Source organism: Acanthochromis polyacanthus, chromosome 2 (assembly GCF_021347895.1).
Source record: "Acanthochromis polyacanthus isolate Apoly-LR-REF ecotype Palm Island chromosome 2, KAUST_Apoly_ChrSc, whole genome shotgun sequence".
In the NCBI taxonomy this organism is placed as follows: domain Eukaryota; kingdom Metazoa; phylum Chordata; class Actinopteri; family Pomacentridae; genus Acanthochromis; species Acanthochromis polyacanthus.
This window is the reverse complement of record NC_067114.1, coordinates 11,585,134-11,640,135: the sequence shown is the minus strand read 5'-3', so window position 1 is coordinate 11,640,135 and position 55,002 is coordinate 11,585,134. Positions and strand designations below refer to the sequence as shown.

The window sequence follows — 55,002 nt, the reverse complement described above, 5'->3', positions numbered from 1 at the left end:
TGTTTGAACAATGCACCAAATCATTCTCCTCAGAGAAAAAACAGAGGTATTCCTGGTGTCTGTTTCTGTAAAATGTTATGCGAGTACTGTCTGCAAGAAGGTTCTTTTCCTTCAGTTGGGAAGCCAAAAGCTTAGATCACGAACTAGATCATTTAGCTCTATTTGTGTGAAAGGATGTGGAGCATCATCATCAAGAAACACCTGATCCTCTTGATCTTCATGGTCACTAGAGGAATCTCCCTCACTAATATCTGGAAGCTCTCCAAAGACAGGTACTGGGATTTCATCACAGTGAGCTACAGGATGACGTGCTGATTGAAGATCAGGATATGTAAGGCTGCCCCTGTTCTTTCTGTTAATCCCAGTTACATCTACAGCACAGAAGTAGCAGTCAGTGACATGGTTTGCTGGTTCTCTCCAAACCATGGGAACTCCAGACTTTAGACAACTCTTCTTGCCCTTTGTCCATTGATGCAGATACTCAGTACATGCTTTGCAATGTGCAAAGAATAAAAATAATTTACTGAAGATATTTCAAGAAACAAAAACTGGGTATCATCCAAAACAATATACGATAGAGATATACACCAAAAATATAGTGATTGTAAGTTGTAGATGCGTAAACAATAAAGCAATCATACGCATATATATAAAGAAAAGGTGAAAAACAACCAATGGTCATAGTTAAAAAAGTTGACCTGATAGAGCAAAACTAATGTAATATTTGAATTCTGCACCCCAAAATTATCTTAAAACAGCTTTAAAACCTCAGACAATTTTTTTGTTGTTGACCAGTGTTATAGATATGCTATATTGGCATAGCAGCAATATTTGCTTAATTTTATTTGCCAAAATTATGAAATTGCCTTTTTTATGCAGTGTTACCTCTATATTTCACTGCACTGATCTGTGGTATCATTTGACAGGTCAGAGATGGTAGTGTTAGCACTAATTTCTGATTTGACACCATGTATAACATCGTTTTTTACTCGTCTAAAAGCATGTCAGACACTAACGTGACGGGGATGGGATGAAGAACATTCTGTAATAGTGAAGCAGTCAATAAATTTCCAGTTTGTCTGTGAAATGAAAGGGAATACTACTGAGTGCACCTTGTCCTGAGTAAAAATAACTTGAAACAAGGAAAGCATTATTTGCCTCCACCCTTTTTTTCTGCCTCCCTCACCTCCTCCTGATGTTTGGACAAACACAAACAGAGCTGGAGCCAATGCAGGGAGAGAAGCAGGAAAGGCATACAGAGGGGCCAGTATATATTGAGCTGCCCACAGTGCTTTTAGTTCCTCTCACAGCAGTACAAGGTGTGCCACTGAGTCCTGTGCTGCAGGATCCATTGGCCTCAGACATGGCACGTCTGGCCCTCCCTGTCTTCCTCGTCCTCGGCCTCTCTTTGCTCCACTTCTGCTCCGGCCGTCCACCTCGCACCAAGAAGGCTGTTTCATCCCGTCAGTCTGGAGGTAGCTGCACGTATCGCACACACTGTTTCATAAATGATGTGTTCTGCACTGTTTGTCTGACCCGTTTTTCTTCCTGCCTCCTTGTCGAGATGCAGCTGCAGAGGACGATGATGTGAAGTCCCAGCTTGAGAAGTTGTGGCAGGAGGTGAATTCACTGAAAGAGATGCAGGCGCTGCAGACAGGTACTGGCCTCATTTCATACAGCAAGATTTCTGCAAAACATAAGGAATAAATTATTCATGTGACGTCTGGTTTGTAATATTACTACCTAATGTTACTTGTTAATTTAGGCCACTGAGCTCCCATGCAAGAGTGGGACATTGCTGAGAGATAATTGGTCACTTGAAACCCAGATTTTGAACTCCTTGGTGAGCTTCATCACCAGTAGAGGGCATCAGTACCCACACCAGCCAATTTATGTTAAGTAAAAGGTTTAATTGCACAGTGACTGTTTATGAATTTATATGGAGAATGTTTCTATTAATGAGGTAGCTCACTCTTTCAATAGCAAAATGGTCAATCTTTACAATTCATTTCACTCACGAGATAAGTGCTTTGTGCTTTCAGTCTGTCTTCGGGGCATTAAAGCTCACAGAAAGTGTTATCTCACCATTGAGGAACCCAAACATTACCATGAGGCAAATGAAGACTGCATTGCACAAGGAGGAACTCTTGCAACGCCACGGGACATGATGGAAAACAATGAGCTGAGGGACTATGCCAAGAGGAGTGCCCCGGGATCCAAGGACTTCTGGATCGGTGTGGCAGACATAGTGAAAGAAGGCCAGTATGTTGATGTCAACAGCCTGCCAGTCAGCTACTTCAACTGGGATCGCTCCAAGAAGCAGCCCACAGGAACGAAAAGGGAGAGCTGTGTTGCTCTTTCAGTGGCTGCACAAGGAAAGTGGTACGATGAGGTGTGTCGCAGCCTGAAGAAGTACATCTGTGAATATGTCATTCCCTGAAGGAGACACGGAGGCTGTTAACAGTTTGAGGATCATTTATGCGGGTTTAATTGATTATAACTGTAAAAATGCAACATATTGTTAATGATAGAAACATGATTTATATTAAAATGTATCTCTATGGTCATTAATTAGGTTTCTAATAAGTTTAATATACATAGTAGGAACAGTATTCATGTGATAATCAGGGGGCATCATGTGATTTCTCTATGATAAAAATAAATTATCAGTCAATTTTATGTTCATTTTGCAGAAGTCTGAAAGCCTCACATGATGACTAAACGGCATGAGAAACAAGAATTAAGTTTCATGGAAATAAAGTTTTTTAAAAATTTGCATTTTTTGTTACCATTTCTTTCATTCATCCCATGAACTTTAAAAAAAAATCCTGAATTAAGTTTTCTGATTTCCTCATTGTCAGTGTATTTTACATTGAGGCAGTTGTACACATAAACACAAGTGATTCCTCAGTTTAGTTCTCGTAGCTGAGCAGCTGAATTTGTGCAAACCTGGGAGTAAAAATGAGCTAATAGGAGTATTCACTTATTTATTTTTGTTTACTACCTTTATTTAATCAGGTTTGTCCCATTAAGATCCAAGATCTCTTTTACAAGAAAGGCCTGGCCAAGACTAGCCGTACATAAAATTAAAAACAACAGTTTTAACACACAAGCACATTTCAACATAGACATATAAAATACAAATAAATCATTCTACAAGATAAGTTAAAATAATAAATTTGCTCTTAATTAAAACATTTGCACTCCAGAAGCCTAGATATGATTGAATTGATCTTAGCCTTAAATGCATTCACAGATACCAGACTTTGGAGTGTGAGCTCTGATTGCAAAATGTTCAGTGTAGTTGGAGCAGCAAATCTAAAAGCATTCTTCCCCATTTCCATTCTGACCTCAGAAACAATGAAATACAGAAAGTCCTGTGAGGAGAGGCTGTAGGCCCTATTATTCCTGATTAAAAGATAAATAAGATGGGATCATCTCAAGAATAACCTTAAGAATCAAGGCATAATGTTTGGGCCTGTGGACATGTAAAGAGAGTACGATGAAATGATTTTAATATGTTGTCTGTAACCTGTCCAAAGACAGCAAACATCTGTAACCTTTGTTGTAATTTCAATTCTGGTATCAAATCTATTGAAAGGCAGCATGTACAGCTCTGAACGGTGAACACTGCTCCATTTTTTGGGTCTAAAAATAAATATAAATGATTTAACCCAACAAATTTTGCAAAATTAAAAGTCCACTACAAATATTTACACTCTGACTGTAATGCATAAATATTACCATGGTATCATAATGCAATAAAAATGAACTGTGAGAGAAAATTAGGTATGTTAATAACAGTGGACAGATTAAATGAAAAGCAGAAAGGTTGCCATATAGTAATAATATCACTATAAATGTATTTCTTGGAGAAAAAAAAGGACACTGCATGATCTCTAGTATCCACTTCTTGCTGTGTGAATTTCTCCTGCAGTACTCCACATGTTTGGTGACGTAAACTATGAGGAAATTACTGATAATTCACTTGTTTTCTTATTCTCTTATAAGAACCTCTTCTCTTCGTGGATTTATTCCTATCATTCTAGGACTCTATCTTGTTGCAGTAACTCCTAAACCACATCTGTATCTCCAGACTCAACTGCATCACAAACACCCAGGCTTTTAAATTAAAGACTAGATGTAATTTAGAGTCTCCAGTTCACCTGACCTTCCTCTGGAATGTGGGAGGGAACCCAGATTACCAAAAATAAACTCAAACACACACTGAAAGAACATACAAACTCGCAGAAAGAGACTGTTATCAAACCCTGACCCTTCTTGCTCTGAGGTGACAATGTGAAATATGTTCTGTTTTGGCTTTGCTTTGCTGTTGCCACACTGCAATATGAAGTGCAGAGCGGATTAAAAAGAGCAGGATTTAAAATGTCTTATTGGGCATTTTTGCTGTGTACTACCAAATTAAAAAGTCTGTGATAAAAGCCCAGCTGCTTTGGTGTCTTAGTGATCCTGTGCCAATGTTGTCAGTCCGAAGTCAAGTCAAGCCACAATATTTATACAGAGCATTAAAAAATTTCTATAGCCTTCAACTTGCTCTGTGTAGTTAGTCATGACATAATAGTCGTCCAAGTCTTGTTCAGCCTTTTTGCAGGTGAGATCGCAAACTCCTATAATACAAATGCTACCCATCATGACAATAATAGTAATAATTAATGTTGTTATTTATTTATTTAGATAGATAGATAGATAGATAGATAGATAGATAGATAGATAGATAGATAGATAGATAGATAGATAGATAGATAGATAGATAGATAGATAGATAGACTTTGAGATTAGAAAAATCCACTGAACTGAGTTAAATTGCATTGAATTTAACTGGATTGAAATTAATGTAATTGATCTCATTTCAGTTTAACATAATTTTCTTCATAGAGTGTATATTTGGTTGCAGTGAAAACATAAAATCTGTCTATCTGCAGTGTAATATCGCGTTGTTTTAATCCTTACAGCAGATTCTGCGCATGTACAAATCAAGTGGCACAAACTTCCAGTGAACCACACATCATCCCTCACATTTTGATCATTAAAAAAGTATTCAGGCTATTCATTTATTAAATCACGGAACTATGCTGCGCCCTTCCTTTATTTTCCCTCCTGGTTTCTGATCCACCTTCACCCATTAAAAATGATCGGACCGCGTTGTTGAAACTGAAAGCGCTGCCACGGTGAGCCACAGCTGACCCTCACCCCTCTATCAGACCCATCCTGAACAGATATCGTCGTGTTCCTGTGTGCTGCTGTCATCTCTGCCCTTTAAAAAAAATTAAAAACGCACACACGCTCGCCGACGTCATCCTGTCTGCACACATCACGCACGCTGCTCTGGATGGAATGTGACGCCACAGCTCCCCGAATGAAGTCTCGCGGAGTAAAACACCGGCCATTTTTCTCCATTTATAGCAGGACACTTTGTGCTTGGGTAGTGCAGCCGAGAGTGTTGCGATCACTTTGATAAGCCTACAAGTTTTGGCAAGTTTAATTTAGTTATCCAAGCATCCAAACTAACAACAAACCGAACACAAACCATGTTTGTGTGTAGCGCTGCAAAGTTTTTTCGCTGACATCCTCGTCTGGATAGATGCTTGTCTAAACTGTCGCACAAATGGAAATGGTGCCTAGCGAGGAGAACCAGTTCGTACCCAAAGAGGTGAGGTTATTACGGACCAAGTCCAGGTCGTCGAGGCAGCGCCTGGGCGTTAGCTGTCACCTTCACCGGCCGTGCACATTAATAATAGCGAAACTTTTGTAGTACTTTGGGAGTTTGCGATCTTGGTCTACCGTTTAGAGGCTAACTCTCAGCTGCTAACAGCTAGCTAAACATGACTTGAACGGCCTATCATGACATGGCTAACTAACGTAACTGCTAACATCAGTTAGCGGCTAGTTTCGCTACATCTCAGGCGAAGTGAAATAATGTAGGCAGCAACAGCTTCAGCAAAATTATTGTTATTCTAAATAGCTTTCAAATTTGGCTTTCTCATCATCGAAAACTTCCGAGCCTCCCAAATGTTGCAGTTGACAAGCTGTTATCCCGTCAAACAAAGACGTTTGTTAACAATTCTGAGCTAACCTGCATAACATTAGCTTGTAGGATTTGGCTAGCTAATGTCGTTAGCTTTTTTAATCTGGTTATTGGCAACAACTCCAGCTAATGTAGATGTTTTTGAAGTTGCTAAATCAAATGCAAATAGCTTCATCAGTTGATATGACGTACCGTGTTGAAGCGACGCGTAGCCTAGTTTTACGCATACACACACCTTAGTTAATTCTTGCGATCATTTGCAGTTTGTTTTGAGTGGAACTTGTAGTTTTCTGTAAACGTTAATGTTAGCAAGTCCAATTCGCAAGCTAACGCTAATGTTAGCGGAACTGACTAGCTTTGCTCCTGGTGAAGATGCAGATAACGCAGCGTTAATGTGAGAATTAAATCGTTCGCCCTGTCCGTTTTGACATCCTTAACTTAGCATTTGCTTGCTTATCGTGATATGTTTGGCTTGGTGGTTAGCTAATGTCAGAGTGCATTTTGCTCTCTGAAACAATAATATTTGAAGGTACTATGCTATGTATGGTGCTGTGTTTTCACACAAGCAGAAAGTCAATCGGTTCTGTCCCTCGTTGTCTCCAGTGACGGTGGTCAGATGGTAAATTGGCTACTGACGTGTTGGTCCAGGTTAACAGGGTGATGTTAAAGTAAACGTCTTAAAGGGCACTATTGACATGGCAGTCATGTTTGTACATTGTTTTGTACTTACTCATAATGATAGACTTTCTCCAAGTTATTTGGAGTACTAGTATTTAATTATCAATATTTTAATAGCTGTATTCTCATCATCCATAGTCCTACATTAAGCACTGAATTGGATTTAAATTAAATAAACCCTGCATAGGGTTTATTTAATTTCAACATTTCCATTCAAGCACTGTACCCGTTATATATACAGTTTATCAATGGATTATTATGCATCAGAAGCCTTCAGACAAGGATAATGTCTTGTCCTCATGAGAAGGAAATAATATGCTATTTACTTAGAGCCATATCACTTCATAAATCATGTTTTACCAGTATAACAGTTTTTTTTGTTTCCCTGGATTATAGTATTTAGAAGGTAGACGTGCCCTCATTGTTTAAAAACCTCACAATGTAGATAGTAATTTTACATAACGTACTCAAAATTAAGCAATACCTAAAAAGGAAAAAATATATCAAAAGGTCCCTTGTGTTGTTCTTTCAAATGAATTTAGAAGACTTTTTTGCAGATTTGCTTTAGTTTAGAGAAGATTACTTAAAACAGCCTAGTATTAAGATAGATATATGTTAAATGTTCCTAGTGAAGGTAACGGACTGAATGGAATCAAGAGATGATGGGATGTTGTGTGTACTCTGTCACAAGGAGCTCTCTGTTTATGCAATGGGCCCAATTAAATGAAACGCCTCTGTGATGAGAAACCCATCTAATAATCACACTCACATGCAACCCCATAGCATTCAAGACATGTGTCAGCTAAATAACTTTGTGTTGCTTCTGTTGTGCTAAATGATGATTACAAATCCTCTTGTCCCAAAGGCTGCCATAGTGTATATGCATACATTCATAGACCATTTACATTTGATCACTGTGTGATTTGTAAAAGTTCAAATATTTTTTTCCGCTATGCACTATGGTACAGAGAGATGCAACATCTACTCCTTTGTATCACAAGTAATGATAGTGCCTTTATGTTAGTGATTATCATTTCACACAGCATTCTGTTGAGGTAGCAATTCTTGATTATTTATGACATTTTCATGCACTTTCCCAATGTTTGTCTTTTCTGAATCAATCTCAGTGAGCTTTGAGATTAGAAACCTTCGAACTGCAGTTGTTTCATTCAAAAAACTGTGTTCGAATTGTTTTGAAAAAATGCTGGCAAATCTTCAGACTTTATCATGACACATAACAGTTATCTTGGATTTTAGGCAATATCTGACTGACCACATTGCCTTTTGTGATGCACAAAAACCAGTAATTGTTAATGATTAATTCTGGCAGTCAGAAAATAGATATTTCATTGTCTTCGAAGGGCCATTTGTTGACAGGCTTTTGAGAACAGGACATGCAAAAACATGCTTCTAGTTCACAATCCTCTGTGGGCAATATTTATGAAAAAACAGATAAGGAAGATATATTTTCAAAGATGCCTCATAGTGGCTTGTTTTGCTTTCACAAGTCACAACGAGCCAAAACTGACTTAGCAATACATATTTCTAGTGACCTCAAATGTTCACCACCTCATCTGTTTTTTCCACTGCTCTCAATGACTAAAGCCCCTATTGATTTGCCATCCACTGTGTCCACCTGTCCATAAAACAGTTTTTTTGGACACGATAATCCATCCAAGTGAATAAATGGTTCTCTGTAAAAAAAGAGATTAGTTGTCAGTGTGTTGTCTACTTTTCAGTGCATCTCTATTCTGTTATTGTGCAGATGTAGTGACATTACCTCTCTCAGTATTTGCATATGTCCCCGGTGACAGACATTTCACAACAATATGGTGTATAATTATTTTGTGCTATTAAGATTCGTTTAGGATCTGTAAAGAGATACTGGCTGTGTTTTGCGGTACCTGTGGCTTCATGTCAGCACCTTCTGATTATATCCATGGTAAAAATAACCTTTAATCTCATAATACACTTGTGTGTTGTCAGCTGCGGCTTCTTTATAGGACCCGTCAGTCACATTTTGCCAAGATCACAAACCTCACAAAGAGGCTGCAAAAACTGTAATATACTATAATTATCACACTTTTACCACAAAAAAGTATTTTTTTTTGCAAACTAAGCACTCATGGTTGAAGGCCTACAAATCATTTTCATTTAGCCTAAATTTTGTGTTTGAGGGTAACTATGCAGTCATATTTTAGAAGTCATTTTCCTTTCTGTGTGTGTTTCAAGTTGTTCTTCCTCCCAACCATCTCCACGTATTATTAGGGTGTATTTTGGAGTTGCAGACAGAGTATTTTTGATGAAATGAAGAGGCTTTCTCAGGTGTGTGTGGCGTTGGAATATGTGGTCTGTATTAAGCATGGTGTTGAACAGATGCATGAAGCAATGGCCTTGATGAATATCATACTAAAATCAGCAACAATTGTTACCGGTAATTAAAAGAGACAGGAAATTTAAAGTTAAAGTGGCGTCTCATTCAGAATTACAGTACCTGAGTTTTCCTTCTGGCACCAAAGTTGTATCTTAGTTTGTCGAGTTTAGGGCTTTTTTTTCACACAAAGCAAGTCTGGTATCTGTTTCATAATTTTCAAATATGTGATTAAAAAAAGAAGCAAGGTTAAAATTTTATTTCCAATTTTAAGTACCTAGTTCTGATTAGTATTTACAATGTAATACAGTTCAATCCTCAGTCGTAGTTTTTAACAGCATATCTGTTAAAGCCCTGTGAGATTGTGATGTGCTTTATGTTCACCTTCCTGAACTTCTAACAGTTTAGTAAATTAAAATGCGAAACATTTTGTAGTTAACCTCCATTTTGTGAAGTTGAAGAACAGGCGTGGCTTATCTTTGCATGCTTAATGAGTGACTTTGCTTCTTTCATTTTTGATATTGACTTTCAGTCAGCATATCACCTGATGAGGTACAGTACATATCAGACCAATGAGAAACAAACTATAGGGAGTGTTGAGATGACACAGTGAATTTCTGGACCTTGACACTCCTGTTCCACTTGAAAAATAGTTTACACCGTGTTTTACAGTAAATGAAACATGAGTCAGAAAATGCATGGCCTGTCTTTTCTTTTTTTAAACAGATTGTGGATAATTCAGGAAAACTTTACACAGCCTGTCCATGTTTTTCTGGACTGTGCAGAAAGTGAGCTTGTCCAGTCATTTGTAGGCAGGTTTTATTGTAAATGTATTTGTACAGGAGACAACTGTCAGCCATTTATTTCATAGCCTATGTGAAAAGAGATCTGTTATGCAGTTTCATATTTAAACCACAAAAGCAGAAGAGAAAATGTGAGCTGCTTTTGTAGGTTGCCATTGCTGTGGATGTGCTCCTGGAAGTCACCATCACATTAGTGTTCTTGTTAAAAATGGTCTTTGTTTTTATGATCTCATTAAAAACTTTTAGGTAATTTATCAAAACGGTACATTACATTATAATCAGTTACATTGTGACAGCATTTTTACTTTTTCACTGCTTTATTTCAAGGAATATAAACATATTTTTCTAGCCTTTTTGGAGAAAAGCTTAAAATTCTCAAATGCTGCTTTCTATCTCAGAACAAACTCATCTAATAGCGAAATAGGAGCTTTGTCTAAAAGAATTGTCTAAAATTGAGAACATTTTCACTTAAATCAACAATCCCTAATTAAAGAATGATTTTATTAATTGTCTTTTTTAATACTCTCCTACACTTTAAGCTGTTGCTAAAATCATATTTGGTTCAATGTGCAGCTGCATCTTTTTAGAAATGTAACTTACCTCACAACAAACCAGATCAGGCAGTAGGTGAAGTGGTGGCTTGTCTTTAATGTACTGGCATGTTTCTGATGATGATGTTTGTTGCCCAGCTTTATAATTTTCATTGCAACATTTGATTTTTACAACACAAAACAAATTCAGTCAGTAAATCAACCTTGTGTTTTTACTGTCATTCAATTCCAGATCCAGAATGCAGCTGAGGAGCCCAGAGTGCTGTGTATAATTCAGGACATCACCAGCGCAAAGACGGTCAATGAGAGGCTGACCCTCAACCTGCCTGCTTCCACCACCCTCTCCAAACTTTATGAAGACGTGGCCCACAAAGCGGGATATGTGAATGGCACTTTTGACCTTGCCTGGGGGAATACACCAGAGATGGTTAGGAATGTTTTTTTTTTAAATTTAGACAGTCACTTTTGATTGTGTGATCATGTTTTTCCACCTAAATCTACTATCTCGGTAGCTGTGGATCTCAGATGAGCTATAGACTGAAGTATTGCGATTACATGGACATATCAAAGGCTTAAGTCTTTAAATTGGCATGGTGCTAATGTGACACACCGCCGGTGAAATAGGCACTGCATGCTTAAGGGTGTTTCTTAGTTTGATTGCGTGTTGAAATTTTGAGGCTTGCAATCAGTAGGAGTCCATTTCAATGAATACTTAATGCAAGAGTTCAAACAAATAAATAGTTGTCTTAACCTAGTTAGACAGGGGAAGCTTTTTATGAAAATAGTAGCTCAAATGGCTTGGGGTTATGTAGGGTCAAATATGTTGAAAGGTCAGTTCAGAGCTGATTAAAACTGCACTGATCAATATTTGTATACCAACAGCAACTTATGCAAGTGGTTGCATGTATTGATGAACTCCCAGAGAGTTAACACTGGACACTATCTACAGAGCTTAGCATTTTTCAGGTCATTGTTTAGGTTTTCTGGTTATTTTTACTTTGGTTTAGTTTTACTTGTAGTTTTTTTTTAAGGAAAAAACTACAAATTCTAATTACTAGTGCAGTACTGGAACCAGGTTTTTTAGTCGGAGAAATTAAAACTCTTGGATCTTGGAAATCCTAGTTCACTACAGAGTGTCTGTGGTACTGTGTTTGTAAAATGAGCTAAGAGGAGCTAAGAAAATGTGCAATGACCAGGAACCTAACAGCTTATGACTGGCCTCATCAGTGTTTATGGGGATCACTAACACACATTCTATTCTACCAGCATAGCACTACATGGCTAACAGATAGTGTTAGGGACTGTTGTAGTGGACATTTAGCACCTGAAGAGTCAGATATCTTTCTGACAAGAAAAAAAGAATAAAGCTTGGACTTGTCAGGTGGCAGAAAAAACTATCCATGAAGCAGTTCAGCAGACTTTGTCACATTTTTTGCTGAACATCATCCAAGAATGTTGACAAAACATTCCCTAACTTTGTCAGTAACGGCTCCACATCTGTAAAGTAAAAATGAAAAACCTTAGATTCTATGGCTTGAAGACACTGAAGAGAATATTGAAATACATTCACCTTATTGAAACAAATATGCCTTTTAACAATGAATCAGCGACACGGATGTCATTAAGCTTATTCTACTGCAACTCTACCAAATTTGATGTAACAGAAGTGAAAGACCAAAGTTCTACACCAGTTTTAGTCAGTACCAGACTGTTTCTTCTGTGAATGTGCTACAGTTGACAACCAAGTAAAGATGGTGATTGTTGTGTTGATCTTGGTACAGGGGCCTCTAATGTGGAAATGCGTTGGGGTATTGTTGGATTTTGGTGTAGCTGAGTTTAGGCTTGTATTTCTGGTGAACTCTGATGTTTAATAATTATGCCTCCTAGCCTGTGTTTACAGTTTCTTTTTAACTCGTGCTCTACTTGTGACACATCCAGTGGCCCCTGCAACATTTACATGGGAAGGGCACGTCCACCATATCATGACCTCAGCAAATCTGATAATGGCAGTGCCTGCTGACGTTGCCAGCAGTCTTTTTTCATAGTATCAGTGTACAAAAATGCATTTTGCCATGGTATTGTTCTCTGTGTGGCTTGGTGAGAGTGCTCTTATGTTCAGCCAAGCAAACTACAGAATGACTGCATTCTTAATATGCTTAGTCAGTGTTGAGTTTGTTCTCTTGTGTCTTTGTGTACATATTATTCCCTTTTCTTAAATGAGCCCAGGCTAATCCTGCTGCTGACCCAGGCCAAAGCCCAGGTGCTGTGTCTGTTGTTATCTCACTGAGTAGGTCAGTGGATTAAGCTACTGCATGTTTCCACTGCAGCACTTAGCTTGCTCGTCCTCAGCTTGCCCGGGAGAAAGAAAGCTACATAGTGTTGTTCACATGTTGGCTTCAAACTGCTATACTCGTACACATCAATACAGGGAATCAGCTGAGAATGGATTCAGTAGGAGTCTAAGTCTTCTTGTAAGTTCATTCCATTTGTACTTTGTAAACTGTTATGAATATTTGCTGCTTTTGTTTTTCTCTTCATTTTCCAGGAATTGTTGACCTCTATATAAAGACTGTCTGTCCATGTGATTTTTGTTTATACTGTGCTTCCCTCTAGGCACCGCTGGACCACAGCAGTGAGATGTCCCTCTCAGATTCGGCCTTTGAGCCGGGCGGTAAGAGGAACTTCCTCCAGCTCACGGACAAAGATGGAGAGCAGCCCCAGATTGCATCGGTGAGTAGAAGAAGATTAACAAAATGAATTCAAAATGTCAAAAAAAGTATATCTCTTCTGTGGGGTCCACAATAGTGAGATTGATTTCTGTTTGTAGGCTAAAAAAATGTATTTATTACATGGTATGGTTTTGTGTACAGGATGAGTCCGGAACAGCAGATAGCAGCGGAATGGACGACAGCTCCCAGGAGCGATTTATTGGGCCTCTACCAAGAGACGGCACTGCAGGCTGCAGTGGTGACTACAGCAGTCCTTCTTACTCCTACTCATCTATCCTTAACAAATCTGAGACGGGTAAGTTTTGTTCACCAGCTGAAGACGTGGCACCACTTCTTTTTTACAACCCCAATTGACCTTTGACTTCTTGTCTTTTGCTCTCAATGTAGGCTACGTTGGTTTGGTTAACCAAGCAATGACCTGCTATTTGAACAGTCTTCTGCAAACACTGTTCATGACCCCGGAATTCAGAAATGCCCTCTACAAGTAAGGAACTGTGGTTATAGATGTCTTTGCGAAGTCTTACTCATGTATTATAAATTTGAAAATTCTTTTAAACATCTCTCTGTCTTCAGTTGGGAATTTGAGGAGTCAGAAGAGGATCCAGTTACCAGTATCCCCTACCAGCTGCAAAGGCTGTTTGTTCTCCTGCAAACTAGCAAGAAACGAGCAATTGAGACCACTGATGTGACGCGGAGCTTTGGCTGGGACAGCAGTGAGGGTAAGTATTTGTATGCTCCTGTGACTAGACTCACATGGCTTGTCTGCGTGTTAGCGAAAGAAGAGACCATGTGCCTCAGCATCTGTGCGCTTAATTATACTTCTTGTTCGTTTGTTTTTAGCTTGGCAGCAGCATGACGTCCAGGAGCTGTGTAGGGTCATGTTTGATGCCCTGGAGCAGAAATGGAAGCAGACGGAGCAGGTAGGAAAAAACAAGAAATTTTCTTAGACTTCTAACAGTAAAAATTCAACAGCCAGACTGAGGGCTCCCCCCAGAATGGAAACAAAGGACCTACTGTGGAAATGGTGTCAAGGGCCACTAAGCCCCAGGGTTAGCCGTTTCTTATCTCAGGAGTGAGTTATAAACTGCAAACACTTAGTCTAGTGTGCGTATATACAGACGTGATCTGTACACATGAGCTTTGTTAGGGCAAAATTAATACATGTGAGCCTCATGAAAAATAACTTCATTACCATAATGCTACAAAGGATTATTTATATGCAGCCTCAAGTAAACTAGCAACTAATTTCCAGTTAAAAACCGTAAACTCACTATTTGTAGATGCCATATGGAGTGTTCTTCCAAGTGCAGTAACTAATTTACTTAATTAATTTTTTGCCTTTTGGTGTCCTGTTTACTGTCCAGAGCCCGTATAAACAGTTGTTTGGGTGAGCTGCATGGGACATTATACAGTAGAACTGTTTTTACAGTCTGAGCAGCACTACACGTGCTAAGCACACCTTGTGTGTAATATCAGTGGGGCTCTCCTAAAAGACTAACATGATAGTGTAGCATATTTTTTTGCTTAGTGTGTGTGTGTTTTATTTGTATGAGAGGCCACACTCTGTTCTATTTTTAATTCATTTACCAATTTTTGATGATAGGTGATGCCACAATAGTTGTTGCGTATCATTGCTGTTTTCAATAAACAAATGTAGTTTGGTGAGAAAATTCTGCAGCCCAACAAAAGTCTAGATTGTTGCATGGGAAACACAGCTGAGAAGACCTGACTGTCATGCCTCCATGTCCTCAGGCCGACCTGATCAACCAGTTGTACCAGGGGAAGCTGAAGGATTATGTCCGTTGTCTGGAGTGTGGCTATGAGAGCTGGAGGATTGATACTTACCTGGACATCCCTCTCGTAATCAGACCCTTCGGAGCCAGTCAGGCCTATGGCAGTGTGGTGTGTTTCTCTCTGCATTTTATTCTTTTAAACATTTAACACATGGGCATCAAAGACTGCAGCATCACTTAGCACTCATTCACTCTGTGATTAACAGCCACTTAAAGCTGTTTTACATTCAGTGCTTTCACCTCATTTTGATACAGTTTATGTTTATTGGATATCTAAGCTTTTTTCAAATTAAACTAAAACTCATTTTGCCACCACAGGAGGAGGCTTTGCAGGCATTCATTCAGCCAGAAACTCTGGATGGACCCAATCAGTACTTCTGTGAACGCTGCAAAAAGAAATGTGACGCCCGGAAGGTGAGCACACGTAAAATATGACGTAGGAGTCATGTTCAAAGAATGCACTGTTCTCATCTTGACCTGTCTGATTATCTGATCATTTCTTCTCCACAGGGTCTGAGGTTTCTGCACTTTCCCTACCTGCTGACCTTACAGCTGAAAAGGTTTGATTTTGACTACACCACTATGCATCGCATCAAACTTAATGACCGCATGACTTTCCCTGAGGAGCTTGACATGAGTCCATTCATTGATGTGGAAGATGAGGTGAGAGCAGCAGTCACAGTACCTGCTTCCATCACTCTTTATTAAATTTGTCACATTTAATAGCAGCAAACACTTTGTGGGCTAACCTCAATCTGATTTTCTTTTTCTTTTATCTAGTAATAACCCTTTAAATGTGATGAATCGATGTAACTGTAAGCTATTGTTGGAAAACGATCACGTCAAATGCTTCCCTTTTAGGATTTTTTTTGGCCATTTTGATCAGGATGCTCAGATAACAGCAAGTGTACAAAGAAAACCTGAGAATCTAGCGTTTGTGACACTGTTTTTTCCCATCAGCTACTTGCAGATTTTGGCATCTTACAATGTGTGTGGCAAGAAAAACTTTATGAATGAAAAATAAAAACAGTAAACGAGGTAATTGAAAAGCATTCTTTTGGAACCATCTGGTTTTCTGAATTAATTTTTCGTTAAATGTTATCTAGTGGCAGTCTAAGTAACAAATACAAACACAATCTGCTTAAGATAACAAAATACAAAAAAACTGAATTGTGAAATTATGCCCATTAAACACTGACGGTGCTGGTGGCTTTACAGAAGTGCTTTAACTCAGCCATTTACTGAAGATGTCTGACACCATCCCACAGTATCTCTGTTGTGTTCAGGTCTGGACTCTTACCTGGCCACTTGGAGGCAAATTTTCATGCTTTTTTAGAGCTTGACGTAATTGTACTGCTACATCAAACAACCTACTGAGCTTCTGTTCGACAGCCATCTGGACAGTATCAAGATAGGCCATGATAGACCTCGGGTTTGATTTCGTGTCCAGCAAAAAAGTGCTGATGATACTTCCTTTGTCATACTTTGAGAGGATGTTATGTTCTTATACAATGCTATCTTTATGCTAACGCTTAACCTTCATTCAGTCACAGAACATTTTTCCCAGGAGCGTTGCAGTGATGTTGGTTTAAGTGCAGTAGCCCCCTTCGTGTTGTTCTGTCATGGACAATTTGCTCCATATAACCACCCGAACTCGTATGGTAGACTCATGAACAGAGATGTTAACCTGCTCCAGTGGTTCTCTTACCTAACTGAGCATTCTGTGTTGTGCTTTTTTTTTTTTTTTTTACTTTTTATATGTATTGTGCTTTTTGTAGTTGGGCTGTACTTAAGCTATGGTTGACCACTGTGCCTTGCCTACTTTTTTTTTTTTTTTAAAACCTTTCTCTGTTATTGGTTTTGAATTGGCCTCTTCTCTAGAAGTCGCCTCAGACAGAGAGCTGCACTGACAGTGGAGCAGAGAATGAAGGCAGTTGCCACAGCGACCAGATGAGCAACGATTTTTCCACCGATGATTGTGTGGATGAGGGCATCTGTTTGGACAGCACGGGCAGCACAGAGAGGGTGCTGAAGCCAAAGGTAGTCTTCTTGACCACTCACTAAATCAAAATTGTTGTAAATGTTCTGTCTCTGAAAATGCGTCTGACATATTTAAGCTACAGATGGGGGACACATGAAGGGAAATAATAAAGAGGGGAAGCACACCAAGTGGAGATGCCTTCATAGTCAACGTTAGGTGTCTTTGAATGGTTGAGTTTAAAAATGATAGGAATCTTGTGCTTTTATAGTCATCAGATCACAAAAAACTGAACAGATTTTGATTGTTATGCAGCATCTCCACTACAAAAAGCCCAAATAAACTTTCTAAAATTCCTTAGTAGTGTTTCAGAGAGCTGTGAAGCTGCTCTAGAGTACACTGTGGCTCTCCTGGTTCTTTTTTCCCCACCTTTATACTGTTTCCCATCAGTACTTGCTGTGCCAATAATGAAGTGATAAGAGAGACTCCTGGAAATGTTATTGAGACACTTTCAAATGGAAGCCAAAGCTGAAAAGTTATACCGTACTTTCCTGTTTTTGTTACATGAGACGTCTTTCATTTACAGTGTGTACTGCAGTTTGTAAAGGATGACTTAGCCAGCACTTAGCGAGTCACTGTGGTTTTATTGCTTTAAACTGAAGGATTTCCTTAAGTGTACATAGACGAGAAAATATATCTGCAGTACATCAACAGGGAAGTCCGCAACTTGATTGTTGGTTTTACCTAACAATGTTCCCCTATTCATTCTCAGAGTTTGCTGACCTTTGAGCTGTTCTCTGTCATGGTCCATTCTGGGAGCGCTGCGGGTGGCCACTACTACGCCTGCATCAAATCTTTCAGTGATGGCCAGTGGTGCAGTTTCAACGATCAGCACGTTAGCAAGGTCAGTTTCAGTCCTTTAGTGACCTGTTTTGTCCTAAGTCAAAAGATAGCAAATGTTCGGCAGAGTGTTGCGCCAGAATGTGTCACTGCTACATTTTACATACTCTTTCTATAAACTAGGTCACAAATGCACTCCATGCTGCTCTCACTTTAACATGCTGCTTATCATTGTCATGGTAGAACAAACTAAATCATTCTTGTAACGTTCCTGTGCGTCTCTGTTGGACAGATCACCCAGGATGATATCAGGAAGACATATGGGGGGTCCTCAGGGAGCAGAGGCTATTATTCCAGTGCCTTTGCAAGGTCAGTTGTGTTTCATATGCCTCTCTGGCCCACAGTGGGTTTACACACATCACATGCTTACAGTACATTGGCTTGGTAATGAAATGCAACTCATTTACAATTCTGTTCAAAGAGGAGAACAAGAGGTTTCTTGTAGATTTTTCGCTGTAATTTACTGTTTCTTTTGAAGCAATAAACGATGCTTCTGGCGAGACAATGGTCATTATTAAGACTTTTTTTTTCCTCCCAACAGCTCGACCAATGCATATATGCTCATTTATAGACTGAAAGATCCCTCAAGGAATGCAAGTAAGGAATTATTTTGATTAAATCTGCCTTGGAAAATGCCAAAATTACTTAGATTCCATTGTATGCTGATCACTTTTCTGGCATGTCATCAGTTTAGTTTTGTCTTAAAATCAGCAGCGTCATTTTTTGTTTGTTTTAAGGGCAGCACTGGTGGTTTCAGTGTGAAAATTGTCGTATTCTACAAACTCATATGTTTTAAGCAATCCAGTGTCGTATCTGATTTGTCTACATAATTGATTCTAATGCATCTGAATTCATGATACATTTTATATTTGACCATTGTTGTCGTGAGTTTTTTTAAATGAAAATACTGTACATGTGAATAAATGCTAGTTTTATTGTTTGATTTAAATAAGAAGTGAGTTTTCTGGACCTCAAATAGAATCTAGTCTAGTGCAATTTATTGACACATAATTTACTGACAAAGTCTACAGCAGGCCCTGTCTGTGGTCCAGCTGAACTGGGCTTGCCTAGTGTGGTGCCATTGTGGCAGGAGTTAATGTAGCTCCTCAGAGGCATTTCATTGCATGAGTCTGAAAAGAAACTGATCTTGGCTTAAGTGCTTCATCAGATTCCATTCAGTGCCATTATGTTGTGGTTATCATTCTTCCAACTCTCATACTCTGTGATGCAATAGGCTGAGCTCTTCTTCTGTAGTTTACCCCACACCAGTAGAATAATGTGCACTGTCTGTTCCGTCTGCAGAATATTTAGCTGCAGAAGACTTCCCAGAGCACATAAAAAGTTTGGTTCAGAAGGAGAAAGAGTCTGAAGAGCAAGAAAAGCGACAGAGAGAAATCGAACGCAACACTTGCAAGGTACTTACCCTTGCTTGGTTACATTTCACTGTTCTCTTGTAAACAAGGATCGGTTAATAGAATACCTCATTTTATAGAAAAAGCCAAACTTTTGTTGTTTTATATACTCTTTTCCTTCAGATAAAGCTTTTCTGCATGCATCCTGTGAAGATGATGATGGAGAGCAAGTTAGAAGTGCACAAAGACAAAACTCTTAGAGAAGCAACAGAAATGGCCTACAAGGTTTGTTGGGTTTTCTTTTCTTTGCGTTTTTTCAGCAACTTAATCAATGTAATACACTGTTAATAGTCATAACTAAGTGCTGATTATCTAATGTTGGAGTGTTCTTGAAGGATGCTTGGGACTGCATTCAGGTCTTCTTTTCCATCCATTGAATCCCACAACAGTTGTGTGACTTTGACAAAAGATAAATTGCTTTGGCAAGTGATCTCACAGTATAAAATATGGGTGATAACTCCAATTTTTATTTATGACCATTTTTGTGTTCTGCCCCTCAGCTGATGGAGCTGGAGGGAGTCGTCTCTCAGGACTGCTGTCGCCTGGTGAAGTATGACGAGTTCCACGAGTACCTGGAGCGCTCCTACGAAGGCGAGGAGGACACACCGATGGGCCTCCTGCTGGGAGGAGTCAAGTCCTCATACATGTTCGACTTGCTGCTGGAGACACGCAGGCCAGAGCAAGTGTTCCAGCCTTACAAACCTGGAGGTCAGTAGTCTGTCAGTTTCTCTTCAGTCAAACATTTAGGAAGGACAAGTTTGTCATGTCTGAAAGTTATGGGGAGAGTCCTCTTGTTTTGCATTGTGTTGTGTATGCTGCTGATTATGTTCAACTGCGGATGGACTGCAGCCCATTTAGCAGAATGCACAACTAAGTAGATGGTACTGTATGGATAACAATAAAGCAGATACAAATAGACTGTACACCAGTGATGGATGGAAATGTGTAGATGGTCAGAACACACAAGTAGTTGCTTTATGCCTTTGTGTGGGTGTGTTTGTGATTTTCTACAGAGGTGATGGTGAAGGTCCATGTTGTGGATCTGAAGAGTGAGACCATCGCCTCTCCCATCAGTGTTCGGGCATATTTGAACCAGACGATCACTGAATTCAAACAGCTTATTGCACAGGTTTGTTGCTCTTATCAGCTTCTTCACTGTATTTTATTTTCATCATTGCCTCAGAAATTTGTTGAAGTGGTATTACATTGCCCTTCAGAATGTAAGATCAGATTTCTATACATTATTTATGCGTGTCTTTCAGGCTACAGGGCTATCTGCAGAAACCATGCGTGTGGTTCTGGAGCGCTGCTATAATGACCTCCGGCTCCTCTATGTTCCAAGCAAGACACTGAAAGCTGAGGGCTTCTTCAGGAGTAACAAGGTGTCTTTGTTGTCTTTTAGTTGTGAATGTTTGCATGTGTTTTCATTGCTTTGTTCCTGTTTTGTGGAGAATTTGACTGCCAAAGTTGACTTGAAATGTGATACTGCATCAAAAAAATCAATAACTTAGATTTTTCATCTTGTCTGTTTTTCATCAGGTTTTTGTAGAAAGCTCTGAGCTGACTGATCATCAGGTTGCTTTCACTGACTCACTGTTGTGGAAACTGTTGGATCGTCACGGGAACACAATCCGACTGTTGATCTTACTGCCTGAACAGTCTCCTGGTACTCTGGCCAACAGAACTCTTTGCCAAAAAGTAGGAGGTGACGGTGACGCGCCCTTTGAGGGGTCAAAGGGTAACAGGAAGTCTGTAGAGGCTATCCTCGAGGAGAGCACGGAAAAGTTAAAGAATCTGTCTCTGCAGCAGCAGCAGGGCTCCAGCACCAGTGACAGCCAGAAAAGCTCTGACGCCAGCGACTTCGAACATATCGAATCCCCAACCCAAGAGGTTGACTCAAACTCTTCGCTCTGTGTAGCTGCAGACAACAGAGAGTTGGAGAACCGGATCAGAGCCACAGTGGGGGGCGCTGGCGGTGCCTCCTCTGACCCCGAGAACCACTTTGCCTGTGAGGAGCGATCGGACTCTGAGGTGAACAATGACCGCAGCACCAGCTCAGTGGACAGCGACATACTGAGCTCCAGTCACAGTAGTGACACACTGTGTAATGCAGACAGTGGTCCCATCCAGCTGGCCAACGGCCTGGACTCGCACAGCATTACAAGTAGCCGACGCTCCAAAGCTCACGAGGGCAAAAAGAGACCTGGGACACTGCCGAAGAAGACTCTGGAACAGACAGCGAGTATGACGACAATGGAAAGAGCAAAGCCGAGGCTCAGTACCTGTACTTCAGAACAGAGCCTTGTTCTCAGGATGACGCAACATGGGATACACAAAAATGTACGAGTCTTTTATTCATGATGCATTTTTAAATATTTATTTCCTTAAATAGTATTATTTTGTTCAAATTGTCTAACTGAATTTGCCAGAAGAAAGTACAAGAAAAGCACTTGGAGATGATAGTACTCCACCATGAAATCTTTAAACAATTTGTGGTCCACGGCGGTCAATTTGTAGTAGGATTGCAATCATGTGATCGTCTGCAGGCAGCTCATGTAGTGTTCATTTGTTGCCATAGTTACAATGATGCCATGCACTGATGCAGAAATCTTTAACAAATCCATGCATCCAAACTATAAGCCACATCACTACCAAAATCTAATCAGTTGATCCTTGTGTCATTTCTAACCTTCCCTGAAAATTTCATCCAAATCTGTTATTTCGTTTTTGAGTAATGTTGCTAACAGGCAATCGTCACAAAACTCTGCTGTGTTCCTTGGCAGAGTAATGATGCTGTTTTCTTGCGTTACTTTAAAACTGATTTCTGTTGACTACAATGAGGAAGAAGGACCTTAACCAACGTGTTCTTCAGCTGTTTTTCTTCCCTGAATGGAATAATTCTTACAAAATGTTCCATTGTTTTTTCTTTTCATCTGCTTCAGGTTTAGTGGTTCATGTGGACAAGAGAATAACATTAGCAGCATTCAAGCAGAACCTGGAGCCCTACGTAGGAGTCACCTCAACCCAGTTCAAGGTGTTTCGGGTGTATGCCAACAACCAGGAGTTTGAGAGCGTACGGCTTAACGAAACACTCTCATCATTCTCTGACGATAACAAGGTCAGGACAATTGTTGAGAAGTTATTCATTTGATTTGAATAGTTTGTGTGGGAATGGCCTAATGCTTGAACTAAGACGTAACTTGTACTTTTTTGTATCTTCCACAGATAACCATCCGACTAGGAAGAGCCTTGAAAAAGGGTGAATACAGAGTTAAAGTGTATCAGCTACTGGTGAATGAGCCAGAGGTAAGAACTAAATGGATGACCACAGTCATTGTGGTCATACAAGGTCGCTGTTAAAACCTGTCAATGTTGCAGTTTCAGTAATCCAGTTATATATTCTTCTTTCAGCCCTGCAAGTTCCTCGTGGACACCGTGTTTGCCAAGGGCATGACTGTCAGACAGTCCAAAGAGGAGCTGCTTCCTCAGTTGAAAGAGCAGTGCAAGCTTGACCTCAGCATTGACAGGTAAGACTAGTCACTGATTAAACTTTGATAGACTAATAACGTCACATCACTCGAGATAAAGCGTAGGTTTGTGCAAAACAGTTAATGGTTATTTGTGTGTTTAGGGTTCGTCTCAGGAAAAAGACATGGAAGAATCCGGGCACAGTGTTTCTGGATTATCATGTCTATGAGGAAGACATCAGCATTTCTTCCAACTGGGAGGTCTTCCTGGAAGTGCTTAATGGTAACAAATGTTCTTTCTTTAAAACTATTTATTTTGCTACTTTCAAGGCAAACTCATGCTTTCTGCATCTCTGTGCGCAGAACAATGCAGGCTTCTCCATTACTGCTTCAGTATACATGTGTACATTAGATACCGAAAAACACTCAGAGCTACTGTGGATGTTTGGAAATGCTGGCTGTGCACTTTACACTTATTTAGCAGCTAGTTACAGATTGGGCTGTATAATGGTGTCACTAATTATTCCTGAGGTGTCCCGGACGCAATGGGCACACATGGCACAGGATTTCTGTTGATTTACAATTACCTACTGGGCACTGTTGATGGAAAGCATGTGGCTACAAATCAAAGCACCTCCCAAGTCTGGCAGCGACTGATTCAATTACAACTCTTTAATCATGAATTGTAAAGGTGTGGATGACCGAGAATCTCCTCACTCTGTCTCTCTTGAAAACAAGCATTCGTTTCCAGCAGCATTTGTTTTCCTTTCACATGCACTCTTGCAGTATGCAGAGTTTGCACTGTCACAAGTTTTGGAATGGATGCAGATGTCTGCATGGACCCTCATGGACTTGGGGACATGCTCAAAATTAAATCGTGCATACTCTTTCTGATACAGAAATTATGACTTTGCTTCAAGTCTTGTAAATTTACTTAACTACTTGTGCTAAAATACTTGAAATTCTATGGCAAATGGTAAAATGGTTGTATTTATATAGCGCTTTTATCCAAAGCGCTTTACATGATATGTCACATTTACCCATTCACACACTGATGGCGGGAGCTGCCATGCAAGGTGCTAACCACAACCCATCAGGAGCAATTAGGGGTTGGGTGTCTTGCTCAGGGACACCTCAACATGAGCTCGACGGGCCGAGGATCGAACCGGCAACCTTCCAGTTACAAGACGGCCACTCTACCCACTGAGCCATGCCGCCCCTATGGCAAAAATTAAAATGAGTTTTTAGCAGTCAAATGATTTTATTTCTAAATGGTCAAAGCTGTATCATGTTCCAAATTTGAAATGCCATGAAAATACAGGCAGATAATTTTTTCTGACTTTTTACCCATTTTTAAATAAGTAAAACGTGCAGCAAAATGACTCTGATTACCTGAAGTTCCAGTAAAGTATAGTTCATTGGTCAGTGGTCTCCTGTCTGTTTCTCAGAACCAGAAAAGATGAAGTCAATGTCGCAGCTGGCCGTTCTGACTCGGAGATGGAGTCCGGCTACAATGAAGCTGGGGCCTTTCCAAGAAGTGATTCTGGAGAGCAGCAGTGTAGAAGAACTCAAGGAGAAAGTAAGTCTGTCACCCGATAAATGTATCTTTACTCATAGTTTGTGTTCACACAGTGCTTTGGAACTGAGATAATAGTCACTACTTAATTTAAAATCACTGAACTTTATTCATTATCTGTGGGACATGATGCTGTTCTGTGACTAAAATCTTTTTTTCTGTTTGCAGCTTTGTGGAATCAGTGATATTCCTCTTGAAAACCTGGAATTTGCAAAGGTATGTGAATTACATTACCTCAAACAGGACCTCGTGTTTCATATTATGTTAATTTACTGATGCACCTCCCATCTGTTCTGTGCAGGGCAGAGGAACGTTTCCTTGTGATATTTCTGTGTTGGAGATCCACCAGGATTTGGACTGGAACCCCAAAGTGTCGACCCTAAATGTGTGGCCTCTTTACATCTGTGATGATGGAGCTGTGGTTTTCTACAGGTAAGAATGAGTTCACATCAAGTTACAGGAGAAATGTTTTTGTGTTGTCCGTATTTTAGTATTTTGCCAGACACAAAGGACAATGTTCCCCCCGGGTTTGGCTATATTATGTCCGCAAATGTGTATGCATTTAACACCATTAACAAGGCAGGCTGGGTATTCAAAGTATTTATTAGAAAAAATAATGTACTCGATATATTGAACAACATTGTATGAAAACATAACTTAGTTTACATTTTAATCCTGAATAAATTTATATAAAGGTTTGTTATGATTTCAAAATCTAATTTATTTTTGAATCAATGACTAAACCTTATTTTTAGCCAGTGTGGGAAAACATTTATGCCTCCTCCAGGCAGTACCAACAATATCTTGAATAAATGTCTCAAAAAGATCAACATGTTCTGCTACAAATGTTGGTGCTTGTATTCAGTTTTGTTGCCACATAATAAAGCAACAAATAAAAATACTGAAATGAGAAAAATGTGACACACAGTCAGACTCAGTACTGACTGAAAAGGCAGACAAAGTGATGACTGCTTTGATACAGGGGGCTTGTTTGTGATCTTGGTTGCTAATGCTAGTGCTAACAGCTTGTGAGCATCGAGACTTGTGACCTTGTGTAGTAGGGACATCTATAGAGAGAGCAGCTGCTAAGCTAATAAGAGATTAAAGAATTTAAATTCAACGTACATGCAGGCTTTTTTTATTCATTCTTTGTTTCACAAAATGCTTACAAATTGAGATAAATCTCAAAGAGTAAATGCTGCCACACTGAACTACATCACAATCTTCTTTCTTTCAGCATGTTAAGTTTTAAATATTTGTGACTTCAGATTAATGTTATTGGGATGTTTGTCTGTGCAGGGACAGCACAGAGGAACCTTTGGAGCTATCAGAGGATGAACGCAATGAGCTCATGAAGAAGGAGAGCAGCCGTCTGCTCAAGACCGGACACCGTGTCAGCTACTCGCCACGCAAGGAGAAAGCCCTCAAGATCTACCTGGACGGAGGTCCTGCAAAGGACCCAGGGCAGGACTGAGGCTGAGAGAACCACTCCTGGTTATTTAGATCATCTGGCTGCCGCAGCAGAGCAACCAGGCTGTTGGACTCTGAATGTCGGGCCCAATAGTGACTTGAAATCAAGCAGCGTTGTGAGGCTGATGTGCTCTCACCCTCCACTCTGAGCCCCAGGACTGGCTCAGAAACCCTATTGTGCACTATAGTGTATTGTACTGTAAAGTTTAAAGGGAAGTACAAAAGCTATTCATACAGAAAAAGAATCAAATACTGTATAGACAAATAAACTGAAAGTACAAGCTTCAGAGATGGATGCAGAGATGTTGGGACTGTGAAGCTGGTCTGTAAGGCATCCATCCTGTCTATTTAAGTCTTCTGTCTCCTTTCACAACAGGCTCTTTCACTCTCCTTCCTGACTCTGCGTGTTAATCTTCCTGTTTTGGACATGGTGTTGATTCTGATTCATCTGTGGCCGTCTTGTAAGTCCATGTGCTCACACCTTTTGAGCGCTGCTTTGTTAATGAAACCATTTTCATGTTATGTTGCTCACCCAAAAACCAACAGTACATGCAACCAAGAACTACTTACCCTCCCTCCTTCAGTTTCGCCTCCTCTGGTAAGGCAAACCTTACTCTCTCAGTGACTTTGAAGCTGAAGCATCATTCATTTATAAGATTTGCAGAATTGAAAAAAAGCAACAATTAAGAATTTGTAAAGATCATTTCTGCTCCTCCGATGCTCCTATAATGCCAGAGTATTGTGTTGTTATGGGTCGTCCTTACTGCTGCTCTTTGTGCTTTATAGGAGCTCTGCCTCTGTTGAATCACTTCCACTAGACGTAGCGACACATAGGCTATTGGTCCTTCAACACAAAGTACAATGACACAAAACCAAGTAGACTTTGTTAAGAATCTCCTTGTTTGGTTGTAAATTATTATTTTGCTCCGGACTTAAGCATTCATTTGGGTCTCGTGAGACTTCAGGCACGCATCTGTTGTCTGTATTTACCTTTAATTTAGGAAGTGGATATCTTTGTTGTTTTTTTTGTTGTTTTTTGCACCATGTGAACTGGGTGTCTTGTGTCATCCATGTGTGTGTGTATATGGTGTTGTACTGATGGGAGGGAGCTCTCTGGGTTTTGTCAGAGAGCGTGAGGTCGTTTTTTGGCGCTTCTACCTGCTGCTGCTTGATAGACAAGACACCAGAGGGTGTAGAAAGCCTGCTGGACTCCTCAGTCTGCCCAGGCAACTGCTCTGAGGACTGAAGCTCAGGATCCCAGCCCCCCGCTGGGCTTCTGATGCTGCCACCAGCTTATTCACTGTAGAAATGCCAATATCAGAAGAAAACCTTTTGTTTTTTTTGGGTTTTATTTTCGTTGTTGTTTATTTCTTTGAGATTTCAGATCCTGTGTGAAAAATAGTTAAAGATGATTTTAGAAATGAATTAAAGTGCTTTTTTTTTCTTAACTGCAGTTTTCCGTCGCTGTGAATCAGAACGGATGAATTAACTCACAAACACAGAAGGACGATTTACAGTTTCCAAAAAAAACCTTTTTATTGTTCCAAAGGCAAGAGTTGTACAAGCTGTTGTGTTCAAAGTGCAGGTTATATTTGACAGTTTTATCCAGCATTTAACTACACTGCTTTGTTAAACATTCTTTGCAAAGAAAAAATTAACTTTCAGGCTGAATATTGAAATGGTATGTCGCATTGCTCGCTTTAAACACACTCATTTTTAAGCAGTAATGTTTTGAACCACATTAACATATCAAGTATTTGCAGTGAAATCATAAATGTTGAGTCTGAGAGATGAGTTGTGTTTGAAGAGTTACTTTTACACTAAAAAAGAAAGTTAAAGTGTCTGTCAGTGTTAAGGGCTGATCGAAAAAACACCTGAAAGTGCTCAGGGAGGCATTTCATTAGATAAAACCTTTTATGGAGCGTCCTGATTACTTTAACGGTTAAGGTTCACACTAAATTTAAATTCTTGGTTTAATTCCAGCTGGCTGACCTCGTGATACCTACTAACTCTCCTCTTGTTGCTGATTAAATTATTTTTCTCATTATTTTGTTTTAATATATTTAAAATAATTCTTGCACAAATCCACACGGCGGTTTTCATGTTGCCGTTACTCTGTGATGGTGAGTGTTTAGGGCCTTCATATGTTCTGCTAAATGAGGAGAAAACAGAACAAGAAAAGCAGATTTTGGTACTTAGTCGGTAAATAAACGAAAGGGTTACTGTTTATTGCCGATTAACAGCTTAATAATTACATAGCATTTTCTTTATTTATGATCTTTTGCACTCAATTTGCTATGAATCCTATATTTATAGGCTCTTAACGGTCATTTGGGAACAGAATATTACAAACGCATCTCTATACAGAAACAACATCCACAGTCTGCAGTTTTTGAGCTTATTGCATGAGAGTGTACAGCTTAGAGGACCAACACATATGGCGTCACTACAGTTCAAGTTTGATCCTTGCACAAAACATTTTCGCTGTTGGACAACAGACCGCAACTGGGACACTAAAACATGACTCCAACCTTGACCTGTGATTGTACATTCAATAATTTACTGACATTCCTGCGCATGAAACGCTGCTTCAAAGACAACAGCGGCCCATTAAAGTTCAGGTTAAAGTGCAGATATATAAAAGAAAAACACATTGCAAAATAACTGCAGTAGAGGCAGAATCAAACACGTCCTGGTGTGAGTGACAGTGTTTCCTGCCGTGCATATATAAGAACATGTCATCTCAGTGCAGTAAAAATGGCTTAGATTTTGACAAAAACACAAGTCACCTCAACATGAAGATCTTGGCAGATATTGGTGGGGATCAAGCAGGAATTTTGCCAAAGCATGTTCTAAGCTATGCAGATGCAGAAGAGAAATGCTTTGTTACAAACAACTTAAGCAGCTATAATTCGATTTACTACCAAACATCTGAGATGAGGTCAGTATGATTAAATATTATGGTCATTGGCAGCAATTATTTTATAACTGTTCCCAGAATTGGAAGAAACAGCACATGCTCTGCTTACATATGATGGCCGTGTTGTTTCTGTAGAGGAATCGAACATCTTACGGTTTTACTGCTCAAACAGTACATGAAGCATGATCGTTTTTTTTCTCCTAGTTAACAGTAAATTCAATAAGTCTGGAACTTAGGTGAAAAGAAGGTAACTTGTAGTCATTTTACAGATCTTTAGAGTTGTATTCAGTGTGTTATGGTTATGGCTGGGGTTAGCATTATATAGTGGGCAAAAAAATCTAGAAATGCAGCAAATAGTCAAGAAACTAATGCCAAGTGTGTTTTGCAAATTCAGTTTCCTGTTTTTTTTGTGTTAGTCACATTCATATCTACATCTATAGACACATTTAAGGGTTATAAACTTCCATTACAGCATTTAAAATAAATACATTTTCATCCATTTTTCATGCTTTAGTGCTTTGGATTACGCTGGCAAAAAGAAATGTGCAATGACTCTTTGCAAAAATGGCTCTGGAGTCAGAGGAGATGCCTGACTAGCTGCTTACAAGGCAATGTGAGTTAAACCGAGTTGTGTCTAGATGATGTAGTCTATCTCTGAGTAAAGAGAGTCTGTCAGATCCTCTTCACTCGAGTCCTCTCCTTTAAGGCACATGGAGCCTCGCCTGTGGAAAAGCAGAGTGACACAGTGCAGGAATGGGGGTGAAAGTTGGTAAGTGACGTGCATTTAAAGCTTTTGGATACATCTGAACAAGAGAATTCATTAAATGAAACATTCTGAGCTATTAACCCTGTCATGCACTGCATCCACTACATAGGACAGTCATTAAAACTCAACCACATTATTCAGAAGAATTTATTCAAGCCTCTCTGCTTGCTCATTGTCTAGACTAATATCTGTCACCTTTACAAACCACAGATTGGTGGAACTATGTCTGTCATTTACGGAATTTGGTTAAAACCTTTTATTCTACAAGAAATATAAAAATATGACAAGTGAAAAAATTGTTAACATTATGGTTTTATTATCGACTAATAACATCTGAAAAAATTAATTCTGAATTATCACGAGACAGCAGACAAATATGTCATAAACTGTATAAAGTTTCATGGTTGACATCTTTTAGTTAAAACTTCTACCTATAAAGAGTGCTTTTCAGTAAAATATATAGAATTTTACAACTATTTTTCTTTTATTTTTAGCCAGTGTTCTCCACCTCAGTAGCATTAACACAGACTAGTCTTTCCAGTTTTATTAACCACGCCCGACGGGTACGTCGGCGGGGTTATTGCATTCGGTGCGGTATCTGGCTGGGTAAGTATGTATGTATGTGGCTATGTCCGGTCCGATATCTCTGCAACCGCTGAAGTCAGGATAATCAAACTTGACACTGAAGATCAGTCTAAGGTCCCCTGCTCAGTTGTGGAGTTACAGGTCAGCAGATCAAGTAGGGAGGGAGATACGTACGATGATCAAAATTGATACGTATTGCATCAGTTGTATAGGGAGGACAGGGTTTTTGCCAGCAGAGGGCGTGGTTCTGCCCTCTACTGAGGGCTCATCTATTTCCTGTCTATATTTGGAGGTCTTACAGAGGCAAAAACATGCCAAAAATGTATTTTATTTTTGCTGTTGACACTATTCTCAGATTTAGGAAATGAAATGAAACAAAAAGTTTGAGCCTGACTTTATCCAGCGCTTACATATTTTTTGAAGTTTATGCAAAGTTGCACATGTTTAACAAGATAATATCTCATTTGCGAGAAAATTTAAAATACCAGAAATAAGTGCCTTACTGTAAGTAATCAGCTGGGGAAGTTTCATTGTGATGTCTATTAAATAAACATTTCACCCCATTTACTTGTAGCATTTTGCCTGAAACGTGCTGGACTCACCCCAGATGCTGGCAGTGGAGATCACCTGCACAGGGACAGTGTTTCCTGGGTCCATCGTCCTGAATGTCCCATGACAGTAACTCCATCAGGTGGTTGGAGGCACCGAAACAGCGTTCACGCTCAATGGGTTTGGCCGAACAGACAGGAAAGAGCAGGGCTGAGTGCAAGAACAGAAAACAAACAGATACATTTTCTGAGAGAGTGTAAAGAAGGACATACAAACATGCAGTATACTGTATTTTGAGTTGTACCATACTTTTATGGAAAGCACAGCAGAGGTCAAGATTACAGTCAGTCTGGTGTTGGCAAGTGCTGCCAGCCTCGCCTTTTGTTGCATTTTGGGTGCATTGGCCCCACAGACATAGTTGTTCACCACAGCACTCCACATCCTTCGTACACGGCTGAAAGAAAAGAAAAGAAGGCATTTTCTTAAGTGTTTATGTGGGTGTCAGCAAACAGTGGAAAATTGTTTTTGTAAGTGTCGAGCATGTTCGTTTTTTTCTCTCAAAGTTGTTTTTTTCTGCAACAAGTAGCTTGATATCAAGGACCAATACTGTTCTGAGGTCTATAGTTAACAAAGGTGTTAATATGAAGGTGTCTTTCTAGTAATGGATGAAGTATTCAGCATACAGTATATATTTATGAAATGTGCTATAATCTCATGTCTCAAAGACTTGGAGTGATGTCTTAAAGAGTCCCTACGATACACATTTTCAGACTCATAATTTTATTTTGGGGGGGTCACTAGAATATATTTATATGCTTTAATGTCCAAAAAAAAGCATTTTTTCTCAAACAGTTTACCAAATATACTGTGTCTATTCTTTAAGGCCCTCCTCTTGAAAAGCCCACTCTGCTCTGACTGGTCAGCTGACCTGACGAAATCAAGGCAAGCCAGGCAACTATAACCCCAGATTTCACAAGCAACTGCTAAGCAGGCATTATGAAAATGTGTTACATGCTGATGTCAATAATAGCAGAAGAAAAGCCTGAACTTAAACTGAGGCATTTCAGACAAGAAAGCACAGTGTCTTCTGTCTTCTATGTAGAGTATTCTAGTTTGTAAGACTTTTTGCAGGCACAAAAAAACCCAATATATCACTCTAAAGGAAAAGAAAAATTCCAAAAAGCAGAGTATAGCTCTTTAAAAGTCACAGAAATGAGAACGGAGCATTCATTTTCAGTTTAACAAAGCTGGAAGTCACAGCAGCATTAATGACATTAATGGTTCTCTAAGCTGCTGACTTTTTACTTGATTAAATATAAATGAGATCAGCAGGTCAACTGGTCTCTGATAGCGGTGAGAGGAGCTCCTATTAAAGCCTCTATGAATTGTTAATACGGGGACACGGCAAGCGGTGTTCTGGTTGTTTCCATGCAGAGTTTTTTTTTAGTGCAGCGATTTTGACAAGACACAGATCCGGTCCTCTGTGTATTTATTATCCCTGCACACTGTACTCTTGTTTGGCAGACTGCCAGTGTCTTTATTCCTTTGCATTGCTTTTTTCAACTCTCCAAAACCGAGACCAATTCATCCAATGAAGACTCCACAGAGTCAGCAGTCCAGTCATAACAGAGTCTTCAGTTTAAGCAATGACACGAGAAGACTGACATGAACAACATTATTTTTGTTCTAGTGGTTCTTGGAGCCAGCGAAGGGAAGGGAAGAGCTCTTATTCAACCTTGACACGTGCTGTCCTTTCATGTGAAGCTCATAGGACAGAGTGCTGGCGAACAACACACTCCAATTACACTTGTGGACACACTGCAATGCAGTTGATGTGAAACCCAAGTAGCCTGGAAATGTGTGTGTGCATTTGAAAGGAAAAGACCCGAGAGACAGTACATTTTAGAGAAAAACGACCAAAATAGTGAAAAAATTTAACTTAGGTTCACTCACCACATCGATGGCTTTACATGGAACACACTTGGAATTGTCTGTGTCAGAGAAGCAGTACCTTCCCTTCCCACAGTCGTCGTTAGTGAGACATCTCTGAAGACACGAGAGAAAGGAAGGATCACATGAAGGTGCCTCGGTCTATTTTAAATCCATTGTTTGGTCTCATCATTGTCAGGGAAGCAGTGATCAGAAGCCTCTCCAGGTATTATGTGGAATAAACATTGAAGAAGTCTGACAATGTTTATAATTTCAAAAACATGACTAAGCTCCTAATGATCTACACTCATGCAAATAATTATGAATTAAACTATAACAAATAAATGTCAATATGTCAGTCTCTGCCTACATATCTGCACATATGTCATTTATATTAGATTCAAACCATCATTTAGAGAATTTTTTGATTTATGTCCATTCAGGTCACACCAAAGTGCAAAATAAATGACTAAATATATTAAACTTTTAGGTTGTCAAACAGGCAAAAAATAAATAAAAGCTGCAGCATATTTATATAGAAAGAGGCGATTCATCTGATGTGAATTTTATCACTTTTAACTAGACAAACGTTTGTCCCAAAGATATTGTGTGGACTCTTCTCCTAAAATACAACCTAAAATGTAAAAAAGGCAAGATGACAAGACCTTCAACGAACAAAAGATGAAGATTAATGTCACTTTTTTGCTCTGAAAAAGTTATTCCTGTAAATGTTGTATTTTACCTACACTACTTACAACTAGCTGAAGTCATTCAAAAGTTGCCCTCTGAATTGGATTTTTAATGTTTAACTACACCATGTTTCTAAATGTGTGGTTGCATAAGAACCCCCGCAAAAGCTCACATCATCACTTATTTATCAGCTATTTTGTAGAGTCATAATTTAAATGGATGCACTCGACAAATCAGCTGCATGTGAGCACTGCTTTCAACTTCAAGAGGCAATACCTCCGTGCTATATTTAGCACACAGGCAAACAGAAAGATGAATGAACTTCTACACACACGTTCATTTGCAGGCATAATGCCCAGTCAGCAGCTGTGATTTTGCGACCAGGCGTTATGCAAGCGAGAAATTCAAACTGTGCAGTTGAAGGTCATGTGAAAAACAAGAGTTCTGTTTAAAATACTTGCATGATCAATCTTGTTCTCCAGATCACTGGTCTGGACAGCTGTGGTGATGTTGTTAGTCTCCTGTGTGAAGGTGGGACATCGGTTAAGGTTTATTCACACTATCTTACCTCTGATTGCTGATTATATGACTACCTGGTGGAAAGATTCATTGTCAGTCACTTTATCAGGACCATTTTCATTGGGATGACTCAGAGGGATGTTGTTGGGATGAGGGCTGACACTCTGGTTATTGGTCTGGAAGGGTTTGAGAGATGATCAAAGATTTATTTCAGATTTAAAAAGATGCCTGAAGACAAAAAATGTCTCCTTCCTCTGCTGCATCTGCCTCTAAGTATGTGTGTATATATATATATATATATATATATATATATATATATATATATATATAAAGATATAAAGATATTCTCATGATCTATCGGTAACAACTTACAGCACAGTATTGAAATAATGCTATGTCATGTCAACAGCTGACTGAGAGGTGCAACTAGCTGCTTACTTGCTGAAACGCATCCTCAGGCTTGTGCTGCAGATCCTCTGGGAGTTGCTCCACTTCCACAAACACGCTGTCCGGCTCCGTTTGTCCCTGGACGGAATTATCCTCCAGGATGTGGCTGATGCCGGAGTCCACTATCTCCGGGAGGATGCCGTGGCAGACTGTTGTCAGAGCCACAACTAGCAGGGCGGCGGACTTCATGCTGCTGCTGCTGCTGCTCCTGCTGCTGCTGCACTATGGGGAGGGTGTGGCGGTGATGCTGAGGAACACAAACAGCGTCACCACAGCTGATGTTTCCGTCACTGCGGGGTCGTTACATCACGATAATACCCGTAATACCGCCAGAACAGGTAAAAACTTACACTAACCGGCTTAAACGTAGTCATACTGCGTTAAAATAGCTCCAGGGTTTTGATCAACTTTACCAGAACGTAGTTCCGGTCAGGTTTAACCAACGTTCGAAATTAGTACGCGAGGTAAACGGAAGGTAACCATAGCAACAGTAGTTTAGCTTGATAGCTGTTAGCTAGCCGTTAGCTAGCTGGTAAAATTAAGCAAATGCCAGCTAAGTGTCATTTAAAAACTGTCTTAAAAATGGATGCCGTTACTAAACAAGACTTTAGTTTTTCTTTATACTAAGACTACCAGGCTATCCGGGTTTCAAAGGGAGAAGTTCAGGGAAACTCAACATCATCGCAGATTCTCCTGAAAACCTTAAAACTGTACTTTAGGTAAACTCCTAGTGTTGTCTGAAAGCCGCTTTCAAACTTTAGAAACTTTTGCTTTGTAAAAATCAAAAAAATAAGACATTTCACAGTTTGTTTGGTTATTGCATCTGAACCACATTAGACCAGGTCCAGATCTAAAACCACTATACTGAGACAGGACAAATCTTTAAAGAGAAGTTTCTGATTGGTGAAACCTTTATAGTTGTGAAAAGGTTAAAAAAAGGATTTTATTTATTTATTTTGGATTGTTTATGAATGCTTAGGTTCTCATTTTTGCTCCAAGTAGACATCCCCTTGGTTTGATCTTGTTGCAGGCAGCTACTGATGTATTGAATTGAGTGTAACCAGTACATGTACATATTTAAGATGTATAACATTGCTATGGACATTCAAGATTATATTTTGGAAAACAGAATGCATTGGTGTGACATGTATGAGGTATCTAGGTGAAGATGTTTTTGTTGTGGCCAAAGTTTACTCTTTTTGTTGGTTGTATGTTGTAATGTAGTTTTTGTGTGTTTTTTTTTTGTTAAAAACTAAAAAGTTAATAAAAATATTGTACCAAAAAAATAGAAGATTCCACTGCTTGATTCACTTTTAAATCACGCTGGACCAAGACCAGACCTAAAATAGTCTTTTACAAGTAGACCACACCATATCAAGTCCCAATCTACAAGTGTTGGATTAAGATGGGTCAAATGGGGAGTAGATTGTCTACAAGAGACTTGATATTCTATAAAACACAATTTCTCATCTGTAAAATTGTTATTCTATTTGAGAAAATACAAAAGTGGGACATTTCATTACTTTTCTCTCAAGTAGGCTGCATTACACCAGGTCCAGATCTAAAAGTAGAGAGACAGCAGGTCCGATTTGTGGCACTGGCAGCGAGCAGTGACACTTTTTGTGGCACTGCCGTGGTGCCACGGTTAATGCCACTGTTTAGGGAACATGCCATGGTTAATGCCAGTACTTTTACCGCTGTTTGGGCGAGATGCCATGGTTTATTCCGCTGTCTGAGGGAGATGTCACGGTTCATGCCACGGTGCATTGGGATCCTAAAGTATTTTTTTTTACCAGCACTCCAGCAACTCTGTTATGAATGGCAATCAGCGTTTAGCCCCCTCCCTCGTCTCCATGCTGTTTTGAAGAATTCGCATCAGAGCCTCACACAGAAATAAAGTTGTGCAATTAAAAGCAGATGAAATTTAAACTGATTAAATTGAAAGTGAATATTAGTTACTATCAAAATTTAAATACAATACAGAATACAAAAAGGTAGATTAGTAAATACAGTAATAAAATACAAAATATAAGGTGTGTGTATCATATTTGTCTTGAACAACTCAACCATTTTAATACACTCTAAATACAATACAAAATACAAAAAAATAAAATAGTAAATACAACATATATGGTGTGTGTGTGTGTGTGTGTGTGTGTGTGTGTGTGTGTGTGTGTGTGTGTGTGTGTGTGTGTGTGTGTGTGCATGCGTGTGCATGTGTGCATAATTAAATTCGAATCTTTATTCAGTTTACCACAAGATGATGCATCAGTTCATTGAGTATTTCAGAGCCAGTTTTTTTTCTTAAATTGTCTTTATTTAAAGTGATATTGTTAAAATATAATTGCAATGAAACAGCATCAACATAAGAAACAACCAAATATACAAAGAAGTGCAGCTATTTTAATATATAAAAAAAAGATCTATCAGTTAGAATATGGTGAAAGTGCAGCTTAAGTTAAGTTAGCAAAACTATGGATAAGCAATGTTTCCTTTTTACTTCCAGAAAAATAAAAGCCTCATACTTGCTCTGTAGGGCTGCACAGTGCAGAAGTGGTTAGCGCTTTCGCCTTACAGCAAGAAGATCCCCGTTTCAAATCCCGGCTTGGGCCTGGGATCTTTCTGCATGTTCAGAAATGTTCAGATACAATTATCCCACCAAGGCTGTTTTTAACAGCATATGCATCACAAAGTGTTTAGATACTGTAGATATGTTCTAGATATCCTTTATATCTGAGCATTTAGCGAGTTGCTAACCGTGGATCCGCGGATTTACGCCGATTTAATTTCAAATTTGAACATTTCTGTGAATCGTCTAAATCCATTGAGAAAATTTTAGGGGGGTTAGGTACTTTATTGTTGCCAATGTTAACAAAACTCAAGTGAATAGTTGTGAAATATGCATATTTTTGTAAAAATGTAGCATTTGTTTACTGCCAAGCCCACAGTTCTACAATTCTACAATTTCATTTAGCAGACACTTTTGTCCAAAGCGACGTACAACACAAGCGAGAATTCAGACGTAAGGAAAAACCTTTAGTAAGTGCCAAAGTGCCATGAGTCATCATTCAGAGCGGTTCTGACTGGCGTATGCAGCTTCTCTGGTAGTATTAACTGCTCCATCACGAAGCTTTGATAGTTTCTCATGCAGCAGTGCATGATACCATTTCTCATCATTAACCTCCTCTGCTCCTTTAAAAGAATGCTCCTGTTATGTCCTTTCTGTCTTCACATTTGCACTACAGTCTGAAGTGACGTATCTGGGCATATGTGTGTTGGGAACGGAACTTGTTAGTTTGCCAAGTTCTGGAGCGCAGCTTGCAACTCCTGGAAGCTCAAGAGTCTCGGCTTCATGGATGCAGTTCTAGTATTGACCTCCTCATCAATAAGTCCTCTTAAGAACTACAATATTTTGTTCCTCTACCATCCTCCCTGATGTTTCCTAATCAGATTTTCAGCTCTGATTAGGAAATATCATCACTATTGGCAACATGAGAGCAAAATAATTCAATTCACATCACATAGATTTCATCAAAAATGTCAAAGAAATGATGTTCCTGTGCAGCTAAACTGCCTTCCGAACTACATTTATGCTCAATTTGCATTCAGAGGTTGCTTGTGAATGAAGCAACACAATAATAAACTGCATCACAGTCAGCAGGAGGAGCTTGGGGTCGATGGAGGGCATTCATAGTGTACAACTCGTACACACATATTCACCTCTGTGGTTACATTTCACACTTTTCCTGCAAAAAGCTCTCCACGTAGTGAGGCTAAATGCACCACATGCATTCAAATACTTTCATTTGAACTACTTCTTATTGGTAAAGCAATGCCACCAAAGCCTGGTCCGTCTATCCTCGTACCGCCGTATTTACATGGAGCATTTTACAGCAAAAAGTCATATATAATGGGCACACATTGACCTCAGCCTCTGAGATGAAGTGTGATGTGGCTGCAAGATGCAGATTGTCGGGTCACACAGGAAGAAACAGAAAATAACTCAGAGCAACAAACAGAAGTGAGAGGTCACTATTGTGAGCACTGGCAGTTATATGATGCAAGCTGAAAGGCAAACAAAAAGAATCAACAGAAAATGGCATGCATAACATCAACAACTGAACAATCAGTTTTCTTGTAAAATATCCAGAAAATGGTCAGAAAAATAAAGTCAGATGATGACAACACATCCTGTTCCAACTCTCTTTTTGTAGTTCAGGTCTGTATGAACAAATGACACACTCTTGTATTTCAGCTGTTCTTGTTTGTCAGTGACACAGAATAGAAGTTGTCAGTCAAGTTTCATGAATACATGAACACATCTTGATGTCAAATTTTTATACACTTATTCAAGAAACGATCAAAAGTACATTCAGTTCAGTTTAATGCAATTTTATTTACATAGCGCCAATTGCAGTTCAGATTGTGTCAAAAAGCTTGAGAGAACCCCTATGGCCTGAACCCCCACAGAGCAAGCCTGAAGGCGACAGTGGCAAGGAAAGAACCCTTTTAACAGGGAAGAAAAAACCTTGAGCAGAACCAGACTCATGTGGGGGGACCCATCTGCTGCTGGCCGGCCGGGGAGAGAGGGATAGAGGGAGAGAGGGAGAGAGAGAGAGAGAGGGAGAGAGAGAGAGAGAGAGAGAGAGAGAGAGAGGGAGAGAGAGGGAGAGAGAGGGAGAGAGAGGGAGAGAGAGGGAGAGAGAGAGAGAGAGAGAGAGAGAGACAGAGACACAGAGACACAGAGACACACACAGAGAGACACAAACACTCGGACTGACACTCGGACACTTTTCCGTGACACTCGGACGGACACACGGACACTCAGACAGAGACAGACAGACACAGAGCTATTGACACTACCTAGGAAAAAAGAGAGAATAAAAAACATGTTAGAAAGAGGAAACATGTTAAGTTGCTGACATTGTTTTCATACAATGACAGAAAAATGTTGATAACAGCCACTTAATATTCTGTGAAATTAAATTGTGAGAATTTGATGTTTTTATGGTGGATTTTTCAATTTAACAGTTTTTTAAAATTTTGTATTAAATCAGTTTACATTTTATTTATACAATTTTGGATTAATATTTAGCTTATTATATAGAAAATTTTAGAAAACTATTTAGATTTTATATATACACTTTTACATTGATGTTGAGATTATTATATGTAAAAATTTATATTAATATTCAGATTTTTATATTTGATATTTTTGGTAAATAGTTTGATAATTATAAACAATATTTTAGACTAATATTTATATATATATATATATATATATCTTTTTGATATTTTTTTAGTAATTATATAGAACATTTTTTATTAATATTTTGAATATTATACATAATATTTTAGCTCATTATTTTTGTAATTTCTCAGTTCCCCTAGCTTCCCACATTCCCGTTCCCACATTCAGACTCCACATGTTACTTTAACAGATGTTCAGTGATAATACTTGCAACATTTAGCCATGTGAAACATACTTGAAGGAAACACGACAAAACCGGCGCCACCATGGTTCCTTCTTCTTCTCAGTCATCACCGCCGTCGTCCCTGCAGTGGTGGTGGCGGGTGAAACCTCCTGGTCCTTTATGTTGACGCTGGTAATAAAGGGAAACACAGATTTTAGTTGACTTCATGATCCTGCAAATATGACTGGACCTTTGCTGCTTTGATCAAGTAAAAGTAAATCTTTAATATGTTCACTGTCAGTCTGTGTCAGATCAGTCAGAATTCAGGAAACATTTTGCTGAACTCTCACATTTTATTCAAAATTTACTTATTTGTTATTTGGGACCCAAAACTAACATCTGTAAAATATTCTGTCCTCAAAAATATTCTATTAATTAGCTTCACCTAGAGTCAGCTAGGTCGTCTTTTAGACAGAAAATAATACATTTTCTAGTGCTAGTAAGCTGTTATGTTAGTCAACATATTTCACAGAACTTAGTTTAAACTGACAATTAAATCAACTCTGAACAAAATCTGAGATGGTGGAAAAACAGCCACCTGAAATGATCAGTTTCAAACAGCAACAGACAGTAAAAGAATTTCATACCTTTCTGCTACGGCCGTCTCAAAGACCGGGATTTTCAGTGACACATCCTTGCAGCCGGTGTCAACACTGTTGATAAAAGGAAACACAGCTATAATTGTACTGCATGGAGTGAACAAAATGGAAATAACACCAATATAATGCGTTCAATTAATTCAAAAGGGAACAGAAAGAGAAAGAATTTCATACATCTCGTCCGTGTCTTCATTGAGTGGAATCACTCGATTGCTGGTTTGCTGCTGGATACAAATACAAAAAAATAACTGTTAAAGAGAGCCGAGACAGACAACATACTACATTGTTTGTTCACTGGTTATTATTTGACATATTTAGCTTTGTTAAACCTAAAAAATGGCAAAATCTGGCAGCAAAAACACCAGATATTTTGATCAAGTTTGAAAAAAATTATAGGATACTGAACCATTCAAAAAATAAGATGAAAATATATACATATATTTTTTCTATGATTTTAGCCATTATCTGAACTAACAAAACAGAGAAATGTGGAAAATAACAGTAAATTGTAGAAGAAATAATGAGTAAAATGTACCTTAACATGACAGAGCCATCTGCCAAACCACCAGGTCTTTTTGGGTTTTGCCTCAGCAGGACTTGAGCCTGTGGTGGTTGGACACTCAGGGACATCCTGATTATTAACTTTTTCCTGTTAAACAGATAGAAAATCACTTGTGAGGAAATGTCACAGACACATACCTAACTGATAAACAGAAAAATATCAACAAACACATGAAGATTGTCACATTTCTGTGGAAAACATCTCAATCCATGAAATCAAATGAACAGTGAATAACAATAATAATAATAACAGCAGAGAATCAGATACTAACCTTTCTGCGTTTTCCGACACAGGAGAACATCGTGGTAGTTGTTTGATCTCTTCACTAAATGCTGTGATCTTTCTCCCAAGAAGTCCTCATCGAACTGAAGAGTTTCACAGAATTTCACCTCTTTAAAAATTCTAGAATGTTTTTGAAAAACAACAAACTTGGTTCATTTTATTGCTGCTTTTAAAATGTGCTTGCAACCAATTTTTTTTTGCTTTTGTTTAAGTTATACAAGCAGTTCTTTGACATTATCAGAATAAATACTCAAAATGTGTGAAGAATTAAGACATACATTTATTTTATTTTATGTTTTTAAAGGAGTTTATAACTAATGGTAGGAGTTTAAAGCTCCAGAAGGCTCAAGTTTGTCAATTCCTTACTGAGTCTTGAAAATAAATATGTAAAATACAACCATTTAACGGTGGCTGGTGTCTGAGGTGACCACAGATTTAATATTGTAACATAACACAGACATGTGATAAAAATTCATATGAACAATTCGAATGAAGTGAAGTGGTGGACAGCAGATTACTGGTTAGCACTTTCGCCTAGCAGCAAGAAGATCCCCGTTTCAAATCCCGGCTTGGGCCTGGGATCTTTCTGCATGTTCAGAAATGTTCAGATACAATTATCCCACCAAGGCTGTTTTTAACAGCATATGCATCACAAAGTGTTTAGATACTGTAGATATGTTCTAGATATCCTTTATATCTGAGCATTTAGCAAGTTCCTAACCGTGGATCCGCGGATTTACGCCGATTTAATTTCAAATTTGAACATTTCTGTGAATCGTCTAAATCCATTGAGAAAATTTTAGGGGGGTTAGGTACTTTATTGTTGCCAATGTTAACAAAACTCAAGTGAATAGTTGTGAAATATGCATTTTTTTGTAAAAATGTAGCATTTGTTTACTGCCAAGCCCACAGTTCTACAATTCTACAATTTCATTTAGCGGACGCTTTTGTCCAAAGCGACGTACAACACAAGCGAGAATTCAGACGTAAGGAAAAACCTTTAGTAAGTGCAAAAGTGCCATGAGTCATCATTCAGAGCGGTTCTGACTGGCGTATGCAGCTTCTCTGGTAGTATTAACTGCTCCATCACGAAGCTTTGATAGTTTCTCATGCAGCAGTACATGATACCATTTCTCATCATTAACCTCCTCTGCCCCTTTAAAAGAATGCTCCTGTTCTGTCCTTTCTGTCTTCACATTTGCACTACAGTCTGAAGTGACGTATCTGGGCATATGTGTGTTGGGAATGGAACTTGTTAGTTTGCCAAGTTCTGGAGCGCAGCTTGCAACTCCTGGAAGCTCAAGAGTCTCGGCTTCATGGGTGCAGTTCTAGTATTGACCTCCTCATCAATAAGTCCTCTTAAGAACTACAATATTTTGTTCCTCTACCATCCTCCCTGATGTTTCCTAATCAGATTTTCAGCTCTGATTAGGAAATATCATCACTATTGGCAACATGAGAGCAAAATAATTCAATTCACATCACATAGATTTCATCAAAAATGTCAAAGAAATGATGTTCCTGTGCAGCTAAACTGCCTTCCGAACTACATTTATGCTCAATTTGCATTCAGAGGTTGCTTGTGAATGAAGCAACACAATAATAAACTGCATCACAGTCAGCAGGAGGAGCTTGGGGTCGATGGAGGGCATTCATAGTGTACAACTCGTACACACATATTCACCTCTGTGGTTACATTTCACACTTTTCCTGCAAAAAGCTCTCCACGTAGTGAGGCTAAATGCACCACATGCATTCAAATACTTTCATTTGAACTACTTCTTATTGGTAAAGCAATGCCACCAAAGCCTGGTCCGTCTATCCTCGTACCGCCGTATTTACATGGAGCATTTTACAGCAAAAAGTCATATATAATGGGCACACATTGACCTCAGCCTCTGAGATGAAGTGTGATGTGGCTGCAAGATGCAGATTGTCGGGTCACACAGGAAGAAACAGAAAATAACTCAGAGCAACAAACAGAAGTGAGAGGTCACTATTGTGAGCACTGGCAGTTATATGATGCAAGCTGAAAGGCAAACAAAAAGAAACAACAGAAAATGGCATGCATAACATCAACAACTGAACAATCAGTTTTCTTGTAAAATATCCAGAAAATGGTCAGAAAAATAAAGTCAGATGATGACAACACATCCTGTTCCAACTCTCTTTTTGTAGTTCAGGTGTGTATGAACAAATGACACACTCTTGTATTTCACCTGTTCTTGTTTGTGACACAGAATAGAAGTTGTCAGTCAAGTTTCATGAATACATGAACACATCTTGATGTCAAATTTTTATACACTTATTCAAGAAACGATCAAAAGTACATTCAGTTCAGTTTAATGCAATTTTATTTACATAGCGCCAATTGCAGTTCAGATTGTGTCAAAAAGCTTGAGAGAACCCCTATGGCCTGAACCCCCACAGAGCAAGCCTGAAGGCGACAGTGGCAAGGAAAGAACCCTTTTAACAGGGAAGAAAAAACCTTGAGCAGAACCAGACTCATGTGGGGGGACCCATCTGCTGCTGGCCGGCCGGGGAGAGAGGGATAGAGGGAGAGAGGGAGAGAGAGAGAGAGAGAGAGAGAGAGGGAGAGAGAGAGAGAGAGAGAGAGAGGGAGAGAGAGAGAGAGAGAGAGAGAGAGAGAGGGAGAGAGAGGGAGAGAGAGAGAGAGAGAGAGAGAGAGAGAGAGAGAGACAGAGACACAGAGACACACACAGAGAGACACAAACACTCGGACACTTTTCCGTGACACTCGGACGGACACACGGACACTCAGACAGAGACAGACAGACACAGAGCTATTGACACTACCTAGGAAAAAAGAGAGAATAAAAAACATGTTAGAAAGAGGAAACATGTTAAGTTGCTGACATTGTTTTCATACAATGACAGAAAAATGTTGATAACAGCCACTTAATATTCTGTGAAATTAAATTGTGAGAATTTGATGTTTTTATGGTGGATTTTTCAATTTAACAGTTTTTTAAAATTTTGTATTAAATCAGTTTACATTTTATTTATACAATTTTGGATTAATATTTAGCTTATTATATAGAAAATTTTAGAAAACTATTTAGATTTTTATATATACACTTTTACATTGATGTTGAGATTATTATATGTAAAAATTTATATTAATATTCAGATTTTTATATTTGATATTTTTGGTAAATAGTTTGATAATTATAAACAATATTTTAGACTAATATTTATATATATATATATATATATATATATATATATATATATATATCTTTTTGATATTTTTTTAGTAATTATATAGAACATTTTTTATTAATATTTTGAATATTATACATAATATTTTAGCTCATTATTTTTGTAATTTCTCAGTTCCCCTAGCTTCCCACATTCCCGTTCCCACATTCAGACTCCACATGTTACTTTAACAGATGTTCAGTGATAATACTTGCAACATTTAGCCATGTGAAACATACTTGAAGGAAACACGACAAAACCGGCGCCACCATGGTTCCTTCTTCTTCTCAGTCATCACCGCCGTCGTCCCTGCAGTGGTGGTGGCGGGTGAAACCTCCTGGTCCTTTATGTTGACGCTGGTAATAAAGGGAAACACAGATTTTAGTTGACTTCATGATCCTGCAAATATGACTGGACCTTTGCTGCTTTGATCAAGTAAAAGTAAATCTTTAATATGTTCACTGTCAGTCTGTGTCAGATCAGTCAGAATTCAGGAAACATTTTGCTGAACTCTCACATTTTATTCAAAATTTACTTATTTGTTATTTGGGACCCAAAACTAACATCTGTAAAATATTCTGTCCTCAAAAATATTCTATTAATTAGCTTCACCTAGAGTCACCTAGGTCGTCTTTTAGACAGAAAATAATACATTTTCTAGTGCTAGTAAGCTGTTATGTTAGTCAACATATTTCACAGAACTTAGTTTAAACTGACAATTAAATCAACTCTGAACAAAATCTGAGATGGTGGAAAAACAGCCACCTGAAATGATCAGTTTCAAACAGCAACAGACAGTAAAAGAATTTCATACCTTTCTGCTACGGCCGTCTCAAAGACCGGGATTTTCAGTGACACATCCTTGCAGCCGGTGTCAACACTGTTGATAAAAGGAAACACAGCTATAATTGTACTGCATGGAGTGAACAAAATGGAAATAACACCAATATAATGCGTTCAATTAATTCAAAAGGGAACAGAAAGAGAAAGAATTTCATACATCTCGTCCGTGTCTTCATTGAGTGGAATCACTCGATTGCTGGTTTGCTGCTGGATACAAATACAAAAAAATAACTGTTAAAGAGAGCCGAGACAGACAACATACTACATTGTTTGTTCACTGGTTATTATTTGACATATTTAGCTTTGTTAAACCTAAAAAATGGCAAAATCTGGCAGCAAAAACACCAGATATTTTGATCAAGTTTGAAAAAAATTATAGGATACTGAACCATTCAAAAAATAAGATGAAAATATATACATATATTTTTTCTATGATTTTAGCCATTATCTGAACTAACAAAACAGAGAAATGTGGAAAATAACAGTAAATTGTAGAAGAAATAATGAGTAAAATGTACCTTAACATGACAGAGCCATCTGCCAAACCACCAGGTCTTTTTGGGTTTTGCCTCAGCAGGACTTGAGCCTGTGGTGGTTGGACACTCAGGGACATCCTGATTATGAACTTTTTCCTGTTAAACAGATAGAAAATCACTTGTGAGGAAATGTCACAGACACATACCTAACTGATAAACAGAAAAATATCAACAAACACATGAAGATTGTCACATTTCTGTGGAAATCATCTCAATCCATGAAATCAAATGAACAGTGAATAACAATAATAATAATAACAGCAGAGAATCAGATACTAACCTTTCTGCGTTTTCCGACACAGGAGAACATCGTGGTAGTTGTTTGATCTCTTCACTAAATGCTGTGATCTTTCTCCCAAGAAGTCCTCATCGAACTGAAGAGTTTCACAGAATTTCACCTCTTTAAAAATTCTAGAATGTTTTTGAAAAACAACAAACTTGGTTCATTTTATTGCTGCTTTTAAAATGTGCTTGCAACCAATTTTTTTTTGCTTTTGTTTAAGTTATACAAGCAGTTCTTTGACATTATCAGAATAAATACTCAAAATGTGTGAAGAATTAAGACATACATTTATTTTATTTTATGTTTTTAAAGGAGTTTATAACTAATGGTAGGAGTTTAAAGCTCCAGAAGGCTCAAGTTTGTCAATTCCTTACTGAGTCTTGAAAATAAATATGTAAAATACAACCATTTAACGGTGGCTGGTGTCTGAGGTGACCACAGATTTAATATTGTAACATAACACAGACATGTGATAAAAAATTCATATGAACAATTCGAATGAAGTGAAGTGGTGGACAGCAGATTACTGGTTAGCACTTTCGCCTTGCAGCAAGAAGATCCCCAGTTCAAATCCCGGCTTGGGCCTGGGATCTTTCTGCATGTTCAGAAATGTTCAGATACAATTATCCCACCAAGGCTGTTTTTAACAGCATATGCATCACAAAGTGTTTAGATACTGTAGATATGTTCTAGATATCCTTTATATCTGAGCATTTAGCAAGTTGCTCACCGTGGATCCGCGGATTTACGCCGATTTAATTTCAAATTTGAACATTTCTGTGAATCGTCTAAATCCATTGAGAAAATTTTAGGGGGGTTAGGTACTTTATTGTTGCCAATGTTAACAAAACTCAAGTGAATAGTTGTGAAATATGCATTTTTTTGTAAAAATGTAGCATTTGTTTACTGCCAAGCCCACAGTTCTACAATTCTACAATTTCATTTAGCGGACGCTTTTGTCCAAAGCGACGTACAACACAAGCGAGAATTCAGACGTAAGGAAAAACCTTTAGTAAGTGCCAAAGTGCCATGAGTCATCATTCAGAGCGGTTCTGACTGGCGTATGCAGCTTCTCTGGTAGTATTAACTGCTCCATCACGAAGCTTTGATAGTTTCTCATGCAGCAGTGCATGATACCATTTCTCATCATTAACCTCCTCTGCTCCTTTAAAAGAATGCTCCTGTTCTGTCCTTTCTGTCTTCACATTTGCACTACAGTCTGAAGTGACGTATCTGGGCATATGTGTGTTGGGAATGGAACTTGTTAGTTTGCCAAGTTCTGGAGCGCAGCTTGCAACTCCTGGAAGCTCAAGAGTCTCGGCTTCATGGGTGCAGTTCTAGTATTGACCTCCTCATCAATAAGTCCTCTTAAGAACTACAATATTTTGTTCCTCTACCATCCTCCCTGATGTTTCCTAATCAGATTTTCAGCTCTGATTAGGAAATATCATCACTATTGGCAACATGAGAGCAAAATAATTCAATTCACATCACATAGATTTCATCAAAAATGTCAAAGAAATGATGTTCCTGTGCAGCTAAACTGCCTTCCGAACTACATTTATGCTCAATTTGCATTCAGAGGTTGCTTGTGAATGAAGCAACACAATAATAAACTGCATCACAGTCAGCAGGAGGAGCTTGGGGTCGATGGAGGGCATTCATAGTGTACAACTCGTACACACATATTCACCTCTGTGGTTACATTTCACACTTTTCCTGCAAAAAGCTCTCCACGTAGTGAGGCTAAATGCACCACATGCATTCAAATACTTTCATTTGAACTACTTCTTATTGGTAAAGCAATGCCACCAAAGCCTGGTCCGTCTATCCTCGTACCGCCGTATTTACATGGAGCATTTTACAGCAAAAAGTCATATATAATGGGCACACATTGACCTCAGCCTCTGAGATGAAGTGTGATGTGGCTGCAAGATGCAGATTGTCGGGTCACACAGGAAGAAACAGAAAATAACTCAGAGCAACAAACAGAAGTGAGAGGTCACTATTGTGAGCACTGGCAGTTATATGATGCAAGCTGAAAGGCAAACAAAAAGAATCAACAGAAAATGGCATGCATAACATCAACAACTGAACAATCAGTTTTCTTGTAAAATATCCAGAAAATGGTCAGATAAATAAAGTCAGATGATGACAACACATCCTGTTCCAACTCTCTTTTTGTAGTTCAGGTCTGTATGAACAAATGACACACTCTTGTATTTCACCTGTTCTTGTTTGTGACACAGAATAGAAGTTGTCAGTCAAGTTTCATGAATACATGAACACATCTTGATGTCAAATTTTTATACACTTATTCAAGAAACGATCAAAAGTACATTCAGTTCAGTTTAATGCAATTTTATTTACATAGCGCCAATTGCAGTTCAGATTGTGTCAAAAAGCTTGAGAGAACCCCTATGGCCTGAACCCCCACAGAGCAAGCCTGAAGGCAACAGTGGCAAGGAAAGAACCCTTTTAACAGGGAAGAAAAACCTTGAGCAGAACCAGACTCATGTGGGGGGACCCATCTGCTGCTGGCCGGCCGGGGAGAGAGGGATAGAGGGAGAGAGGGAGAGAGAGAGAGAGAGAGAGAGAGAGAGAGAGAGAGAGAGAGAGAGAGAGAGAGAGAGAGAGACAGAGACACAGAGACACAGAGACACACACAGAGAGACACAAACACTCGGACACTTTTCCGTGACACTCGGACGGACACACGGACGGACACTCGGACGGACACACGGACACTCAGACAGAGACAGACAGACACAGAGCTATTGACACTACCTAGGAAAAAAGAGAGAATAAAAAACATGTTAGAAAGAGGAAACATGTTAAGTTGCTGACATTGTTTTCATACAATGACAGAAAAATGTTGATAACAGCCACTTAATATTCTGTGAAATTAAATTGTGAGAATTTGATGTTTTTATGGTGGATTTTTCAATTTAACAGTTTTTTAAAATTTTGTATTAAATCAGTTTACATTTTATTTATACAATTTTGGATTAATATTTAGCTTATTATATAGAAAATTTTAGAAAACTATTTAGATTTTTATATATACACTTTTACATTGATGTTGAGATTATTATATGTAAAAATTTATATTAATATTCAGATTTTTGTATTTGATATTTTTGGTAAATAGTTTGATAATTATAAACAATATTTTAGACTAATATATATATATATATATATATTTTTGATAGTTTTTTTAGTAATTATATAGAACATTTTTTATTAATATTTTGAATATTATACATAATATTTTAGCTCATTATTTTTGTAATTTCTCAGTTCCCCTAGCTTCCCTCATTCCCGTTCCCACATTCAGACTCCACATGTTACTTTAACAGATGTTCAGTGATAATACTTGCAACATTTAGCCATGTGAAACATACTTGAAGGAAACACGACAAAACCGGCGCCACCATGGTTCCTTCTTCTTCTCAGTCATCACCGCCGTCGTCCCTGCAGTGGTGGTGGCGGGTGAAACCTCCTGGTCCTTTATGTTGACGCTGGTAATAAAGGGAAACACAGATTTTAGTTGACTTCATGATCCTGCAAATATGACTGGACCTTTGCTGCTTTGATCAAGTAAAAGTAAATCTTTAATATGTTCACTGTCAGTCTGTGTCAGATCAGTCAGAATTCAGGAAACATTTTGCTGAGCTCTCACATTTTATTCAAAATTTACTTATTTGTTATTTGGGACCCAAAACTAACATCTGTAAAATATTCTGTCCTCAAAAATATTCTATTAATTAGCTTCACCTAGAGTCAGCTAGGTCGTCTTTTAGACAGAAAATAATACATTTTCTAGTGCTAGTAAGCTGTTATGTTAGTCAACATATTTCACAGAACTTAGTTTAAACTGACAATTAAATCAACTCTGAACAAAATCTGAGATGGTGGAAAAACAGCCACCTGAAATGATCAGTTTCAAACAGCAACAGACAGTAAAAGAATTTCATACCTTTCTGCTACGGCCGTCTCAAAGACCGGGATTTTCAGTGACACATCCTTGCAGCCGGTGTCAACACTGTTGATAAAAGGAAACACAGCTATAATTGTACTGCATGGAGTGAACAAAATGGAAATAACACCAATATAATGTGTTCAATTAATTCAAAAGGGAACAGAAAGAGAAAGAATTTCATACATCTCGTCCGTGTCTTCATTGAGTGGAATCACTCGATTGCTGGTTTGCTGCTGGATACAAATACAAAAAAATAACTGTTAAAGAGAGCCGAGACAGACAACATACTACATTGTTTGTTCACTGGTTATTATTTGACATATTTAGCTTTGTTAAACCTAAAAAATGGCAAAAATCTGGCAGCAAAAACACCAGATATTTTGATCAAGTTTGAAAAAAATTATAGGATACTGAACCATTCAAAAAATAAGATGAAAATATATACATATATTTTTTCTATGATTTTAGCCATTATCTGAACTAACAAAACAGAGAAATGTGGAAAATAACAGTAAATTGTAGAAGAAATAATGAGTAAAATGTACCTTAACATGACAGAGCCATCTGCCAAACCACCAGGTCTTTTTGGGTTTTGCCTCAGCAGGACTTGAGCCTGTGGTGGTTGGACACTCAGGGACATCCTGATTATTAACTTTTTCCTGTTAAACAGATAGAAAATCACTTGTGAGGAAATGTCACAGACACATACCTAACTGATAAACAGAAAATATCAACAAACACATGAAGATTGTCACATTTCTGTGGAAATCATCTCAATCCATGAAATCAAATGAACAGTGAATAACAATAATAATAATAACAGCAGAGAATCAGATACTAACCTTTCTGCGTTTTCCGACACAGGAGAACATCGTGGTAGTTGTTTGATCTCTTCACTAAATGCTGTGATCTTTCTCCCAAGAAGTCCTCATCGAACTGAAGAGTTTCACAGAATTTCACCTCTTTAAAAATTCTAGAATGTTTTGAAAAAACAACAAACTTGGTTCATTTTATTGCTGCTTTTAAAATGTGCTTGCAACCAATTTTTTTTTGCTTTTGTTTAAGTTATACAAGCAGTTCTTTGACATTATCAGAATAAATACTCAAAATGTGTGAAGAATTAAGACATACATTTATTTTATTTTATGTTTTTAAAGGAGTTTATAACTAATGGTAGGAGTTTAAAGCTCCAGAAGGCTCAAGTTTGTCAATTCCTTACTGAGTCTTGAAAATAAATATGTAAAATACAACCATTTAACGGTGGCTGGTGTCTGAGGTGACCACAGATTTAATATTGTAACATAACACAGACATGTGATAAAAAATTCATATGAACAATTCGAATGAAGTGAAGTGGTGGACAGCAGATTACTGGTTAGCACTTTCGCCCTAGCAGCAAGAAGATCCCCGTTTCAAATCCCGGCTTGGGCCTGGGATCTTTCTGCATGTTCAGAAATGTTCAGATACAATTATCCCACCAAGGCTGTTTTAACAGCATATGCATCACAAAGTGTTTAGATACTGTAGATATGTTCTAGATATCCTTTATATCTGAGCATTTAGCAAGTTGCTAACCGTGGATCCGCGGATTTACGCCGATTTAATTTCAAATTTGAACGTTTTCTGTGAATCGTCTAAATCCATTGAGAAAATTTTAGGGGGGTTAGGTACTTTATTGTTGCCAATGTTAACAAAACTCAAGTGAATAGTTGTGAAATATGCAATTTTTTTTGTAAAAATGTAGCATTTGTTTACTGCCAAGCCCACAGTTCTACAATTCTACAATTTCATTTAGCGGACGCTTTTGTCCAAAGCGACGTACAACACAAGCGAGAATTCAGACGTAAGGAAAAACCTTTAGTAAGTGCCAAAGTGCCATGAGTCATCATTCAGAGCGGTTTCTGACTGGCGTATGCAGCTTCTCTGGTAGTATTAACTGCTCCATCACGAAGCTTTGATAGTTTCTCATGCAGCAGTACATGATACCATTTCTCTCATTAACCTCCTCTGCTCCTTTAAAGAATGCTCCTGTTCTGTCCTTTCTGTCTTCACATTTGCACTACAGTCTGAAGTGACGTATCTGGGCATATGTGTGTTGGGAATGGAACTTGTTAGTTTGCCAAGTTCTGGAGCGCAGCTTGCAACTCCTGGAAGCTCAAGAGTCTCGGCTTCATGGGTGCAGTTCTAGTATTGACCTCCTCATCAATAAGTCCTCTTAAGAACTACAATATTTTGTTCCTCTACCATCCTCCCTGATGTTTCCTAATCAGATTTTCAGCTCTGATTAGGAAATATCATCACTATTGGCAACATGAGAGCAAAATAATTCAATTCACATCACATAGATTTCATCAAAAATGTCAAAGAAATGATGTTCCTGTGCAGCTAAACTGCCCTTCCGAACTACATTTATGCTCAATTTGCATTCAGAGGTTGCTTGTGAATGAAGCAACACAATAATAAACTGCATCACAGTCAGCAGGAGGAGCTTGGGGTCGATGGAGGGCATTCATAGTGTACAACTCGTACACACATATTCACCTCTGTGGTTACATTTCACACTTTTCCTGCAAAAAGCTCTCCACGTAGTGAGGCTAAATGCACCACATGCATTCAAATACTTTCATTTGAACTACTTCTTATGGTAAAGCAATGCCACCAAAGCCTGGTTCCGTCTATCCTCGTACCGCCGTATTTACATGGAGCATTTTACAGCAAAAAGTCATATATAATGGGCACACATTGACCTCAGCCTCTGAGATGAAGTGTTGATGTGGCTGCAAGATGCAGATTGTCGGGTCACGCAGGAAGAAACAGAAAATAACTCAGAGCAACAAACAGAAGTGAGAGGTCACTATTGTGAGCACTGACAGTTATATGATGCAAGCTGAAAGGCAAACAAAAGAAACAACAGGAAAATGGCATGCATAACATCAACAACTGAACAATCAGTTTTCTTGTAAAATATCCAGAAAAATGGTCAGAAAATAAAGTCAGATGATGACAACACATCCTGTTCCAACTCTCTTTTTGTAGTTCAGGTCTGTATGAACAAATGACACACTCTTGCTATTTCAGCTGTTCTTGTTTGTCAGTGACACAGAATAGAAGTTGTCAGTCAAGTTTCATGAATACATGAACACATCTTGATGTCAAATTTTTATACACTTATTCAAGAAACGATCAAAAAGTACATTCAGTCAGTTTAATGCAATTTTATTTACATAGCGCCAATTGCAGTTCAGATTGTGTCAAAAGCTTGAGAGAACCCCTATGGCCTGAACCCCCACAGAGCAAGCCTGAAGGCGACAGTGGGCAAGGAAAGAACCTTTTACAGCGAAGAAAAACCTTGAGCAGAACCAGACTCATGTGGGGGGACCCATCGCTGCTGGCCGGCCGGGGAGAGAGGGGAGAGAGAGAGAGACAGAGAGAGACGAGAGAAGAGAGAGAGGAGAGAGAGACGAGAGAGAGAGAGAGAGAGAGAGAGAGACAGAGAACAGAGACACAGAGAACAACAGAGAGACACAAACACTCGGACCTTTTCCGTGACACTCGGACGGACACCGGACACTCAGACAGGAGGACAGACAGACACAGAGCTATTGACACTACCCTAGGAAAAAAGAGAGAATAAAAAACATGTTAGAAAGAGAAACATGTTAAGTTGCTGACATGTTTCATACAATGACAGAAATGTTGATAACAGCCACTTAATATTCTGTGAAATTAAATTGTGAGAATTTGATGTTTTTATGGTGGATTTTTCATTTAACAGTTTTTTAAAATTTGTATTAAATCAGTTTACATTTTTATTTATACAATTTTGGATTAATATTTAGCTTATTATATAGAAAATTTTAGAAAATTTAGATTTTTATATATACACTTTTACATTGATGTTGAGATTATTATATGTAAAAATTTATATTAATATTCAGATTTTTATATTTGATATTTTTGGTAAATAGTTTGATAATTATAAACAATATTTTATATAATATTATATATATATATATATATATATATATCTTTTGATAGTTTTTTTAGTAATTATATAGAACATTTTTTATTAATATTTTGAATATTATACATAATATTTTAGCTCATTATTTTTGTAATTTCTCCCCTAGCTTCCCACATTCCCGTTCCCACATTCAGACTCCACATGTTACTTTAACAGATGTTCAGTGATAATACTTGCAACATTTAGCCATGTGAAACATACTTGAAGGAAACACGACAAAACCGGCGCCACCATGGTTCCTTCTTCTTCTCAGTCATCACCGCCGTCGTCCCTGCAGTGGTGGTGGCGGGTGAAACCTCCTGGTCCTTTATGTTGACGCTGGTAATAAAGGGAAACACAGATTTTAGTTGACTTCATGATCCTGCAAATATGACTGGACCTTTGCTGCTTTGATCAAGTAAAAGTAAATCTTTAATATGTTCACTGTCAGTCTGTGTCAGATCAGTCAGAATTCAGGAAACATTTTGCTGAGCTCTCACATTTTATTCAAAATTTACTTATTTGTTATTTGGGACCCAAAACTAACATCTGTAAAATATTCTGTCCTCAAAAATATTCTATTAATTAGCTTCACCTAGAGTCAGCTAGGTCGTCTTTTAGACAGAAAATAATACATTTTCTAGTGCTAGTAAGCTGTTATGTTAGTCAACATATTTCACAGAACTTAGTTTAAACTGACAATTAAATCAACTCTGAACAAAATCTGAGATGGTGGAAAAACAGCCACCTGAAATGATCAGTTTCAAACAGCAACAGACAGTAAAAGAATTTCATACCTTTCTGCTACGGCCGTCTCAAAGACCGGGATTTTCAGTGACACATCCTTGCAGCCGGTGTCAACACTGTTGATAAAAGGAAACACAGCTATAATTGTACTGCATGGAGTGAACAAAATGGAAATAACACCAATATAATGCGTTCAATTAATTCAAAAGGGAACAGAAAGAGAAAGAATTTCATACATCTCGTCCGTGTCTTCATTGAGTGGAATCACTCGATTGCTGGTTTGCTGCTGG

The 55,002-nt window shown here is 38.5% G+C and overlaps 3 protein-coding genes across 4 annotated transcripts; 2 read left to right on the top strand and 1 right to left on the bottom strand.

The window, feature by feature from the left end:
• The first annotated feature begins 1,195 nt into the window (after nucleotides 1-1,195).
• clec3a (C-type lectin domain family 3, member A) lies at nucleotides 1,196-2,776 on the top strand. Of its 2 annotated transcripts, none has more exons than XM_022203340.2 (3): nucleotides 1,196-1,475; nucleotides 1,571-1,657; nucleotides 2,043-2,776. In XM_022203340.2, exons 1-3 carry the CDS (start codon nucleotides 1,196-1,198, stop codon nucleotides 2,438-2,440), a joined length of 765 nt encoding a protein of 254 aa, XP_022059032.1. In that variant the 3' UTR covers nucleotides 2,441-2,776. The 2 variants fall into 2 exon arrangements, with proteins under 2 accessions (XP_022059032.1, XP_051793959.1); XM_051937999.1 differs by having other exon boundaries at nucleotides 1,565-1,657.
• A 2,599-nt stretch (nucleotides 2,777-5,375) lies between these two features.
• On the top strand, nucleotides 5,376-27,222 carry usp47 (ubiquitin specific peptidase 47). Its single transcript, XM_022203337.2, is given in 29 exon segments — nucleotides 5,376-5,671; nucleotides 10,682-10,876; nucleotides 13,063-13,179; nucleotides 13,320-13,473; nucleotides 13,566-13,662; nucleotides 13,752-13,897; nucleotides 14,019-14,098; nucleotides 14,931-15,080; nucleotides 15,290-15,385; nucleotides 15,482-15,634; nucleotides 16,853-17,011; nucleotides 17,722-17,853; nucleotides 18,082-18,158; nucleotides 18,391-18,446; nucleotides 19,152-19,264; nucleotides 19,385-19,486; nucleotides 19,762-19,969; nucleotides 20,275-20,390; nucleotides 20,524-20,643; nucleotides 20,801-21,452; nucleotides 21,455-21,601; nucleotides 22,204-22,379; nucleotides 22,487-22,567; nucleotides 22,673-22,788; nucleotides 22,893-23,011; nucleotides 24,177-24,307; nucleotides 24,473-24,520; nucleotides 24,606-24,736; nucleotides 25,604-27,222. Coding segments are annotated over 29 exon segments (4,092 nt in total). The 5' UTR covers nucleotides 5,376-5,626; the 3' UTR covers nucleotides 25,779-27,222.
• Nucleotides 27,223-27,284: 62 nt separating this feature from the next.
• On the bottom strand, nucleotides 27,285-34,620 carry dkk3a (dickkopf WNT signaling pathway inhibitor 3a). The gene is made up of 7 exons (XM_022203338.2): nucleotides 34,171-34,620; nucleotides 33,807-33,908; nucleotides 33,675-33,734; nucleotides 32,548-32,640; nucleotides 30,904-31,048; nucleotides 30,648-30,804; nucleotides 27,285-29,416 (listed from the first exon to the last, which is right to left on the bottom strand). The coding sequence occupies exons 1-7, from the start codon at nucleotides 34,366-34,368 to the stop codon at nucleotides 29,329-29,331; spliced, it is 843 nt and encodes a 280-aa protein (XP_022059030.1). The 5' UTR covers nucleotides 34,369-34,620; the 3' UTR covers nucleotides 27,285-29,328.
• Nucleotides 34,621-55,002: the final 20,382 nt, after the last annotated feature.

Coding starts and splice junctions, on each gene's coding strand:
- clec3a (XM_051937999.1), top strand. CDS start 1,196: ATGTTTGGACAAACACAAACAGAGCTGGAGCCAATGCAGGGAGAGAAG. Junction 1,476..1,564: donor TTCATCCCGTCAGTCTGGAG/GTAGCTGCACGT, acceptor CTCCTTGTCGAG/ATGCAGCTGCAGAGGACGAT. Junction 1,658..2,042: donor GATGCAGGCGCTGCAGACAG/GTACTGGCCTCA, acceptor TTGTGCTTTCAG/TCTGTCTTCGGGGCATTAAA.
- dkk3a (XM_022203338.2), bottom strand. CDS start 34,368: ATGAAGTCCGCCGCCCTGCTAGTTGTGGCTCTGACAACAGTCTGCCAC. Junction 33,909..34,170: donor CTGAGGATGCGTTTCAGCAA/GTAAGCAGCTAG, acceptor AAACCCTTCCAG/ACCAATAACCAGAGTGTCAG. Junction 31,049..32,547: donor CATGTAAAGCCATCGATGTG/GTGAGTGAACCT, acceptor CTTTTCTTTCAG/CCGTGTACGAAGGATGTGGA.